The 68925-nt window shown below is 41.7% G+C and overlaps 1 protein-coding gene across 1 annotated transcript; it reads right to left on the reverse strand.

Moving 5' to 3' along the window:
* Positions 1-31651: 31651 nt before the first annotated feature.
* On the reverse strand, positions 31652-60619 carry LOC308300344 (macoilin-2-like; the record flags this gene model as incomplete). Its single annotated transcript, XM_080744160.1, has 8 exons — positions 31652-31845; positions 33731-33905; positions 44792-44918; positions 51138-51308; positions 53894-54052; positions 55790-56129; positions 59448-59774; positions 60589-60619. 8 exons carry the CDS (start codon positions 60617-60619, stop codon positions 31652-31654), a joined length of 1524 nt encoding a protein of 507 aa, XP_080600286.1.
* Positions 60620-68925: the final 8306 nt, after the last annotated feature.

A 68925-nucleotide genomic window follows, 5' to 3' on the forward strand; every position in this document is an offset into this window, starting at 1 on the left:
ACTCAAGTAAGAGTAATAACTATCAAAAGAATGTGATACTCAAGTAAAGTACAAATCCTCAGAATCTGTACTTAAGTACACAGTACTCAAGTACATTTACTCAGTTACTGTCCACCACTGGTCTCTGTCTCTCTCTCTCTCTCTCTCTCTCTCTCTCTCTCTCTCTCTCTCTCTCTCTCTCTCTCTCTCTCTCTCTCTCTCTCTCTCTCCCTCCCTCTCTCTCTCTCTCTCTCTCTCTCTCACACACACACACACACACACACACACACACACACACACACACACACACACACACACACACACACACACACACACACACACACACACACACACACACAGCTGTGTTTAAAAGTCCTACAGTATATTTTCCTCAATACTGGAAGAGTCCACAGAAACGAGTTACGGCAAGCAAGAAGCAAACTCATCACTTGCACTTTTTACGTAGAAAGACAGTGGAGGAGACATAAGAAGAATAGAGCTCTGAGGGTAGAACAGGGGAAAGAGACAGCCATCTACAGCAGTGGTTCTCAACCTTTTCAGGCTGCGACAACCAAAATGTAAGCCATTTACCATGAGAGGGAGTGGGTTGTTGGCTGATTTACCACTGTTTCAGGGTTGTGGCACGAGGCGAAGCCGAGTGCCAAACAACCCACGACCCTCGAATGGTAAATTGCTTTTCTACCACTTCTACCATATAAATGAAATAAAACACAGTTGTAACTTGCAAGGTTATTTAGTTACAATCATTAATTGTTTCAGAATACATATATACTTCCGCCACAGCATATAGTCCCATAAACAACAATGATTGCAACCACATTCACTGGTCAAAAACAAACAAACAAAACAAAAAAGAAATCATAACCTAGGCTACTTGTCACGAAATATTAAACGGTGTCCGGAGTGCTGATCCCGCGATGTTGCGCGAAATATACTGTATATACAGTAAAGCTGGTGTGGGCTCACTGTGGCACTGGTGAAGTCCGCTATTTGTTTCCAACGCACGTCCACGTGCACGCAAAGTGCTCCTATCCCATTGAAAACAATGGATTTTCAGATCTTTAGAGTCCATTTTCTCCAAAAAAGACTTTTGGCTCTCGCTAAAATAGCACAATCACGATAACATAGATCCTCCTTCCTTGTTTACCATCTGAACCGGAACTAATCGTGAAGGTTGTCAATTGGGAATTGTGAGCTCGATCTACTTCCGGCCTTCAAAATAAGAGAGTGGCCGCGAATGGAGAAACTGGCCGGCACTTTTTGGGAGGCGCATTGATCTTGGAAATGTTACAACTGCAACAAAACAGTGGGCGGGGTCCATGAGCCAACTCAAGGTTGTTGACTGATTTACCACTGTTTTAAGCCAATCAAAATCCAGTATCTGAACATGTAACCACAAAAAGTGGTAGAAAATCATATTTTAACTGACAAGCACTAAAAGTTGAGACATTACATTTTGTATAACACTGTTCTAATGTGAAAATAGCAGATCTACATGCTCACAACGCCTCGAGCATGTAGATCGGCTATTTTCACAATTCCTGCCTCTAATATTTGACAATTTGGCCAATGTTTAATTTGTCATTTTAGAGGTATTAAAAAGTACCTAAATTGTCACTAGAAATGTGCAGATACCCTCTATACACCTACACTTTATGTTGGTTTTGTTTACTGAGGAAACAATGTTGAACATTAAGATAATCATCTGGGGACCCCCCAAAATAATTTGGGGACCCAAATCAGCGACAAGATCCAACCCGAGATGGACAAAATGTAAGACCTTAGTTAAGCACACAAGTAATATCCCCCCCCCCCCCCCCCCCCAGTGCAGTGATCCCCCCTATGTGATGTATTTAAAGGGGACCCCCCCCCTCCCCCCACCCCATTCCCCCACCCCATTCCCTGACACAGAATGGAATAAAGTGTTAAAGCTGAACTTTCATTTTAGTCTAGTTTTTATTTGTTGACGAAATTGTCAAAATATTTAGTCTGTCAATATATTTCGTTTTAGTGAACGAAATGAACGCTGCTTGTGACGAAACAATGCCTACATTGGAGTCAATTGACCTTTTGTCAGCCTTCTGATTGGTCCCTGACTGGCCAACCAGAAAAATCATTCTCTTTTGCTACCGGGGCGGAGTTATGCAGTGGGACAAAGTCCACATTCTACCATTAATATTGATGGCGAGAGTGTAGTTTTAATTTGACATTTATTTATATTTGTATTTTATTTGTTTGCTTTGTCATGATAAATAGGAACATTTTGGAACAAAATGGAGGAATACACAGTGAATATGTCACCCATAGCGACATGGGGTGGGACTTGACAAAGAGTGAATTGAACCACAAGTTCATGTCCTGAAAAGTAAAACATTTTTGGTCATAGGAGTTTTCCATCTGCCAGATTGATGATGATTGACATTGATTGACAGGTGCCTTGGCTGTGACACCGGGACTGTGTGTGGAAGTGGAAACAGAAGCGGAGCCGTCTGCCTCTCAGGTAGGACTAAATGTCACAATTATTACAATAATCGTCTGACTACATATTTGAGATGAATCATAATCCATCTGCATTAGGCATGTAATGATTTAACCTAAATCAAGGGCGGGTGTCAGTGACCAGCTGATGCTCGTTGATGCTCGTTAATGCATCAAGGAAGGCAATTATGTTTCTGTTAAAATGGGGAGGCTGTGGCTCAGGAGGTGGTAGGCTAGTCAATCTAAGGTTTGACCCAAAAGAAATTGCATTAGTAATGGTTCAAGGTTTTTTATGATCCTTAGCGTCATCCAAATAACATATTAAAAGTTGTGAATTATATATTTAGTGGAAATTCAGGGGGTTCAAGTTTGGGTCCATTCACTTACTAACAGGAAAAAAAAGACCCCACAAAAAATCTTCTTTAAGTAGCATGTGAGGGGTCTAACTAGGGGTTTTTCATGATCCTGAATCCATTGCAAGCATTTGTTTTGCACAAAAAACATTCGTCGGGTTAAAAACAGACACCACAGAATGGAGCTGACCCCAGAAAAGTGATGACTCATCACTAATTCATAGTTTTGTGGTGTCCGTTTTTAGCCCAAGGAATGTTTTTCGTGCAAAATAAATGCTTGCAATTGATTCAGAATCATGAAAAACCCTATAGTTAGACCCCTCACATGATACTTAAATAAGATCTTTTTCTTCTTTTCTTACCCCCTGTAAGTGAATGGACCCAAACTTGAACCCCCTGAATTTACCTTGATCCACTAAATATATAATTCACAACTTTTAATATGTTATTTGGATGACCCTAAAAAAGATGATCATAAAAAACCTTGAACCATTACTATTGCAATTTCTTTTGGGTCAGGCCCTTTTTTAGCTTAGATTGACTGGCCTATGGAGCCAATGATCCGTGGGTCGGCGGGTCGAATCCCGGCTCCTCCTGTCTACATTAGAGGTGGGACGTTCGTGAACGACTCAAGTCTTTTGAACGGCTCTTTGAAATGAACGATGGGATCAGTAGGGAGCTGTTCCTTTCTAAATGAACAGTGGTGGGAAAAGTACTCAATTGCTTTACTTGAGTAAAAAATCGCACCCGTGCGAAGTGAGCGGTGCAAAAATATTTAGGGAGTATGATATACTGTGGACTTTGATTTTCAAGCCTTTTCTTTAAATAACTAGACCAGGTCAACCTGGTTGTGCCAGACCCCCTGTCTGTCATCATCATTTATGACATCATGCCTTTTGTAGGCATGTCATCATCATGTCATCATCATATATACCCTTTATATAGAAAACCCGGACCGACATTTGCTTATGTAGGCCTACCCATTTCATGGGTCTGGCAATCATAAATGTTTTTCCCTTTTAAATTGAAGATATTAAATAATATCAGTTTGGAACGTTGTGTATTTGATAATATAGCCTCTTCTGCATTAATACAAATTCCCATAACATTTACCAATGTATCCTTTTCTATGATTAACCTATTATATAACATTTATTGTGATATCACAATAACGTCATCTCTCAGATGAAGTTTAATTGGTTAATACTAATGGTGTATATATTGAGAAACACATTTAATAAAGCTTTCAAACTATTATATTAGAAGATATGACATAGGTCTTACATCATTCACAACATAAATAATAGATACAATTAAAGGTTAAGAGTTATTAAGTCATTCAATGTTGGAGGTAACCAGAATATTCCCAAAAGAGTGAGGAGGATCCAGAGCAACAGAACCTGGGTCAGCAACAGCCTTGCAGCAACAGCTGTACAACCAAGTACAACAGCTGTCAGCCAGGTACAACAGCTGTCAGCTATGTTCAAGACCACTGACTTGACTGAATCTTTCAAGAAGACCTTCTGTAAGTGCCCGAACTGTCTTAGAAGATATCACTCTCTCTTTCTCTCTCTTTCTTAGATGGTAAATGGTAAGAGCCATGCTAGTAGCCCTAAGAGCAATCAAACGACGAATCCATATAGAGGACGGAACCATCTCTGGACAGAACCAGCTCTACCACCAGAGCCAGTTAGGCAACCAGGGACCTTATTTGCCTCTAGATTTTGTTTATGACCCTATACTAATTATTTCGGCAAAGCCGAAGTATTTGAATTTCATACCACGATTTGCCAGGATCTGCCAAACATGACATTATTATAGGTATCACCTTCATGATCACTGTCCCAGTTTAGCCAGAAGGCCGGCAAGATGAGAGACCGATTGTACAAAATTCATGGTTTTGGTAGAAAAACGGTCTATAGGAGCGGTTAGCACCGCTCAATTAGAATACATGAGGATAGTGCATTCTAATGACCCTGAAAGGTCATGTTCAGATACTTTGAAGACAAAGTCATTCGAAATTACAAGTCTGGCATGTGGCAGAGTGTTATTTCTGTTGGGACGATATTTGATGTCTTCTTGCAAAATGATGGCTGTACTGTATTTTCGCTCCCATGAAGTGTCCAGGATATAGGGTTGGTTAGGCATGGTAAAGCTCGTACTTCGATCTACATGATAATTATAAACTGTTTATTTATATTCTTTGAATTTCAAAATTGTCTTGAGCTGGATATCTCTCTATAATACATGAAAATAAACCACACTTTTAGACAGGGCCCTGTGATTAAAGCGCTCTGTCTAAAGGTGTGGTTTGTTTTCATGTATTATAGATAAAAATACATGACTCATACAATTTTGAAATTCAAGGTTAGCACCGCTCAATAATTTTTTATGACGTAATTTAGGCGGCCTAAACGCGTTCTAAATCAGAGTTAACCAATCGGGTGCCTATGTGACTATGACATCATGGACAGATCAACAGAATCGAAGTGTTTCATTGGTCTAGCGGACTCATGTCATCATCATTTGTGACATCATGTTTTTTTTAAGCGGTCTATAGGAGCGGTTAGCACCGCTCAAAAATATCAATAGCCTACTGCGATCAAGGTGGAAATACTCAGCAACAAGTAGAAGTTTGGAATGTTAATATACTTGAGTAAAAGTACAAACATATTGGTATCAAAATGTAATTAAAGTAGCTAGCCTACAAAGTACCAATAGTAGAAAGTATTCATTATGCAGAATGTCCTGTTTCACAGGTTTTCCAAAGAATAAAATGTAGTCAAATGGCAGGTATGTAGGTACATGTATATAGGGTTGAAAACTTGAAGTTATTTGTAATTATAATCAAAATCTACAAAGTAACTAGTAACTCAAATGAGCCTGTCTTTTGAACGGCTCTTTGAAAGGAACGGATCCCAGAGATCCAGCTCACTTCAAAGAACCATAAATCTCATCTCTAGTCCACATGTGGAAGTGTCCTTGCTTGGCAAGACACTGAACCCCACGTTGCCTCCAATGAGTCAGTCGGTGTCAGCTTTGCCACCGTTGGTGTGTGAATGTGGGACCAATGTAAAAGCTGGTACTTATTGGTACTGCTCATTGATTGTCAGTGCTTTCTTTGTATATTAAAATTATGTGTGAACATTTCTTAATTATTTGTATGTTCCAACATTCAATGCCAAAAACACAATTAAATCATGCAATGCAAATATGTGTGAAACAATGAACCACTTGGAACCCCAGCATGCCTAGTATTTGCAAAAAAATCAAACCTCGGTTCGAAGTGAAGCGGTGAACCCATGTGTTCTAGAGCTATGAAATCTGTGTTCTAGATCTATACATTCTGTGTTCTAGATCTATACTTTCTATGTGCTTTAGTTCTATATTTTTATGAATTCTGAATGAATTAATGATTTTGTCTGGAGGGACAAATTGGCATGTGAAGCTTGACCAATCCTCAATTCTGCATGCACTGGACAGACATGGGACAGACAAAGCCACACCTTGGAACAGGCACTGCTTTCACTGCTTAAAAAAAAAAAAAAATCGCACCCGTGCGAAGTGAGCGGTGCAAACTAATTCCTGTAAGGGCGCCTGCGCGAATCAGTGTTGATAGGCATGCATGGCAATATTCTTTGTGTTGTGTATGATGTCAGACTATATAAGGTTTTCGTGTGTCCTGACCTTTACACCATACAGAGGACGGAACCATTTCTGGACAGAACCAGCTCTGCCACCAGAGCCTGATGACTCTGGGGGTCGTCAGTTAGGCAACCAGGGACCTTATTTGCCTCTAGATTTTTGTTTATGACCCTATACTAATTATTTCGGCAAAGCCGAAGTATTTGAATTTCATACCACGATTATTTTGACCAAAGAATCATCCGTTATCCTGGGGCGGAACATTTGGTCTAGTTAACTCATGTTACCCTCATTAGTGACAGCATAATCTTTTTTTCCAAAAGCTGTTTATTTGTATTTTAAATTGTTTGGAACCACAGACCTTGCAGCAACAGCTGTACAACCAAGTACAACAGCTGTCAGCCAAGTACAACAACTGTCAGCTATGTTCAAGACCACTGACTTGACTGAATCTTTCAAGAAGAGCTGGGCCTGAAGAGCCCGAAGAACTGGGCAATCAGTGGATACCCAGTGGATATTGTGTTTATTTGTATTTTAAACTTGTATTAGTTGGCTATCATTTATAACCTGTAAGATCTTCCACAGTCTGTCTAAAAGTGTGGTTATTTTATCGCTTACAAGTGAATATTCATCTAATACAATTTTGAAATTCAAGGTTAGCACCGCTCAATAATTTTTTATGACGTATCTAGGTGGCCTAAACGCGTTATGACGTATTTTACGCGGCCTAAACGCGTTCTAAATCAGAGTTAACCAATCGGGTGCCTATGTGACTATGACATCATGGACAGATCAACAGAAACGAAGTGTTTCATTGGTCTAGCGGACTCATGTCATCATCATTTGTGACATCATGGTTTTGGTAAAAAAACGGTCTATAGGAGCGGTTAGCACCGCTCAAAAAAAAAAAAGATAATAAAGCGACTTGTTGTGAGCTTGTACATCGGATATTTTTTGGCATTTTTTACATTTCAGTACAGAGCCACAACTCAGGTCCAGTTTACTAAGGCTCTGTTCACACTGGCACTGATTTCCTCTCTAAATTGGAGTGGGATTGGTTTTATGCTGTCTGAACAAGGATAAGGAATGTTATTCAAATCTGATTAGCAGAAATCAGTTTCACTTTTTTTTTTATGCGCTCCAGACTGCATAAAACAACGCAAATTCAATCTGGATCGACAAAAAGGATTTGGGCTGTCAGTCTGAACAGGGCCTAAGAATTAGAGCAGTCCTCCTCAAACCTTTCATCCCCACCCTGACAAATACCTGGAATTTTAGGAGATGAGGCATTACATTTTGCACCCTAACCCTGCACATTAATATTGCCAGATTTATTATTTATTTATTGGGGTTGGTGCCTGCAAAAAGCAGCTTGCCTTTGCGATGTTATAGAAAATTATCTATTGATTATTTCCAAACTAATTCTTTTTACAATGGACGCTCATATGTGTACTTTAGCCTAGCTGGCGGCAGAGGGCAGCCTTATGCAAAGAATTAATGTGAATTGGGCCGCTCCGCTTGCCATCCATTCAGAGCATAGAAATGCATTTTCTAGAAAAGATCCACAGAAAACAGCCAGGAAGTGATTTGGGACTCCATTATTGTTGACGTGCAGTGGATTGTTGAGAGCAGCGTTACGGGAGATGGTTTTACTGTACACAGCGGCGCAACCCCTCATCAGCTTACAGTCATCAGATAAGGTAAAAAGAACGAGCCGTATTGGCAGCGCGCTTGGGTCAAAATTGGGGTGAACGGGAACGTCCGAAGCAGTAAAAGAGTTAATCATCTGGGGACCCCTCTAAAATAATTTGGGGCTGGTTATCAGGGTATTGCAAGTCGGCTCTCAAATATTGGCGAAAATAAAACATTTATATAACAAATTGATAGCAATTAATAAGGCTGCCATGTTACGCGGTCAAATGGATGGGCTGCGAATGCTTTCAACATGTTCAAGTGAACCCTGATCCAGAAAAAGGTTGAGAAGCCACAAGTCAACTAACATGTGGTGACGGTGTGGTCTGCTCTCAGGTCTTCATTGTGGTGAGCAGTAACCCAGCTACGCCCACCCGGGCTGAGGTGGAGGTCGATGCGGAGCTACCCTCACCACAACAACAACACGCCTGCACTGCAGGCCACAGCAGCACAACACCAGGGCTGCCGCAGTCTGGAGAGCAGGTCAGTGACGTCACAATGACTACGTCAGCAGTCAGGCCCTGTCACAATCACTATGTAAACAGTTAGGGCAGTGCTGCCGCTACCATGACGCACAGCATGCGTCACGTAGCCTAGGGCAGTGTTTCTCAAATGGGGGTACATGTACCCCTGGGGGTACGCAGAGGTACTACAGGGGTTAGTCAATCTAAGGTTTGACCCAAAAGAAATTGCATTAGTAATGGTTCAAGGTTTTTTATGATCCTTAGCGTCATCCAAATAACATATTAAAAGTTGTGAATTATATATTTAGTGGATCAAGGTAAATTCAAGGGGTTCAAGTTTGGGTCCATTCACTTACTATACAGGAAAAAAAAAAGACCCCACAAAAAATCTTCTTTAAGTAGCATGTGAGGGGCCTAACTAGGGGTTTTAAATGATCCTGAATCCATTGCAAGCATTTGTTTTGCACAAAAAACATTCGTCGGGTTAAAAACAGACACCACAGAACGGAGCTGACCCCAGAAAAGTGATGACTCATCAATAATTCATAGTTTTGTGGTGTCCGTTTTTAGCCCAAGGAATGTTTTTCGTGCAAAATAAATGCTTGCAATTGATTCAGAATCATGAAAAACCCTATAGTTAGACCCCTCACATGCTACTTAAATAAGATGTTTTTTTCTTCTTTTCTTCCCCCCTGCATAGTAAGTGAATGGACCCAAACTTGAACCCCCTGCATTTACCTTGATCCACTAAATATATAATTCACAACTTTTAATATGTTATTTGGATGACCCTAAGGATCATAAAAAAACCCTGACCCATTACTATTGCAATTTCTTTTGGGTCAGGCCCTTTTTTAGCTTAGATTGACTGGCCTATGGACTGGAGCCAATGATCCGTGGGTCGGCGGGTCGAATCCCGGCTCCTCCTGTCCACATTAGAGGTGGGACGTTCGTGAACGACTCGAGTCTTTTGAACGGCTCTTTGAAATGAACGATGGGATCAGTAGGGAGCTGTGCCTTTCTAAATGAACAGTGGTGGGAAAAGTACTCAATTGCTTTACTTGAGTAAAAAATATCAATAGCCTACTGCGATCAATGTGGAAATACTCAGCCACAAGTAGAAATTTGGAATGTTAATATACTTGAGTAAAAGTACAAACATATTGGTATCAAAATGTAACTAGAAGCAGTGCTCTTCCGAGCACAGGTCTCCACCAGGCCGTGTGTCCCGGTGGTGCTACTGTATAATAGGCCAATGTAAAAAGGGTGGCATGTGTTCTTCACCATAGATCTTTCATGGAAATCGGACGCTGCATGCATGATTTGAAGCATTGTGTTCCAAAAATGTGTTTTGCTAAACTCTACCTGCTGGTGGCGCTATAACAGGCCAATGTGAAAAAAGGTAGCATTTGTTCCTTGACGTAGTGGGAATATGTGTGGCAAATTTCACCGTAATCGCAAGCTGCGTTGATGATTTGAAGCATTTTGTTCCAAAACGGAGCAATCCTGCAAACTTTGGAAGCTAATATTAGACAAACAGAATGGAATATGAAACATCAGACGGATCGGACTTGATCACATGACTATAGAGATACTGTGTACCGATTTGCGTGATTTTTGGATAAAATCTCAAGGAGTAATATCCAAAAATGTGTTTTACATACGTCTGCCCAAAGGTGGCGCTATAAAAGGCTGATGTGAAAAATGCAGGGCAAAGGTTTATCCTTAGCCTCTAGGGAGTGCGCTTACAAAGTTTGAAACTGATCGATGGAGTTATAGGTAAAACCACAAATCGGCCTGTTATAGCGCCACCATGAGGCTGATTTAAAAAAAATTAAGTGGCATTTCTTCCTCGGCCTAGTGGGAACGTGTGTGCGCGATTTCATGATAATTGCACTTTACGTTTGGGATTTGAGGCATTTTGTTCAAAACGGCTCAATCCTACAAACTTTGGAAGCCAATTTTAGCCGATCAGGAAGGAATATGCAAAATCGGACAGATCTGTGTCGATCACATGACTGTCGAGATACTGCCTACCGATTTGTAGGATTTTTGGACAAAATCTGTAAGAGAAGGGCACAGAAATGTCTTTTGTGAACATCGGCCACTAGGTGAAAAATTTAGGGCAGAGGTTCTAGATTGGCATCCAGGGAATGTGTGTGCTCACTTTGGCAGCGACCGGGCCAACGGCGACTGAGATTAGCTGCACACAAACTGCGAGGACACACGGACGGACGCACGGACGGACGGACGGACGGACGCACGGACGGACGGACGGACGGACGGACGGACGGACGAAGGGGAAAACATACTCTCCCCCAAGCCTTCGGCTGGTGGAGACAATTAAAGTAGCTAGCCTACAAAGTACCAATAGTAGAAAGTATTCATTATGCAGAATGTCCTGTTTCACAGGTTTTCCAAAGAATAAAATGTAGTCAAATGGCAGGTATGTACCTATGTATGTAAGAAATAAATGTATATAGGGTTGAAAACTTGAAGTTATTTGTAATTATAATCAAAATCTACAAAGTAACTAGTAACTCAAATGAGCCTGTCTTTTGAACGGCTCTTTGAAAGGAACGGATCCCAGAGATCCAGCTCACTTCAAAGAACCATAAATCTCATCTCTAGTCCACATGTGGAAGTGTCCTTGCTTGGCAAGACACTGAACCCCACGTTGCCTCCAATGAGTCAGTCGGTGTCAGCTTTGCCACCGTTGGTGTGTGAATGTGGGAAGTGAGGACGCTGGCGTCGACTGTTCGTCGCTTCACCTCCCAACGTATGAATGAATGGACCAATGTAAAAGCTGGTACTTGTTGGTGCTGCTCATTGATTGTCAGTGCTTTCTTTGTATATTAAAATTATGTGTGAACCTTTCTTAATTATTTGTATGTTCCAACATTCAATGCCAAAAACACAATTAAATCATTCAATGCAAATATGTGTGCAACAATGAACCACTTGGAACCCCAGCATGCCTAGTATTTGCAAAAAAATCAAACCTCGGTTCGAAGTGAAGCGGTGAATTTTTATTTTATGTGTTCTAGAGCTATGAAATCTGTGTTCTAGATCTATACATTCTGTGTTCTAGATCTATACTTTCTATGTGCTTTAGTTCTATATTTTTATGAATTCTGAATTCTGAATGATTTTGTCAGGAGGGCCAAATTGGCATGTGAAGCTTGACCAATCCTCAATTGGTCAAGCATGCACGGGACATGTACGGGACAGACAAAATTGACCAATCCAATCAGATGGACATGTACGGGACAGACAAAGCCACACCTTGGAAGCGGCTTTCACCGCTTAAAAAAAAAGATAACTAGAAAAGAAAATTTCTAAGAAATTTTAAGTGTGCCTGCAGCTCGCTAAGTGTGTGCAACCTTGTATGTGTTAACATTAGCATATTTGTTAGCATTAGCATTTGTTAGCATTAGCATGTGTTAGCATTAGCATTTGTTAGCACTAGCATTTGTTCGCATTAGCATTAGCGGTTACGTTTTGCACGTTTGTGGTGCCCCCTATGGGTCGAAGTGGAAATGCTTTTGGGTATATGTTCAGTATAGCGCCCCCCACATGTGGTTAAAATTTGGTGTTGACTGGATGTTTCGTTTGTGATTTATGGCTACTTCTTACAAAACGGGCTCCTCCCGCTAACTTTGGAACCCGGTTACGGAAGAACGGTATGGACTATCAAAATATCGTTTAAATATGTTTATCGCATGAGTCCATAGATCGTGTGTATCGATTTTTGTGACATTTGGAGAAAATATGTAGGAAAAGGAGCAAAAAGTGTGTTTTGAAGAAAATTCAAAATGGCGGAAAATCTATCCTGACGCAAATGGGCGTGGCCTATATGAGGAGATGCGTCATGACCCAAGGAATCCAGGGAAAAAGGAATTTTTATTTTCCGACCCACGGTTCAAGAGTTACAGGCCGAAAGGTAAAGTGGACTGTTATAGCGCCACCATGAGGCCAACTGACGAAATTATTTTTTATTTAATCCTTGATATCATTATAAATCTCCTCTCCAAGTTTTGAAACTGTAGCCCCTATGGTTTGCGAGAAAAAAAATATTGAATGTGAGTTTTTGCGATTCCCATTATAAGTCAATGGGTAAAATTAATTCACTAATAAATTAATATCAATTAAACGATACAACTTTTCTCTTAGAAAAGTAATAGCACACCATTCCCGGCCGAGCCGCACGTTTTGATGTATATATTGCGGCGGTGGCGTAAATCGTGCGGCACTTACGTGCCGAAATTTGCAAGAACATTACCGACTTACTTACTTACTTACTTACTTAAGTATGGCGGATTACAATAAGTGTTCTGCTATTGCATAGCAGGCACACTTAATAAAGTGACATGTTGTGAGCTTGTACATCGGCTATTTTTTGAAGCGGTGAAAACCGCTTCCAATGAGTGGCTTTGTGTGTCCCACGCCCATATATGGTCATTTCAGTCCAGAATGATTTTTTTTTTTCAAAAACAAAATGTGTGTTTCATGTCCATATATGGTTATCTCAGTCCAGAATGAACAGGCTTTTTCAAAAACAAAATGTATGTCACCTCATGTCCATATATGGTCACTCCAGTCCAGAATGAACAGGTTTTTTCTGTCCTGTACGTCCAGAATATCAGTCCAGAATGAATAGGCTTTTTCAAAAAGCAAAATGTGTGTCCCATGTCCATATATGGCCATTTCAGTTTCAGAATGAACAGGTTTTATCTGTCCTGTACGTCCAGAATATGTGTGTAGTGTCCCTCCCGGTCTGATGAATGGATACTTTGAGGATTGGTCAAGCTTCACATGATAATTCGGCCCTCCATTCTTTATATATTCATTCAGAATATATAAAGAATGTAGAATTCAGAATATATAAAGAACTAGAAAAGAAAATTTCTAAGAAATTTTAAGTGTGCCTGCAGCTCGCTAAGTCTGTGCAACCTTGTGTAGCGGTTGGTGTTAGCATTAGCGTTATTAACATTAGCATTTTTTTGCATAAACTTTAACATTATTGTTCTTCATATGACACCACCCACATGTCTGTACGACAAACGGTTCACGAGAAAACAGGTCACTTCCTGTTTGGTGAGGGGCACTTCCTGTTTGGCGAAATAGGCCCCAATTAAGTTTAAGGACTCTTAATCTTGTCATTTGACGCAACCCGCGTGTCTGTATGACAAACGGTTCACGAGATCAAGGGTCACTTCCTGTTTGGTGAGGGGCACTTCCTGTTTGGCGAAATAGGCCCCAATTAAGGTCATGGACGATTAATGAATTAAAGCTGCAAGCAGCGATGACCGGGCCCTCGCAGCTCTACCCACGTCACAAGGCCAGCAGCCAATCAGAAACCAAACAGGAAGTCAGCCATTTCGACTAATTAGTGGCGTTTTGGCGCATTTTTGGCCGTTATCACGGGTCGCACTTTAACGACAGTTTTGTGAGAAAAAAAATTTTTTTGAGAAAAAAAAAAGTTTTTTGAGAAAAAAACATTTTGAGAAAAAAAAATTGAGAAAAAAAAAATTTGAGAAAAAAAAATTGAGAAAAAAAAAATTTGAGAAAAAAATTTTTTTTGAGAAAAATAAATTTGAGAAAAAAAATTTGAGAAAAAAAAAATTTGAGAAAAAAAAATTGAGAAAAATAAATTTGAGAAAAAAAAATTTTGAGAAAAAAAAATTGAGAAAAAAAAATTGAGAAAAAAAAATTGAGAAAAAAAAATTTTTGAGAAAAAAAAATTTGAGAAAAAAAAATTTGAGAAAAAAAAATCTTTGAGAAAAAAAAAATTTTGAGGAAAAAAAATGTATGACACCAGCCGCGAGTCTGTACGACAAACGGTTCATGAATTATAGAGGCACTTCCTGTTTGGTGAAGGGCACTTCCTGTTATAGAGGGGGCGGGGCTTAATCAATTACAGCTCATCCCTATTGGTCGGAAAAAGACCAAAGTTGTGTGAGCATTTTACATTTTAAATGACGTTGCTAGGCAAAAGTATGGCAGAGTTATTTGGCGCCAAAGTTTCTGGTTTTTTTTTCGGAGTCCCCCATTCAAAGTCAATGGAGTTTTTGGGCGTCGTTTTTTGCGAATTACGTCGCAATGGTAACGCGGATCGGAAAGAAAAGTAATAGCACACCATTCCCGGCCGAGCCGCACGTTTTGATGTATATATTGCGGCGGTGGCGTAAATTGTGCGGCAGTTATTACGTGCTGAAGTTTCCCCCATTCTAAGTCAATGGGGTTTTTGGGCGTCGTTTTTTGCGAATTACGTCGCAATGGTAACGCGGATCGGAAAGAAAAGTAATAGCACACCATTCCCGGCCGAGCCGCACGTTTTGATGTATATATTGCGGCGGTGGCGTAAATTGTGCGGCAGTTATTACGTGCCGAAATTTGTGGGATCATTATTAAGTGTGCCTGCCATGCAATGGCAAAACACTTATTGTAATCCGCCATACTTAATGATAATAATGATCCCACAAATTTGGTGCGGTAATAACTGCCGCACAATTTACGCCACCGCCGCAATATATACATCAAAACGTGCGGCTCGGCCGGGAATGGTGTGCTATTACTTTTCTAATAGAAAAGTTGTATCGTTTAATTGATATTAATTTATTAGTGAATTAATTTTACCCATTGACTTATAATGGGAATCGCAAAAACTCACATTCAATATTTTTTTCCTCGCAAACCATAGGGGCTACAGTTTCAAAACGTGGAGAGGAGATTTATAATGATATCAGGGATTAAAGAAAAAATAATTTCGTCAGTTGGCCTCATGGTGGCGCTATAACAGTCTACTTTACCTTTCGGCCTGTAACTCTTGAACCGTGGGTCGGAAAATTAAAATTCCTTTTTCCCTGGATTCCTTGGGTCATGACGCATCTCATCATATAGGCCACGCCCATTTACGTCAGGATAGATTTTCCGCCATTTTGAATTTTCTTCAAAACACACTTTTTGCTCCTTTTCCTACATATTTTCTCCAAATGTCACAAAAATCGATACACACGATCTATGGACTCATGCGATAAACATATTTAAACGATATTTTGATAGTCCATACCGTTCTTCCGTAACAGGGTTCCAAAGTTAGCGAGAGGACCCCGTTTTGTAAGAAGTAGCCATAAATCACAAACGAAACATCCAGTCAACACCAAATTTTAACCACAAGTGGGGGGCGCTATACTGAACATATACCCAAAAGCATTTCCACTTCGACCCATAGGGGGCACCACAAACGCGCAAAACGTAACCGTTTCATGCCAAAACGCGTTTTTCAGGGGGAACGACCCTCTCAAAACGAAACACAAACAATCTCGGGAGCGACGGGACAACGTAATCGCCTTGCGGAACTTGTGGGAGGAGCCTATTTCTTAAAAACAAGAAACCATATTGCTAATGCTAACAAATGCTAATGCTAACAAAGATGCTAATGTTAACACATACAAGGTTGCACACACTTAGCGAGCTGCAGGCACACTTAAAATTTCTTCAAAATTTTCTTTTCTAGTTATTATTATCATTAAGTATGGCGGATTACAATAAGTGTTCTGCTATTGCATAGCAGGCACACTTAACTAGAAAATAAAATTTCTAAGAAATTTTAAGTGTGCCTGCAGCTCGCTAAGTCTGTGCAACCTTGTGTAGCGGTTGGTGTTAGTGTTTCGTTTTGAGAGGGTCGTTCTCCCTGAAAAACAAGTTTTGGCATGAAACGGTTACGTTTTGCGCGTTTGTGGTGCCCCCTATGGGTCGAAGTGGAAATGCTTTTGGGTATATGTTCAGTATAGCGCCCCCCACTTGTGGTTAAAATTTGGTGTTGACTGGATGTTTCGTTTGTGATTTATGGCTACTTCTTACAAAACGGGCTCCTCCCGCTAACTTTGGAACCCTGTTACGGAAGAACGGTATGGACTATAAAATATTGTTTAAATATGTTTATCGCATGAGTCCATAGATCGTGTGTATCGATTTTTGTGACATTTGGAGAAAATATGTAGGAAAAGGAGCAAAAAGTGTGATTTGAAGAAAATTCAAAATGGCGGAAAATCTATCCTGACGCAAATGGGCGTGGCCTATATGGGGAGATGTGTGATGACCCAAGGAATCCAGGGAAAAAATATTTTTAATTTTCCGACCCACGGTTCAAGAGTTATAGGCCAAAACGTAAAGTGGACTGTTATAGCGCCACCATGAGGCCAACTGACGAAATTATTTTTTATTTAATCCTTGATATCATTATAAATCTCCTCTCCAAGTTTTGAAACTGTAGCCCCTATGGTTTGCGAGAAAAAAAATATTGAATGTGAGTTTTTGCGATTCCCATTATAAGTCAATGGGTAAAATTAATTCACTAATAAATTAATATCAATTAAACGATACAACTTTTCTCTTAGAAAAGTAATAGCACACCATTCCCGGCCGAGCCGCACGTTTTGATGTATATATTGCGGCGGTGGCATAAATCGTGCGGCAGTTATTACGGCTCCAAATTTGTGGGATCATTACCTAATTAATTAATTAATTAATTAAGTATGGCGGATTACAATAAGTGTTTTGCCATTGCATGGCAGGCACACTTAATGAATAGATGAGTCCATAACTGTATAGATAGATCACAGAGTTCATAACTCTAGAACACATAGAATAAAAGTTCACCGCTTCACTTCGAACCGAGGTTTGATTTTTATTACATTTGGGGTTGGGATGCGGTTTCAGTACAGAGCCACAACTCGGGTCCAGTAGTAAACTGGACCCGAGTTGTGGCTCTGTACTCTGTTCACACTGGCAGAGCAAGTCTGATTTCCTCTCTAAATTGGAGTGGGATTGGTTTTATGCTGTCTGAACAAGGATAAGGAATGTTATTCAAATCTGATCAGCAGAAATCAGTTTCACTTTTTTTAATTTCATGCTGTCCAGACTGCATAAAACAACGCAAATTCAATCTGGATCGACAAAAAGGATTTGGACTGCCAGTCTGAACATGGCCTAAGAATTAGAGCAGTCCTCCTCAAACTTTTCATCCCCTCCCTGACAACTACTAGGAATTTTAGGAGATGAGGCATTAATCATCTGGGGACCCCTCTAAAATAATTTGAGGACCCCCTCCCCCAAGTTAAGAGCACTCGTTATCAGGGTATTGCAAATCGGCTCTCAAATTATTGGCGAAAATAAAACATTTATATAACAAATGTATAGCAATTAATAAGGCTGCCATGTTACTTGCTCAAATGGGTGGGCTGCGAATGCTTTCAAGATGTTCAAGTGGACCCTGATCCAGAACAAGGTTGAGAAGCCACAAGTCAACTAACATGTGGCGACGGTGTGGTCTGCTCTCAGGTCTTCATTGTGGTGAGCAGTAACCCAGCCACACCCACCCGAGCTTGGGTGGAGGTCGATGCGGAGCTACCCTCCCCACAACAAAAACACGCCTGCGCTGCAGGCCACAGCAGCACAACACCAGGGCTGCCGCAGTCTGGAGAGCAGGTCAGTGACGTCAACTGTCACAATGACTACGTCAACAGTCAGGCCAGTAGGCTATATGGCCGTTTCTGACCTGGAATGTCATTTATATATTCGATTAAATGGATTAATTTGATGAACTGTTGCATCCGTATTGTTGTTCCTCTGTAGCCATTCTGTTCCGCACCTCAGGAGAAACAACAAGTCCACCAGATGTTTGAAGAGGAAAACAACACAGAAGAGTTCCCTGCATTCAATGTCTCAGGTATTTTTACAAAGAATACAGAATAGAAAAATAAGAGCATTCTTTCTTTCTTTCTTTCTTTCTTTCTTTCTTTCTTAAATAATGGTTTTTGGCACCTTTTCTGTTTCCATTTGTCAGTGGTGTCTCTACTACTCCTCTGGATCAGGGGTTCCCAAACGGAACGCTGGAATCTCACTCACTGCAGCCGTGTGCAGCAGAGGGCTAGTTCTAGAAAGAGAGATGGCAAGGGGGCACGGTGGCGCAGTCTGTAGCGTTGTTGCCTCACAGCTAGAAGGTCCTGGGTTCAATTCCCGCCGGGGGGACGCTGTGGGCGCTGTGGGCGTGTTCTCTCCTCCGCGTCATCAACGCCCACACACCACACCCTAGGTGGAGTTGGCGAAAGGGCCTTTCTGTGCGGAGTTTGCATGTTCTCCCTGTGTCCCCTAGGGTACCCTCACACAAAAACAGAAACAGTAATTCTGGTCTCTATACACCGATTTCCTGAGCGACACCCTGGAGAGCCCGTCGCCATAGCTGCGGTGTCAACCCTACGTACAACCAGGGAAATCAATACAAAACACGCATAGCTTTCCAAGGCTGCATGCAAACATTAGGAGATATTTGTAACTCCTCGTCAAGCGTATCAACAGACTAGAGTGACACAGCAGCCATGGCTGACTGCAAAAGTCAATCTATGCCATCACGCAGTACGTTTGCCTTTGACGGAAAGTAATTAAGACTGGCCTTTTAGGGACTTTTGATACATAATTAGGCCTTATATATGTTTTAAAGTAAATCTATTATATTCTCTAAAAGTGTGAAAACCTATTTTTCATTTCACCAAGTCTTTAAGCCATATTTCAAACACTATTTCAATGAGGCGTCTTCTTCTTCTTCTTCTTCTCCTTCTTCTTCTTCTTTTAATGTGCCTGTACAGATGTGCCGTTTCAAAACTTCATACGACCTGTCATTGGCAAGACAGTAGATTTCCAGTGGATTTGCAGAACATTGAGCTTGTAGCTAGCTATATCAGCTACTTTTGCTATTTTTATGACCTTCTTTGAAGTTTAAATCTAGGTGGATTCTGCCTTTCAATGGGAATGGAGTGGTTTCTTGACATTTGCAGGTTTCTGCAAAAATACGCTCCATTCTCCATAAACATTAGAAAGGCAAAACAGGGAAAGAAACCTGTGGAAAAAATGCATTTGCAGGAAAAGCGCAGTAAAGCCTGGAGACTTGAAACAGCACAGCTGTATATTGCTCAATGATTCGGGAGGCGTTGATCGCAAAATGAACAATGACAAATTCAATTGTTTTCTCTTGTGTCATTTTTGACCTAGACGTCATGCACATGCTGGGTGAAGAGGTTCAATCTGAGCAGCAGGAGAGGAGCCCCAGGCTGGTCCGGGAGGTACCGGAGCCTCCACACACTGACAAACACGACGATAAAAACAGAGAGACGGAGCCTCTAGTCAGCAGCTCATCTCAACTCGCGAAAACACAAACCGATCAAAGTGGAACACAGGCAGGCCGCGAAGCATCGCAACCAAACAGCGGCGACAAGCGTCTCTCCTCGCACTGTTTGCAATCTCACACCGACGACAGCGATGAGCCGGAGGAGGAGGAGACGGCCAGGGAACGTCCGTCTGCCTTAAACATACTGAAATTGCGCAAGACGATGCTTTTGAAAGTGCCGAGACTGTCTTTGAGCGACGCGCTGATCCGCGGCCTGAAATCGTCGTCAAAAGCTCTGTCCGTGAACGGTCAAACGCAGAAATCCCACAAGACACAATATGTGGACGGACAGACGTTACCTTTGAGCGACAAGCTGTTCCAGAAGCCATACTCGCCAAGGGTTAAGAGAATTGTCACAGGGGAGAGACGCTTTACATGCACGGTTTGTGATACAAAGTTTAAACATCAGGCAAGTCTGTGCAACCACGTGCTGATCCACGCACCGAAAAAGCGCTTCAAGCTCTCCCAGGACTCCCCATCATCGAAAGGTCACACCATGAGCAGTCTAACGCCAACATCACCCAAGACACACGTTATGGAAGGCCAAAAACTATCATTGAGCACCAAGCTGCCCCAAGATCCAAACTCACAAAAACAAACTCACTCCAGGAGCAGTCAAACACCAAAGTCACACAAGACACAAAATGGGGAAAGACAAACTCAGTCCACGAACAGTCAAACGCAGAAATCACACAAGACACATGAAAGACAAAGAATTTCTTCCAGCAACAAGCTCTCCCGAGACCCAAAATCATCAACTCAAGCTCATTCGGCTCACAGTCAGACACAGAAATCACACAAGGCGCTAACTGTGGAAGTTCAACCATTATCTTTGAGCAACAAGCTGTCCCAGGACCCAAACTCCTCGAAACAAACTGCGTCCAAGAGCAGTCAAACACCAAGATATCACAAGACACACAATGTGGAAGGACATAAAAAATATTCTTCCGGCAGCAAGCTGTCCCAAGACCCAAAATCGTCAAAACATCCTCAGTCCACAAACATTCAAACGCAGAAATCACACAAGACCCAGGACCCAACATCTTCAAAACAAACTCTGTTCACTAGCAGTCAAACACAGAAACCACCCAAGACACATAATATGGAAGGACAAAAACCTTCTTTGAACAACAAGCTGTCCCAGGACCCCAAATCATCCACAAAAACTCTGTTCATGAGCAGTCAAACTCAGAAATCACTCAAGGCACAATATGTGGAAGGACACATAATACCTTTGAGCAACAAGCTGTCCCAAGACGCAAAACAAGCTCAGTCCACAAGACAAGCTCAGTCCATGAGCAGTGACACACAGAAGACACATATGGAAGGACGAAAACTATCTGTGAGCAACCAGCCGACCCAGGACCCAAACTCCCGCAGACAAACACTGTCCATGAACAGTCAAACACCAAAATCACCCAAGAAGACACAAAACGTGGAAGGGAAAAGGTTATCTTTGAGCGTCAAGCTGTCCCAGGACTCAAGCTCATCCAAACAAACAAAGTCCATTAGCAGTCCCACAGGGGACAGAGACTTAACTTGTACAGTTTGTGATACAACGTTTAATCATAGGGCAAGTCTGTACAACCACATGCTGATCCATTCTGGGAGAGAGAGCTTTAGTTGTACTTATTGTGAGTTAAAGTTTAATTATAGGGTGAGTCTGGAAAGACACAGGATGATTCATACTGGGGAGAAGCCCTTTAGATGTACGGTATGTGGCAGACCCTTTCGTCAGCGAAATCAACTGAACATACACATGATGAATCATACAGGGATAAAGCCCTTTACTTGTGAGGTTTGCGGCAAAGGCTGTGCCCAAAAATGTGATCTGGAAAGACACATGAAGTTTCATACAGGGGACAAACCCTTTAGGTGTAGCGTTTGTGGCAAAAGCTGGTCGTACATGGGTCATTTGAAAGCACACATGAGGACTCATACAGAACCAAAATCCTTCTGTTGTTCACTCTGTGATAAGCGCTTTCATCAGTGGAGCGATGTGAAACAACACATGCTGATTCATACTGGGGAGAAGCCCTTTCATTGTACCATCTGTGAAAAACGCTTCAATCAAATGGGTCACCTGAAAAACCACATGTACATACATACCGGGGAAAGACCCCATACTTGCACCGTTTGTGGCAAAACCTGGAATAGACTTGGTAATCTGAGGAAACACATGATGATTCATACAGGGGAGAAACCCTTTAGATGTACGCTCTGTGGTCAGGGTTGCATTCAGAGGAGTGATCTGAGAAAACACATGCTGGTTCACACAAAACCAAAGACCTTAAGTTGTACCGTTTGTGGCAAACGCTGTCGTCACATTGGTAATCTGAGAAGGCACATGACAGTACATTCAGGGAAAAAGGACATGACTTTACTTTCAGGGCAAAAATACATGACGACACATCCAGATAAAACACACATGACAGTTATAGAATAACCCTTCGGTTGTGTCAGGGTCATTTTTGACCGATTTTCAAGTTTTCAAGTTTAAAGAGGTGATAATTATATAAATAAATATCCTTTTGTCTTCATTACAGGAAATGTAATCAGTGAGTTTTAACATTTTATCATTTGAAAACGAGCTACTGAAAAGCGGTCTAACTTAGGTATGTTTTACTACAACTGAATGGGTTTAAGAGGTAGAACCTATACAATACAATTATCCCTGTGTACTTTTGGCATGATTTGATGGTTGCCTATGTTAATGGGATGACGTAACCTACTGTACTTCCCAGTTCATCTTTGCCATGTAAGCGATATTAGGTTGTGTTTGTTCTACAGTGCTGATCATCTTATTTATTTTGTTCATTTTCGTTAGCAATTGTGTTATTTCTATTCATATATGTATAAATAAATAAATACATAAAAGTTGTTTAGACCCAGGCCAGTACTTTAGATCAGGGGTCTTCAACAGAGGGTCCGGGACCCCTAGGGGGTCCCCAGAGCTACTACAGGGGGTCCTCCAAATCTTTGAGTGATAGAAACCTTTTTTTCTCCTTTTTTTATACTAACCACTTGAACCCTAGTGTTCATATTCTGAGAACTTTAGCTAAAAATAGCAGATTTATTTTTGGCAAAGAGCTTTGATTGTAGAGGGGTAAAAGAGCAGACTAAGTACAGAGTGAAAGGTCAAGTGTATTTAGTATTGACGGTTCAAGTGGTTAAATATCTGAAAACATAAATTGACATGAATCCAAAATACATGATTGTGCTGTCAAACAGTGAAACTATATGGAATCTATGAACAGGTTCTCTCTCTCAACTAAGGGGTCCTTGGCCTGAAAACGTTGAAGACCCTGCTTTAGATTGTATTTTCATTTAGCTGTCTCTGTTCTGTTGTATTTTCATTATACTGTATCTGTCCTGTGAACAGTAGCATTGGTGTTTCTATGTTTCCAGCATTTGTCACTGCTGAAAAATAAATACAAGTTGGACTTGTATTGTTTGTCTGTTCACCAGAATAAAATAACTCAACAAAGAATCCTTGTCTGTGGTGCTTGCAGTAGCTAGCTACAAGTAGCTTAGCTACATAGCTTAACTACTTATCTAAGTAACGTGACGGTAGCTTGTTACAAAAGTTGAGTTGAGATATATTTTAATTTAGCAATATCACACAAGAGGGTGTTTGTTATCGTGATTATCGTCACGCCTGCATCGGTGCAGGAACGACCCGAAGGCGAGTTCCGTAGGCAGCGCAGTGCGGCGCTGTGAGCGTGTAGATCTACTATTTCTTCAAAGCATAAAATTATGGTTAAAACAATAATGCCTAATAATGCGTTCCAGGTCTGAATGGGCCAAAAGAGTGAGTATATTGTATATTATTGTCGTTGTCGAGCGGAAACCTCGTATCTCCAAGTTTCAAATTTGTACGTTCTTTCGGAAAGTAAAGCCCTGCTTCATCATACAAAGCGGTCGCACAAAAGTAGTGAAAACAGCAGATCTACAAGCACACAGCGCCTCGTGGTGCGAGGCATTGTGCTTTTGAGCGGCCTTGAAATGTACACGCACACGCACACGCACACGCACACGCACACACACACACACACACACACACACACACACACACACACACACACACACACACACACACACACACACCACCGCCAAGTTCACACATGTGATTTTTACTTAAGTAAAAATATCAGCTTTCACAAGTTTACACATATTTCACATATTTTGAAAATAGCTGATCTGTGAACTTGCACAGCATCTGCAATGTTCAAATGGCTGAAATCTATAGGACAGAAGTGGTTACTAGTAAAACTAAGTACTTCAGTACTTAGTTCAGAGTAAATGTACTTAGGGTTAAGGGGTAAGGCATGGATGAAGAACCCCTTGTCTAAAGGCATAATGGTGTCAAGGTGAAGAAACAGCTGGTTGCTGTTTAAAGGAGTAGTTCACCCCCAAAATGATTTTTTTTGCCATGGAGAGTAGAGTTCAATAATATTTTTTGTTTTTTGTCACATTCCTAAGACAAAAATTTGATTCGAGTAAATTTACCCCCATTGACTCCGGATGGTGACCCGTTTCGAAACGGGTCACCATCCGCAACGAATGGGGGTAAATTTATTGTTATCACATTTTTGTCTTAGGAATGCGAACTACTCCTTTAAAAATCAAACCTCGGTTCGAAGTGAAGCGGTGAACTTTTACTCTATGTGTTCTAGAGTTATGAACTCTGTGATCTATACATTCTTTATATTCTGAATGAATGAATGAATGTTTTTATCTGGAGGGCCGAATTGTCATGTGAAGCTTGACCAATCCTCAAAGTATCCAATCATCAGACCGGGACAGACACTACACACATATTCTGTGTACGGGACAGATAAAACCTGTTCATTCTGAAATGACCATATATGGACATGAGGTGACAGACATTTTGTTTTTGATAAAACCTGTTCATTATGGACTGAAATGACCATATATGGACATGGGACACACATTTTGTTTTTGATAAAACCTGTTCATTCTGGACTGAAATGACCATATATGGACATGGGACACACAAAGCCACTCCTTGGAAGCGGCTTTCACCGCTTAAAAAAAAGCATAATACAAAAAATCAAACCTCGGTTCGAAGTGAAGCGGTGAACTTTTATACATCTATACAGTTATGGACTCTGTGATCTATTCATTCTTTATATATTCTGAATGAATAAAGAATGGAGGGCCAAATTATCATGTGAAGCTTGACCAATCCTCAAAGTATCCATTCATCAGACCGGGAGGGACACTACACACATATTCTGGACGTACAGGACAGATAAAACCTGTTCATTCTGAACTGAAATGGCCATATATGGACATGGGACTTTTTAAAAAAGCCTATTCATTCTGGACTGATATTCTGGACGTATGGGACAGAAAAAACCTATTCATTCTGGACTGGAGTGACCATATATGGACATGAGGTGACATACATTGTGTTTTTGAAAAACCCTGTTCATTCTGGACTGAGATCACCATATATGGGCGTGGGACACACAAAGCCACTCATAGGAAGCGATTTTCTTTTCACCGCTTCAAAAAGAAGAAATGATATCAATAATAAATAAATACCTAATATTTATAATATATATATCAAATAAAAGCCACTCATAGATATCTCAGATAGTAAAACAGATACATACATAATGGAATGAGAAAGAGAGAGACGTAAGGGTAGGTAAACGATAGGTAGACTAGGAGAACGGTTACAACCAGGAAATCGGAGAGCAAGAAGACGTCCAGAAAATACTTGGGCTTCTTGCAAAGGGCCGAAAAGGCCCTGGCGATGACGTTTCGCCTCCTCCCAGTCCCCGTCGAGGTGGAGGATCCTGCGTCTTCAGCCAGAAGGCCATCCTGGTCTGGAGGTGAAGGAGGATTGATGACGGTGATGTTTGCGTCTCTTGCGCTCTTTGATCTGCCAAAGAGACGCTCCTTCACGCTCCTCAGGAAACCGACCTTCTTCTGGGTCTCGTCCGAGGCCGTTCCTGCGCCTTCAGCCGGGGGTTCGTCACGCTGGGGTCGAGGAGGTGATGCGAGTGGAGCGCCGATCATGCTTGTATCTCTCGTCGTCTTTCATCCCATCAAGATTCTACACCTTCCAAATCAGTATTTCGCACAATTTCAGGCCTTTTCCAAAAAATGTTCTAAAATGTCAGATGTACAAGATCGGCAGCGCGGCACGACGTGGCGTGCTGTGAGCTTGTAGATCCGCTATTTAAGAATCTGAAAATGACACTTTCTCGGGTGTAAGGGATTATTTGACCACAAAGTGGAGCAGGCGGGATCTTTCCTCCGAGCGATCCGCCATCAAAACAAAGTGAAATATTTCACCTTCCCATCAGAGAGAGAGAATGGTCTCATCCTCCCAGACGTCAGCGATATATATATATTGTGTGGAATGCTTACGTCACTGTGTCTGCGTCCATTTTGTCTCCACCAGCCGAAGGCGGGGAAGACATTATAGTTACTTGCGCCAGCAGAGCGCGCAAGGTACTTGCATTCGGTGGCATACTGTATCTGTCGCGCATCTGTCTGTGTTTACGCCCGTGACCAATCAGGGACCAGCATTCCTGGTGATGTCACCATCAACACCCAATGAGGGACCGGCATTCTTGATGACGTCACCATCAAAAAGTGCGACCTGATTTAAAATAACAAGGCGCGCTCTGCTGGCACACAAGTAGGCCATATATGGCAACAAGTGCACAAGGCGCAAGTTGGCACCTGGACAGAATGCAGTCTAGTTTTTGTCCACTCCAGCAGGGCCTTTAGCACTAGGTTGGGCAGGAAGAAATGATAGGGGGATGACCTCCAGCCCATGCCACGAAGTGGGGGGACAAACCCACCTGGCGGAGATATGAGCTCTCCACTGGACTGAATTCCCCTTTAGAGCTAAGCTCCAACAGCTGGCCTACATGACATCTTGACACAAAGCACTCAAAGTTAGTTGTAGGCCCAGGGTCACATTGACCAAGCTTCACAGGAAGCTTAATGAAATCAACTGATAAATAGTTCCACTCATTGCCAGTAGGCCAAGGAGAAACACCTCCACATTCCTCTTCTCGTTGCCATGATGACAACGAGAAGATATCCGCCAGAAACCTCTTATCTTATTTAAAATCTATTATTTTAACCACTCGCATGACTAACAGGTCATTTTGACCTGTTTTTGAGATTTAGAAATGGAATTAGAATGCTCAGGAAACACTCAAAACATTTTATTTCATATTTACAAAATGTCTCAAATGGTAGAAAAAAAAGGAAAAATCTTGAAAGGGAAAATTTCTCAGAGTTTCCTGAGCAAAACCAAACCACCTCAAAATCTCAAAATCAGGTTCAGTCATGCGAGTGTTTTAAATGTTTGTGAAATGCGTAGTTCATTTCATTAAGCTTATTATGAATTATTGTGTTGTCCAAATAATTTCAAGGCTGCTCAACAGCGCCACTTGGTCACCCAGCGGTATTGCTGACCATTCTCACACATACATACAGACATACACGCTTGGTCAAATGGTGGAGATGGTTGGCGCCACTCAACAATCCTCTCTCCATAAGCAGATGTGGAAAGGTCTCTGAGAGATAGCATCCTTTATCTCGTATTGTGAACGCAATCGGTGAACCATCGCGCAATGGATACGCGCACACGCCCACGTTAAAGGTAGGCAAAATCCTGGCGGTGTGAACCATTAGAAGGGTCTTAAAATAGCAGTAAATGAGTTGAAGCTTATTAAATTCTCTGGATTATCGGGCCTGGCAGGGAGCTACATAGAAAGGGTTATTTTTGCAGGGACTGTGTTAAGATTATATTTAAGGTGATTTAAGATGACTTGAAATGCACGCAAAAAGGTTTGACACAGAAAAAGGCAAGTGGGATTTGTTCAAATAGTTTATGCAAAAGAAATGCAACATCCTTGTTCAAATTATCAATTATTTGATCAAAATCTTAAGAAACCGTAGCCCTTATAACAAGGTATAATTCATTATACATAACCTTATATGACACAGTTTGTGCTCAAAATATCAATTGAATTAAAACACCATGTCCATGCTGACAAACACGTTGCTGTACAAAATTACTGCGGTATAGTAAAATACAACAAGACTAAAAAAATCTGTTTTCATTATATAAAACACCCTAGAAACACTCTAAATAGGAGAAAGAAAGAAAAGCTACCAAAACGGTGACATCCATTTCTACTGTATTAACTAAATACAGCTAGGGTGATTTTCAAATGTTCAAGTCTTTACAACGTCAGTAGAAAAGATTACAAAAAAACGTACATAGCACTTCAATCCAAACACATTACTCTTTCACGTTAAATTAGTGTTGTACTTCCCAATGGGAAAGTCATGTCGGTTTAGGCACAAGAATCCAAATCAAAAGCAATTCTCACAGCCATTAGTCAGTGGTGGACACCATTCGTCTGTGTCAGTGGTTCTCAACCTTTTTAGGCCATGAACCCCGCAAAAGAATCATATTTGAGCTGGGTACCCTCCCAAAAAAAAAACGAATTTTAACTGGGAACCGAACCCCCAAAATAATCATATTTTAACTGGGGACCCTGACAAGCACTTGGAATATTAGGTTTAGTTTGAGCCTGTTCCACAGCACAGGTCAAAATGTAAAAATCTTTGTGTAAAAATCACAATGTCATGTGTGGTAAATGTGTTGTGAGCTCGTCGATCGCTATTTTCAACATTTTTGCCTCTTTCTTACGTTTGACCAGTTTCTACTGTATAGTTTGTTGTTGAATTTTTATGCAGTACTGTTTTTTTTTCTGTTCTTTATATTTTTTATCCCACGATTTTGCAACCCATTTTCCCCCAGTGCCAATTGCCTATGTAATCCTGGGCTCTGCTCTCCCCGCGCCTGGGGAGACAACGGACTGACTTCATGCTTCCTTCTATGCATGAGTAGTCCAAGTTGTTTCTTTTCACCTGACGGGGGATTTCCCCAGGATGGACATAGCACGTGGAAGGAACACGTTATTCCAACCAGTTCCTTTCCCCTCCATCAAGCGCCCCAGCTGGCCAGGGGGAGGCATTATTGAGACCAGGATTACTGCATGTTTTTTTGAGGGCATCAATCCTAGGAGACACAGGGAGAACATGCAAACTCCACACAGAAAGGCCCTATCGCCGACCCCACCTAGGGTGTGGGCGCTGATGATGCGGAGGGAGGGAAATGCCCCCAGCACCCACAGCGTCTCCCGGCGGAATCGAACCCAGGACCTTCTAGTTGTGAGGCGAAGCGCTAACCACTGCACCACCGTGCCCCCTGCAGTACTATTTTTAAGGTATTAAAAGTCCTTCACTGTCATCTGGGGATCCAAAACATAAAATAAAAAAATAAATTATGTGAGGACCTGGGGGTCCTGACCCACTGGTTGAGAACCACTGATCAATATGTTATTCACAACTCAGCCTCGCGCACATGAACCCCCGGCGTCCCTGATCGGCGGAAATAGCAGATCTACAAAACTCACAGTGTGAGATGGATCGACTGAGTGTTTTAGACGAAGCAATTTGGTTTAGTTTGAAACACTACAGCGGACCTGGTATGGAAGCCCCTCAAACACCCCTGTTAAATATACCGTAAGTATGCCGGGTTGGTTAAGTCAGGGGTTCCCAAACGTATTTGTTTTAATCCGAGGCACCCCTACATTATAATTTTCACTCCCATCACCTTATATTTAGCCTATAGCCTATCGTCGTGGTCGGGTGGAAACCTTGTATGTCCAAAACCGTTCATTTTGTATTTATCATCTATAAAATGTACTAAACTAGTGAAAACAGCAGATCTACAAGCACACACGATTCGAGGCATTGTGTGCTTGTAGATCGGCTGTTTTCACTAGTTTTGTGCGACAGTCTTGTATGATGAAGCAGGGCTTTGCTTTACCAAAAGACGTACACATTTGAAACTTGGGAGATACGAGGTTTCTGCCCGACAGTGACGATATTTTAGTGATTATGTTGCGAGGAAAATGTTGAGATAATAGCCATTTTGGTTAGAACTGACTGAAAATAACTTTGTACTTCAAGTTTAAAATGATACTAAATATTTTTTTCAAGTGTCCGAATAAATTCCAAATATTATCAAACGTTCACCCCCAAAATCACTTTTTTTCTATTTATTACTCATGCCATGGAGTGATGGAGAGTAGAGTTCAATAATATTTTTTGTTTTTTGTCACATTCCTAAGACAAAAATTTGATTCGAGTAAATTTACCCCCATTTATTCCGGATGGGGACCCGTTCCGAAACGGGTCCCCATCCGGAACGAATGGGGGTAAATTTATTGTTATCACATTTTTGTCTTAGGAATGTGACAAAAAACTAAAAATATTATTGAACTCTAGTCTCCATGGCATGAGTAATCAATAGAAAAAACTACTCCTTAAAGCGACATGTTTTCTAAATAAAGACAAAAATGTCTATTGCTAATAGGGATGGGACGATATGAAAAATTCATGTCACATTTATTGTGACCAAAGAAAATATCCCCAACCCAACAGCCATTATCCTGGGACGCAACATTTGCCAAAGAAATAGCAGATCTAACTCCTCACAAACAGATCGGCTATTTTTGGCAAAGAGATCTGGCAGAGAGAGAAAAAAGACTGTATCAAGTACGTTATTTCCAGGTCCGTTTTACCAAGTATATAGAGGGTTAGATGGTACCGGATACGCAACTCGGCAAATAAAAGGTGAATTGATCCCAGTGCATGATAATTTCATGATAAACTGAAATCGTCACAATACAATTATTCTGTGAGTGTTTTATATCACGGTACACGGTAAACGATAAAGACGATTATCGTACCATCCCATAATGACACGTCCAAGACAGGGACGCCAGGGTTAAATTGGTTAAGTTATAGAAACATTCAAATTGAATCTTTTCTGATCCTCCCTCGTTCAGATGGTCTCAATAGTTTGAGAGCCTGGACCCCAGGTTTGCAGAATAGCAACGCACAGTTTACAATAAATACATGGTTTTACACTCCAGGCAGGGAGAATTAAACAGCTCCCGTATCTCACCCATTTCAAATTCAATACCAGTTTTAAAAACATGAACATTCGTGTTCATTGCTCAATATATAAAAAAAAAAAAAAAAAAACGTACAGATTCTTTATTATTATAATTATAAATGTTACCACTTTATAACATTAAAAAATGTCTTTAATTGTGAGTTATACCGAAAAGCCCCAATAACTTTCAACGGTACAAATTCGACATCGATGGCCAACAATCAACTTTTGTTGTACAATATTTAACATTTCTACGTAGGATTGATCCGTTTTTATTTTTTTAGCACCAGAAATGCATTCATGAAAAAGGCATTTCCCCAAGTTGAGGCTTCAAGACCAAGTCATCTTCACGCGTCAGCTTCTGACGTCGTGTCCACTTCCCACCTTCGGAAGAAGATCCCGTCAACGTATCGTACCAGAATCAGGAGGCATTCAGTTCCGTGACCACGTTGATTCTCAAACTCTCCGAAATCCCCCCCCCCCTTCAACTCTGAGAGTGTGCAAACGGAACCAAATGGATCCGTAAGGGTGCATTTTGGTTCCGTTTGCACGCTCCAAGAGTCACAGACCCGTGCGAAGGTCCAGTCGGGAACCCTCCTCAAGTCAACCCCGAGGGTCCCCCGTGGACCCCCGTTTTTTGAGAACTTAGAGATCTGTGACATCATCATCATCCACGGAACCACCCGCCATTCAGGTGGTCTCTCCCATAGGAGTTTCCGTTCCGTTTTTTTTTTACGAACAATAAAACGGCGTTCACTCATTTCTTCAGACACTGGTACATGAGGGCCCGCGGGTTGAGCATGTAGCGCTCAGAGTTGAGCAGCTTGGTGAGGTACTGGGGGACGTGGTGCGACTGCGGCGTCATGTAGGACATGCCGGGCGTCACCGCCATGACGTCGGCGATCTTCTTCTTCATCTCCACGATCTCCCGGTCCTGCCTCGCCACTTTACCTGAGAGGACACACGAGAAATAAATGAGTTATTCTCAGTCAGTTGTGCCAAAACGTTAGAATTTAGGGCATTTAACAGACACTCTTAACCCATTTAGGCCTAGAATTATTGAATGCTTTAACCAGTGAAAAATAGCAGATATACAAGCTCACCGAGCGCCGCGTTGCGAGCTTGTAGATCTGCTATTTTTGAAAAAGTCGTGAAAATGTATGCGATTCTTTGAATGTATGTATTTTCAAAGCGAACGTTTGTAACTCAAATTTTGCTTCTGGGGGGTCCCTGGAACTAAATATTTTGAGATGGGGGTCCGTGGCCAAATACATATCATTTTGGGGGTCCTTCACATGAAAAGGTTTGAGAACCACTGACATAGTAGTCTCTCAAGAACAGACTAACTGAGCTCCAGTTAAGTGAAAAGGACCTTTTCTTTGACGATGGCTGGCCAGATTGCTGACATAGAAACATAGGTTTTTAAAAAAATCTTAGAAGGATTCAAAAGACACTTCTAGAATCGGGTCAAAATTCTAATTTTCACGATTTTTCAAAAATAGCAGATCTACAAGCGCGGCACTCGGTGCTGCGCTGTGAACTGCTATTTTTCAATAGTTAAAGCATAAAATAATGATACACAATACTGTGTACCCGTTCTAAATGGGTATACAATAAGACCTGGAATCATTTATACTTTAGCTATAGACAAATAGCATATCTACAAGCTCGCAGCAAATCTTTGAATATATGTATTTTTAAAGCAAACATTTGTAACTCAAATTTTGCTTCAGGGGGTCCTTGCCCTTTTACCTGTCTGTAAAAAGTGCCCTCTCCAGACCATGAATGCAGTTTTTACTATGGTGGAAGAAATGCAAATGCCCCTCTTTCCATGCCATACCTGAAGGCAGCATTCAAGAGAATTCTCTCTGTGTAGCCGTTACGCCACATCTCGAGTATTGACTTGATTATGCTTAGTTCAGTGTGGTATCAAGCACCGAAAATTGACAACCTCCAAGCTCACAATGCGTTGTGAGCAGTGTTGATTTCGTCGACTAAAACTATGACGAAAAATGTTTGTCGACTGTGTTTTTTTCACTGACGAAAACTAAATAAAAACTATACAAAAACTAAGCTGTGGTGACTAAAACTAAGACTAAATATATTGACAATTTCGTCAACAAAATAAAAACTAGACTAAAACGTTAGGGAGGGACTAGTGGAGAATCGAGTCATTTTATGTTTGGTTGCATGCTGAAAATAGCCGATCTACAAGCTCACAACGCGTCGCGCTGTGAGCTTGTAGATCTGCAATTTTCAGCACACAACCAAGCGTAAAATCAGTCATTACGATGCCGTCAAGGCCTGCCAAAATACATTTTAGTCGACTAAGTCAACTGTAGATTTAGTCGCCTAAAATCTTACGATATTCAGTCGACTACAATTAGACTAAAACTAATACTTTTCAGGTGACTAAATTATGACTAAAACGAAATGGCAGTTTATTCAAAAGACTACCGATGTCTCTGGTTGACATTGGCACATTTCACTCAAGTTTTTTCATCTCACTCATGTCACTTTGTCTGCTGACCTCACTCAGCAACAAAATAAAAATAAAAGAAACAAAAATTAAAATAAAACAATTCACAGGAGGCAAGCAGTGATCACCCCATGATGTGCACTGCAATGTAGTTTCAAATGCACTACATTGCAGATGCTTTTCTGAGAGTAAAAAACTAAAAAAGAAGAAGACATGCATGACATGCATGATCTGCCCCAGGAAATGTGCCAATGTGAACCAGAGACATCGGGTATGACTAAAACTAAATAAAAATTTGCTGTCAAAAACAACACTGGTTGTGAGCTGAAAAAGTTTGAGGACCACCGCAAAACCAACCTTGCTGGATCTCCAGCTGTCTGCGGGCATCCCCCAGTGCGGAGAACAGGTCCAGCTTGATGCGCGTCTCGGCGCTAAGGTTGTACTCCAGGTGCTGGGCCTTCTCCTGCAGGGCCGACAGCCTGGAGAGCAGCATATCCGTCTCCTGCTCCACGCAGCGGTACTTCTCCAGCGCCTGCAGGGGGCAGCACAAACAGTCCAGGGAGAGAGAGAGAGAGAGAGCGTCGGACGTCGCACCGTGTTGTTGTTGTTGTTATAGGGTGTGCCAAATGTAGTTCTAAGAGCGGCCATTTCTTGGGTAAACACAGCCTTACACAGGTGTTCTGATTAGACTATAGTGTTAGTTCTATGCAATCAAACAATTGAAACACCTGTGTTTCGACCCAAGAAATGGCCGCTAAGGACTACAATGACGTAGCCGCTGGCACACACTATAGGTCATAGCAGTGTGTGTGTTTTACTGGTGCCACTAAAGAAAATCGTCCGTTCATGTTTTTTCCTAAAGAGATTTACAAAGGTATTTATAGCAATTATTTAAGGCCCAACCCAAAATAAATTGCAATAGTAATCATTCAGGGTTTTTTATGATCCTTTGGGTCATCCAAATAACATATTAAAAGTTGTGCATTATATATTTAGTGGATCAAGGTAAATTCAGGGGTTCAAGTTTGGATCCATTCACTACAGGAAAAAAAGACCCCCAAAAAACTTCTTTAAGTAGCATATGACGGGTCTAGCTAGGGTTTTTTTTTCATGATTCTGAATCCATTGCAAGCATTCATTTTGCACAAAAAAAAAAAACATTCCCTGGGCTATAAATGGCCCCCACATACTACTGCACATATCTGTGAAAAGTGATGACTTATCACTAAACCATAGTTTTGTGGGACGTTTTTAGCCCAAGGAATGTTTTTCATGCAAAACAAATGCTTGCAATGGATTCAGAATCATGAAAAAAACATTGTTAGACCCCTCACATGCTACATAAAGAAGATTTTCTTTGGGTGTCTTTTTTTGCTGTACAGTAAGTGAATGGAGCCAAACTTGAACCCCCTGAATTTACCTTGATCCACTAAATATATAATTCACAACTTTTAATATGTTATTTGGATGACCCAAACGATCATACAACACCCTGAATGATTACTTTTCTTTTGGGTCAAACCACAGATTGACTGGACTAGGAGTCAAACCATCCAGGATCCTAGGTGAATCATGGACATAAAACCTTTGATTTTGTGGAAAATAATATTTGAATATTTGACTATCCACACGTTTCCCAGTTTACTGCAGAAAAGGGGGTGTGTGTTAGTGTGGCCTTCACTTAAAGGACCACTTCACCTCTGGGACAACCAGATCTTATTTCATTGTTTTTTTGGGACACGATCAACCCAATTCTGAGTTATTTTTTGTGTTCAATCTATGCTTTTAGATATTTTAGTATTTCAGCATGCAACAACTGGTCATATGATGCATTTTGCATCATATGATGCAATAGACGATGCAATATCATGCTACAAAGCATCATATGAGCAGTTGTAGAATGCTGACATACTAAAATATCTAAAAACACAGATTGAACATAACTCAGGATTGTGTTGATCGTGTCCCAAACAACAATAAAATATGGTTGTCCCAGAGGTGAGGTGGTCCTTTAACAAAGCACCAACCAATCACCATGCAGAGATTCAGGTGCCACAAGGGGGCGCCACAGGCTCACAGCAGCAACAGCAACCAGTCAGAATGAAACAGCTAAGAGGAACAGGAAGTGATGCCCACACAAGGGCTCATGGGACACTGGAAACGTATGGATATGATATACTAAATTTATTTAGCGGATTTAACACATACTATTTTTGTATATCTCAATGGAAACATGTGTGGCGCCGGTAAACCACGGCCACTGCTATAGCCTATATAGAAAATAGCAGCTCCACAAGCTTGTAGATCAGCTATTTTAAGATATTCAATGCGGAGTGAAAACATAACATACACCAGCGTAGAGCCCTGAGGTACTCCACTCAACTATATGGGGTTTAAGTGGTTAAATGTGTAAGTGTAAGGAAAGGTGCTGTAAGTGATATTCATTGGTTAAAAAAGAAAAACAAAACGTTTTTGTTTGTTTGTCTGATTGCTACAAGTGTTTGTTCAGTCAAGGGAGAGTGTTTTTTGCAGGTCTTTCAGTCTGGGTGCATCAAAAAGACAACTGGATTAAGGCAGCGGAAGCTTGTGATTGGCTGCGAGGAGGTGACAAAAGTCGGGGGGAGGGAGATATACCTAAACCTAACCTTAAAGCTATACTGTGTAAGTTGCTAAACCACTAGGGTCAGTAGCGGTATTGCTTTTTTCTGACGTTTTTCGCCCGAAGTCGTCGCGGACCACCGCCGCGGACCACCGGAGCGGCGCCACAAAACACCACACCGCGACCGATACGAATCCGTGGAGGGGTAGAACCATGGTTGAACGTAATTTTCTGGCCAGGATTTGGGGATTAAGAGGTTAAGAATCCTTCACCATGGTAAACACTGTAGCTGAGCAAGGCTACTTCCTGAAGACACGGCAGATAAGCTGTGATTGGCCGGTAGTGTATCATGTGTGTACTGTATGATCCGCGATGTGATTGGCCAACGTATACACAACGTATACAGATGACAGATGACGCAGATGACGTTATTTTTCCGCGAAAACCGGACCCCGGCCAGGATCATAGAAAACATATAAAGAGAAGGCTTTAGAAGCTGAAAATAGTGGGTGTTCTAAAATTCTAGCGATTAATTAACAGTTAGGACAATTTTAAGATTTGTTTTATAAAAAAAGTTACATGGTATAACTTTAACCCTAATCTCAGTAAAACTAACGCTGGTGAATGCTAACCTGCCGACGCTGGTGAAAGCTAACCTGGTGAAATGCTAACCTGCCGACGCTGGTGAAAGCTAACCTGGTGAAATGCTAACCTGCCGACGCTGGTGAAAGCTAACCTGGTGAAATGCTAACCTGCCGACGCTGGTGAAAGCTAACCTGGTGAAATGCTAACCTGCTGACGCTGGTGAAAGCTAACCTGGTGAAATGCTAACCTGCCGACGCTGGTGAAAGCTAACCTGCCGACGCTGGTGAATGGTAACCTGGTGAATGTTAACCTGGTCGGACCAACGAAAGGTCGTCTCCACCTTAACCGAGGTGCTTTTTGATACTCGGACTGAAAGACCTGCTAAAAACACTCTACCTTTCAGTCAAACGGGGCCTTCCTGTCTCTGCAGCTCTTTAATAAACAGAACATACATTTTCAGGTTTCAGGTTTGCGAGCCAACCCATGAGCCATGTAGTCCTGTTGTTTACTTCCTATACTAACTGAAAAATGGAATGTTCTGTTTACCAACGTGCTGGAAAGGAGAGACCCTGTTACTGAACAAAACTCTATATTAAAGGAGCTATAGTCAACTTTTTCTTGAAAAACGGATGCTAAAATAAAAATAATGTTTTGAAAATATTTTATAAAAAAATATGCTTGATATATGTGTTTCTGTCCAAAAATGTCCACAAAAAGCATAAAATAATGATAAAATAATCATTTTGGCAATTGTACGGCCGACACTTTGTTTACATCCTATCAATCCATATAAAAGAATAGACTAGGATGTAAACAACGTGTCGGCCTGACAATGGCCAAAATGATTATTTTATCATTATTTTATGCTTTTTGTGGACATTTTTGAACAGAAACACATATATCAAAGATATTTTTTTATAAAATATTTTCGAAACATTATTTTTATTTTAGCATCCGTTTTTCACGAAAAAGTTGACTATAGCTCCTTTAATTATTACTATCTGAATACAGGGGTTATTAACCCTCCCCCTGCCAATAAACAAACAGATACATTATAAATAAATCACTTACAACACCTTAACAACCATACATGACATGACTGCTGTTCGCTTTGGTTCCCTGAGGATCTTCATGTTAATATATATTAATATAGCTTGTGTTGTTGATGTGTGAGCTTCATGTTAATATAATCTCACGTTGGAACAAACAACAAAGCTAGCTTTGATTGTTGGGATGTAACCAAGGAGCACTTCCCCAGTTTCAACCGTGTATTACACTCATTATTAGACGGCAGCATTTCTGTCTCCTCACCCTTTAAAGCAACATGAGCGTTGTGGAGTGAGGAGAAACTGCGCTCTGCACTCCACTGGGAGCTGTTGTAATTAAACCAGCAGGGGTCTTCAACAGGGGGTCCGGGACCCCTAGGGGGTCCTCAGAGTTACTACAGGGGGTCCTCCAAATCTTTGAGTGATATAATCTTTTTTTTCTCCTTTTTTATATTAACCACTTGAACCCAGGTGTCCATATTCTGAGAACTTTAGCCAAAAATAGCAGATCTACAAGCTCACAACGCCTCGCGCTGCGAGGCGTTGTGAGCTTGTAGATCTGCTATATAGAGTTTTGGTTTTAGAGGGGAAAAAGGGCAGGCTAAATTCATAGTGAAAGGTCAGGTTTTTGTAAGTATTGACAGTTTAAGTGGTTAAATATCTGAAAACCAAAAATTGACATGAATCCAAAATACATGATTGTGCTGTCAAACGATGAAACTATATGCTATCTATGGGTTTTGGGGGGTCCCTGCTTCATCTCTGTCTCAACTAAGGGGTCCTTGGCCTGAAAACGTTGGCATGACCTGAGGACACTAACCCTTGTTTAAGGCTTAAACCAATGGCATGACCTGAGACCACAGTGGCCTTAATACCCCAGATAACTGGACCACTTTCTCCTCTGTTTCTTTCTTGTCAATATGTAGACACCAGTGTTTTTTTTTTTCTGTTGAGATTCTGAAATCTTAACTCCCCCGAGTCCCCATCTTTAAACCGATCCAGTGACTTTGAATGGAAAATAAAATACACATTTAAATCTTGTTTGAAATGTCCAATACTGCCTACCGATGATGACATCCGTATAGGCAGGTTTCTGAACTGTCCACAGCCCTCCTCTGCACAGAGCGAGGGGACAGAAATGGTGCGCCATCTTATAATAAGCAACAGTGAGGACTTGCAGATAACAGTGGGGACAGTTGCTGCAATATGACGGTATGGTTGAAAATGGGTGAAGTGTTCCTTTAACCATGTCAGCCTGTATGCTTAAGTATACGACAAATATATACAGATGTAGAAGCTCACAATGTGTCGCATGGTGACGCGTTGTGACACTGCAGTTCTGCTATTTTCTTTAGTTTCCACTTTTTTTAATGTAAAATGAAGGTTTTGACCCAAAATAAGTACGCCACGTTGAAAACAGTTACATTTCCATGGTCCACTCAGGGAACCAAAGCAGAAAACAACCAAACAACCAAACAAACAACCAATAACCGATAACCAAAAACATTTCAAAAACTGATGGCCAGCCATTCAAAAAACAGTCAAAGCTGCACATTACTGTAATGTGCCAAAGGATGCATTCTCTGGTTTCCATTGATTTCAGTCAATGGTGTCAGCATGGAGACACCATCGCTGTGTGTCATAGAGGCTGGCACCGTCCAGGCTACCATCACTCACCCTGTGAGCAGTGGAATGTTTTTTAATGAAACACCTGGCGTGTGTGCTGCAGCATGCGTCATGGAATGTGCATATCGTCAATGTCGGGCAGAAACCTCGTATCTCCAAGTTTCAAATTTGAACGTTTTTTTTTCGCGAAGCAAAGCCCTGCTTCATCAGACAAGGCCGTCGCACAAAAGTAGTGAAAACAGCAGATCTGCTGTTTTCACTAGTTTAGTTCATTCTTTTAAATGATAAAAATGGTTTTGGACATACAAGGTTTCCACTCGACAACGACTATATATATACAAATACAACAGTGGTTCTCAAACCTTTTTCATTTCAAGGACCCCCAGTTTGGTATGCATGTGGGCCCCGGACCCCCATCTGAGAGCGTACACATGTGTACTAAGCTCTCAGCGTACACATGTGTACTAAGCTCTCAGAGTTACAGACAAATAAGGTGTCCATTTGGGTCCTAACTATCAATTTTTTTACCTAGGGACCAGCTTGGAACCCCCTCATGAACACCCGGGGGACCCAGATACACACTTTGAGAACCAGTGAAATACACACCCAATAGATACACCACGATACACTTCATGTGGAACAAATACACTCACTGTAGCAATGCCACCACAAAGTGCCACTGGTTGAGTTCACATGTTACACATGTTTCACATGTTACACATGCCACAAACACATAAACAATGAATACAATGAAAAAAACACATCATGAGCAATGATTAAAACACGTAAATCACACAATGCCTAAAACACAAAACACATGATGTCATAGGCCGGGGGTCAGCAACCCGCGGCTCTAGAGCCGCATGCGGCTCTTTAGCGCCACCCTAGTGGCTCCCTGGAGCTTTTTCAAAAATGTATTAAAGGAAAAATATATATATTTTTTTGTTTTAATATGGTTTCTGTAGGAGGACAAACATGACACAAACATTCTTAACGCTTTCCAATGCTGTAAAAATGTGTAGAATAAATATTCTACCACTTTTTCGAGTCACGTGTTCAAATACTGGATTCTGATTGGCTAAATTCCGGAGGTTATGAGAGGACAACTGCCGCAAAGTTGTGTGTCCGAGATCAATGCGCCTCAGTGTACATCCGGGGACTTTCCCCCAACCAACAAATGAAGGTCGCAGCGGTCCTATGTTTACTAACGTGCGTACTATCGTCGCCGATTTATTTGGATCCAATGCAATCCGCCAACTTTAAAGCCCCTTTTCTCTGAACCTATGCCTTTCTGGAAGCGAACAGCCTCTATTTACGGCCGGAACGGTGCTTTTAACTGACGTTAGCTTAGCTGTAAGCTAGACGCATGGATTACTATGGAGTTGGCGCCATCTGTTGGTGAGTAGAAGATGTTGTTTGTGGAACTATCTGCTGTCTCGCGGAAGTTTTATAGGCAATAATGATTGTAACTTAAGATCCTTGCAAGTTACAACTATGTGTTTTCTTTCATGTATACGGGAAAAAGTGGTAGAAAAGCTATTTACCACTCGGGGTCGGACATTATGCTCTCATAATGTCCTGAGTGCGGGTGTTATCGGACTCGGCTGCGCCTCGTCCGATAACACCCGCACTGCGGACATTATGAGAGCATAATGTCCTCTCACTCGGGGTAAATTGCTTACTTAAATGCTCATTATTTATTTGTAGCCTGCTTAGTCAGTTTGACAGTAGGCTAATATAATAGCTAATATAGACTTTTAGTATCGTCACTGTTGGGCAGAAACCTTGTATCTCCAAGTTTCAAATTTGTATGTTTTTTTTTTTTCGCAAAGCAAAGCCCTGCTTCATCATACAAGGCCGTCGCACAAAAGTTGTGAAAACAGCAGATCTACAAGCACACAACGCCTCGCGGTGCGAGGCGTTGTGTGCTTGTAGATCGGCTGTTTTCACTAGTTTAGTTCATTTTGTAAATGATAAATACAAAACAAAGTTTTGGACATACAAGGTTTCCACCCGACAACGACGATATATAAGGCTTTTATAATTTTTTGCGGCTCCAGACAGATTTGTTTTTAGTTTCTTTGGTCCAATATGGCTCTTTCAACATTTTGGGTTGCCGACCCCTGGCATAGGCAATGGCAGAAACTTTTCACAGTCTGCCAAGATCGGGGGAGCATAAGTGCAGAAGAACGAGTGGAAACTTTGTACTCGTATATAAAAAAAAGCTTCCTGCTAAATCCTCCTGCAACTGTCCGAGGGGGAAGACGGCTGCTGTCTTCCATCACCTCGATGAAAGGAAAACGACGTGCACATCCCCAACCCAAACCTAGGTGGGCAGGTAGAAGTAGGGTTGCCAACTCCCAGAGTTTCAAATACGGGACACTTTCTAAGGAAACATGCGCCGCCAAAGGCGGCGCCGAAAAATCGCATATTTTCGGTTATAAAGTTGGCTAAAACGGGCATTTTCCTATATTAAATCATATTTTTCCTTTCACAATATTAATTCGGGTGTCTTTGGGCCGAAAAATCGGATATTTTCGGTTATAAAGTTGGCTAAAATGTGTATTTTCCTCTATTAAATCATATTTTTCCTTTCACAATATTAATTCGGGTGTCTCTCAATTTTCCAAAACATATCGCCTAGGTCTACCTGGTCCTTATGTGCCCACTCTCTGGTTACCCAACACTAGTTTAATCATATTGGCATACAACAATAACCATTAGGTTTTAAAAACAAAATCAACGCATGCTTATGTTATTTCACATACCAGCCTGTCTGGGGTCGCTTTAGTTGGCAGACAAGATTACTGTAGTGTTCCCAGGAATACCAATATCCATGGCTTATTTTCTGTTGCTTGCCTGCTTTTTCACCTTTTTGTTTAGCCTATCACCTATCATGGATTCATGTCTAATATGTTTGTACACAATCTTCTGTCACACGTTTTTTTAAGACATTAAACAATGTTCTGAGCCGAGCACTGTCGTATGGTCGCTCGCACGCACTCATTTCGTCTCTCGCAGGCAACTTGTGCAATACAGTCCAGTGAACCTACAGCCCATGCTTGGGAAGGGAGTGTGTAGGGGGCGGAGACTGTGTCTTAGCAACACTCAGAGCCGTATGTTAATAAGCCAATCAGCTGCTTACAAACAGCGCAGCGCCTCTCACAGCAATGGGATGCAGCACTTGTCTCAGAGGAGAGAGAGCAGAGTGGAAGTGGAAGCTCTCTGACAGGCAGAATCGCTGTCATTTCTCAATTAAATCATCCCGTCATTCATATTTATCCCCCAACCTTAAAATACGGGACAAAGAGCGTCCCGTTTCAGTTCAATACGGGACACGTCTTCTAGTTTCCAAAAAAGGGACGATCCCGTATTTTACGGGACGGTTGGTAACCCTAGGTAGAAGAGGAAAACGACGTGCACATCCCCAACCCAAACCTAGGTGGGCAGGTAGAAGAGGACGCACCCAAACCTAGGTGGGCAGGTAGAAGAGGACGCACCCAAACCTAGGTGGGCAGGTAGAAGAGGACGCACTGGCATTTAGAACCAGTTTTTCTTTTTCTTTTTTAGTTTGTTTTTCTTGCACTGGACTTTGGACACTTTTTGTTTGGCTCTGCACTATTGTGTTAGTAGTATTGAGTATTTTGCTTGTGTTTAATGGTGGTGAGATACTTGTAGCACTGACTAGCATTGACTGTTATGGACACTTTTGTTTGGGCATTGTATTGTATTATAGTTTGCTTAAGGATTGCTGTTTTTGTTCAAGTTGGCTGTTTCACGTTGAGCTTTGACAGTTTTTTGACACTTTATGTATATATTCTTTATTCCTTTTCTTGATGTACCTTGCTCTTTACTGTACTCTGTTCTTTTTTATTCTTTTCATACTTCTCTGTAACTTTGTAAATATCCTTAAACTGCTGTGCTGCCTCTAGGCGACTGATTGGTCAATTGGTGGGATAATAAGGGTATCTATCTATCTATCTATCTATCTATCTATCTATCTATCTATCTCTATCTCTCTATCTCTCTATCTATCTATCTCTATCTCTCTATCTCTCTATCTATCTATCTATCTCTCTATCTCTCTCTCTCTCTCTATCTATCTATCTATCTATCTATCTATCTATCTATCTATCTATCTATCTATCTATCTATCTCTCTCTCTCTATCTCTCTCTCTATCTCTCTCTCTCTCTCTCTATATCTCTCTCTCTATCTCTATATCTATCTATCTATCTATCTATCTATCTATCTCTCTATCTATCTATCTATCTATCTATCTATCTATCTATCTCTCTATCTCTCTATCTATCTATCTATCTATCTATCTCTCTATCTCTCTCTCTATCTCTCTCTCTATCTCTCTCTCTATCTATCTATCTATCTATCTATCTATCTATCTATCTATCTATCTAACCAAAGCACACACGTCCAGCAAGCTTGGCATACACAGTGATCATTGTTCCGGTACCAAGGTCAAAAGATGTCTTTGGCCTTCTCTGCGCGCAAGAGGACACTGGAAGGTGTCAGGGAGAGGGAACTGTCAGCGGTGACTTGAGACAAGGTTCTTCTGACCCACCGTGGTGAGAAGGAGTTGGAGATACTTGTGGGGAGCCCTCAGGGTGATAGCCTGGCCCCAGGCACGTGCACACATAGACATCAAAGGGGGCTTGAGCCCCTGCCCTTTTATCCGTCTGTAAAAAAGTGCCCTCTCCAAGACCATGAATGCAGTTTTTACTATGGTGAAAGAAAGGCAAATGCCCCTCTTTCCATGCCATACCTGAAAGACACATCACCAGTATTCACTTGATTATGTGTTCATTGTGGTATCAAGTACTGAAAATAGCCGACCTCCAGTGTTGGGGAAGTTAAAGTTACATGTAACTGAGTTACGTAACTAAGTTACATTTTTCTGTAACTTGCTGGTAACTGAGTTACATTCATATTTCTGTAACTCGTCAAGTAACCGAGATAGTTTTTGGGTAATTTTGGCTCAAGTTACAAGTTACAAGAAGTTACAAGCGAAGTTATAAGTTTACATTTAAGTTTTGTTAAGATTGACGATCAAATGTCATGTAACAGTTTAATTAATATGTATAGCAAAGGTGTACTTGAGTAAAAGTATGAAAGTGTTGGTATCAAACTTCAAGACTAAAAGTTAAAGTACAAATGTTTGAAAATAGCAGATCTACAAGCTCACAACGTGTGCCGAGCTGGCGACAGCTAGACCACACCATCGCATCACATCATGAACACAAAGTCACATCACAAGACTAAAATGATACAAAACGCATCACAACAAATCATAGACAATGATGGCTAAAATGACACAAGACATTTTAGCCTTTAAAGAAATGCTAAAATGACACAAAACATCATAAACAAGGAGACAAATGACAGCATAATCAATCAATGACTGCAAACAGCAACAAAGTAAAACTGCACGAAACGAAAACAAGGGAAAACCCTGAAGACAGCCAAACCGCAAAACGTGCAGTCACAACGACAAGACATTCAAACGGAACAACGTTTCATTCCCGAGGTAAAAGTAAAGGGATAATACCTCCACGTCACTCTCTAGCTCTAGCACACGGCCCTCTTTCCCTTGACAGTCCAGCTGTAGTTGTTTGTACTCTGTTTCTAGATCTTTAACTCTTTTCCTTAACATTAGGGTCTCAGACTGTTCCTGCCTGTTGGTGTGGGGGGAAAACAACGGGAGAAAATGCAGTGTAACAGCAGGACGGTCATGGTTCAGGTTCAGGTTCAGGTTCAGGTTCAGGTTCAGGTTCAGGTTCAGGTTCAGGTGGTTTTCACACAGGAAAGAGAAGGGGAAAAAAAGTGTGATTTGTACTTGGTCGTGCATCGGTGCCGCGGGCAGGGGCGTCACAAGGGGTAGGAAAGTGGGACTGAGTTACTGGGGCCCAAGGTGGAGGGGCCCTAGTAACTTTAGCTATTGAAAAATAGCAGATCTACAAGCTCACAGCGCGGCACCGAGTGCCGCGCTGTGAGCTTGTAGATCTGCTATTTTTGAAAAGTCGTGAAAATGTGCACAAATCTTTGAATATATGTATTTTTTTAGTGAACATTTGTAACAAAAATGTTGCTTCTGGGGGATCCCTGGAACTAAATATTTTGAGATGGGGGGGGGGTCCTTCACATGAAAAAGTTTGAGCATCACTGACATGGAAACATAGGTTTCTTGGCACACATTTTCACGATTTTTCAAAAATAGCAGATCTACAAGCTCGCAGCGCGGCACTCGGTGCCGCGCTGTGAGCTTGTACCCAGGGCCCAGAATTTGGTGTGACGCCCCTGGCCGCGGGTCAGACAGAAACCTTTTTTTTTTTGTACATTAACACTTGGGGAGCCAAACGCGTTCAGGGACGAGTTATGGCCACTAGATGTCACCCTGCCACAGGAAGTTATATCGTCGAGGGACGAGTCAACAAATAGTTAACTTTTCGAGACCGCAGCTTCCCTTTGCATGCCCTGAATCCATTACGTCACCCAGCCAGGGCAGGAAGCCCCCTGTCTCTCCCCACACGGAAGGATTTTACATGGCTTTAGATTCTACTTTGACTTTGATTCTACTTTAAAACAGGCTTTATCTGAGAATGAGGTAAAAACAGCCCCATGGAGGCAGAGAGCTGATTGTTTTCACGGCGACACTTTACCGCGAATTTACCGCGATTTTTTTACCGCGAGTTTCGCGAGCGTTTGTAAACAAATGGAGTACCTCCTCAATCTTCTCTGGACACGCACGTGCACACGCACGAAGCTTGCGGGGCTCATCAAAACATAACGTAAGTCAATGGTGGCACCAGCAACAGCTATAAATGTTATAAACCTTGGCCGCCCATGTGTTAAAGGAGCTATATTCAACTTTTTCTTGAAAAACGGACGCTAAAATAAAAATAATGTTTCAAAAAATATAATAAAAAAGATTAAGCTTCATATACGTGTTTCTATTAAAAAATGACCACAAAAAGCGTAAAATAATGATAAAAGAATCATTTTGGCCATTGTCAGGCTGACTTTGCTTACATCCCTTATCAATCCATATAACATAATAGAAGAGGGATATAAACAAAGTCAGCCTGACAATGGCCAAAATGATTATTTTATCATTATTTTACGCTTTTTGTGGTCATTTTTTAATAGAAACACATATATGAAGCTTAATCTTTTTTATAAAATATTTTCGACATTATTTTTATTTTAGTGTTAGTTTTTCCAAGAAAAAGTTGACTATAGCTCCTTTAACACCCTACCTTCAGGGGTCTTCAACGTTTTCAGGCCAGGGACCCCTTAGTTGAGAGAGAGATCCCCACTACATGTTGTATAGAACTGTGTTGCAGATTAAAAATGTCCATAGGCCTAGACGTCTTAGACAGCTTAGACTTGTTTGACAGCACTTGAATGTCAAATACTCAGTCTGCTCTTCTTTTCCCTCTACAAACAAAAAATAGCTGATCTACAAAAAACATAGCCGATCTACAAGCGTACTGCTATTTTTGGCTAATGTTCCACTCAGAATAGGGATGCAAAGGGTTCAAATGGTTAATGTAAAAAACATGATCATATGACACAAAGATTTGGCGGCCCCCCTGTTGTAACTCTGAGGACCCCCTAGGGGTCCCGGACCCCCTGTTGAAGACCCCTGCCCTACTTGATCATACTACTAGCATCAAAAGCAGCAGATCCGCAAGCTGGAAACTCGGTGCGGAGCGACGCCTTTCGAGCTTGTTGATCTGCACGTTTTGATGTTTTGGAATTTGAATCCTGAAAAATAACAGTTTTGGACACATGAGTAGGGATGGAGCTTGTTATTTTTTATTGATAATGAGCACTTTATCGATCCTGCTTATTGAGCTGGGATTTTATCCAGCCCACTATTGAGCGTTTTCTAATATTTTGTGGAATGATGTGGGATGACAAATTCTAAACTGTTATCTATTTTAAAGGACAACTTTGTTTTTTTACAACAAGGGTTCATATTTTAGATTGTAATTAGAGAAAAGAAAAAGTGATTGTTAAAATGTTTTCATTTGCTTCATTCTATTGTTTTATCGCGTTTACCGTGCTAAAATGTGGGGCATGCCTAGTTGCGTACGCATGGGGGGATGCGTACAAGTGGCTAAATATGTCTTTCTAGACACAATAAGCCAGCAGTTTCTTTATTGCTATTTACAGTAACACTTCTAGCCCCCATAAGTCACATCCAACCATGAAAGGTTGCGTTGTATCTTGGGAATGGGCTTATTCTGTGTAAAATGACATATTTAGCCACTTGTACGCTTGTATGCGCCCAACCACTGAAATAAGAATCTCTAAAACAATAGAAAGAAGTAAATTAAATGATTTTAACGTTCATCTTTTATATTCTTTTTATTTAAAATATGAACCCTTGTTGTAAAAAACTAAAGTTGTCCTTTAATTGGCCAGTTGTTGTGACTGTGAGTTTGAGTTAGTATCTATGAATATGACAATTGACAAAAAAATATGATCATTACAACGATCATTCAAGTGTTAAATGGCTTTATATTATGAATAGTACTGTAATCATTTCTTGATGGCCTCTTGTCTTGATTGTTTAAACAGTCATGGGCCGCTATGCTCAATAACAGGCTTGCTAAGCCCAAAGCTTATTGATACCGGGTACTCATACTCAATAAATCTGTTATCTGGTTATCGAGCTACCCTTGTTTAGGTCTCCATCCCTACATATGAGGCTTCCAGCTGACAGAGACAATACTTTCAAAATAGCAGATTATTTGTTTTTTCCGTCGCACGACCAAATATAAATCAGGCAAGACATTGCATCGCCTGCATCTCTTGAAACGTAATTATCTCAAGCCATGCGTTTCTTTCTTTTTCTCTGATGTACTGTACTGTATTTATTTTGGTTACCTAAGCTGTCAGGATAAGGCACAAAGACACTGTGAATTATTGGAGTGAACTGCATTGTATAATATTACAAATACGATCAAGCAAAATGTTATTTGTCACATTCGTCAATTTAAAGGTGCAGTATGTGATATTTTTTTGGGTAAAATTGTGAATCATTGCTAAAGTGTTTGTTCAGTAACAGGGGACCCCCAGTTTCTCTGAAGAGGGGAACCCCAGTCTCTCTCCATTTGCCCAATCAGAAGAGAATGAGAAACAAGATATATCAGTCCCAGGTTGAATCGGTGAGCCGCCTGAAAATGTATTCCCTGTTTACTAATATAAAAAGCTGGAGAGACGGAGAGACCGGCTCTGTTACTGAACACAAGGATTACTATCGAAATATCCTCACCGTCGGGCAGAAACCTTGTATCTCCAAGTTTCAAATTTGCATGTTTTTTTTCTTCTTCTTTTTTGTAAATTAAAGCCCTGCCTTCATCTTATGAGACTGTTGCACAAAACTAGTGAAAACAGCAGATCTACAAGCACACAACGCCTCGCGGTGAGAGGCGTTGTGTGCTTGTAGATTTTCACTGTTTTGTAATGATGAATACAAACGAATGGTTTTGGACATACAAGGGTTCCACCCGACAACGACGATAGATAGAGCTCCAAAAATGCCTTATTTTCTATCATTTCCACATCCCCAGGGAGCCTCGGATTCATGGAGACTATTTAGTTTTCGTCCCATTCCTGAGCCAACAGTTTGATGACAGGCTGACCAAACCTGAAGTCAATGCCTTGCTAGGAGCTTTCTCCACTCTGCATTACCGCGGGATAGTAGGGGTGCTGGGGGGTGCTGCCCCCCCACTTGGACAGGAGGGGGGATGATGTTTTGTGTGAACAACTAGTAAGACGCCGCAGGGGGACGAGCGATCTCGCCCTAAAGGCAGAGGTCATGCCACGGGGATGTGGACATCAGGGATCTCCATATATGGGCATAAAAGGGATTTGTTCCCCTGGCATCACAGGGATCTCCATATCTCCATATATGGGCATAAAAGGGATTTGTTCCACCTGTCATCACAGGGAACTCTCTAACAGGGCATCATTAATATTGATGACATCAGGGAACTCCCTATATGGGCATAAAAGGGATTCTGTTAGTGTGACATCACAGTGAAGCCAGAGCGTGACGTCAGAGCGGCAAACCCATTCTGGTAGAGTGGTTCCCCTGACATCACAGTGACATCAGAGCATGATGACAGATTTTACGGTCTATGGGTTTGCCGCTGTGCACACGTCTACATGGAGACAAGCTGTGACGTTTCTCATGGTAAACTGCGACCTTCGGTCGCAATAATAGCTCAAAGCAGTTGTCCTCCAAACCCCTCCTGTCGCTGTCATTAGAACTGAGGGTGCGTTTTGTAATCGCGGCACCAGAGCAGCTCACGCCTCATGAAGCCTACTTTACTGTATGCTCCGTCCTGCGACGATGTCGCGCGCAGAGAACGGCAGAGAACAGAGCAGACCACCAAGCTCGCAGCGGCTGCAAGCTTGTATGTCAGCTTGTTCTCAGCGCGCAGTGCCGCTGCGGGGGTAAAGTATATTATGTCTCCCTTGAAGACAGAGAGGAGGTTGAATGAACTGAAACCAGCGCTCCCCCAAAACAACAGGTTTGGGGACCTGTTGGAAAAGTGCAGTCTAAATGTTGGGAAACAAGAAGTCTGTCCTGCTGGCGGAGCCACTGTGTGCCATTTAGGATTTGTCTCCACTCTGTCCAGGGGCGTCACACCAAATTCTGGGCCCTGGGTACAAGGATTCACTGTGGGGCCCCCATGAATGTTAACTATTGAAAAATAGCAGATATACAAGCTCACAGTGCGGCACCGAGTGCCGCGCTGCGAGCTTGTAGATCTGCTATTTTTGAAAAATCGTGAAAACGTGTGCCAAGAAACCTATGTTTCCATGTCAGTGATGCTCAAACTTTTTCATGTGAAGGATCCCCCATCTCAAAATATTTAGTTCCAGGGACCCCCCCAGAAGCAAATTTTGAGTTACAAATGTTCACCTAAAAAATACATATATTAAAAGATTTGCGCACAGTTTCACGACTTTTCAAAAATAGCAGATCTACAAGCTCACAGCGCGGCACTCGGTGCCGCGCTGTGAGCTTGTATATCTGCTATTTTTCAATAGATAAAGTTACTAGGGCCCCCTCCACCTTGGGCCCTGGTAACTCAGTCCCACTTTCCTACCCCTGGTGACGCCCCTGTCTCTGTCCACAGCGTGTGGAGAGGGAAAGGGTCATTCTTGATTGTGTTACATTTAGGTAAAAAAATCACACCCAATGTGAAGTGAGCGGTGGTCGTGCTTGCATAACTTCTTCAGACTAGGATTTAAGTCTAGGATGTACAGGCTATGCTACACACACACATTTTGCTATGGCAAAACGCCACTCTATGGAGCGGTCTACCACCGCTCAAAAATAAACGATAGAAACACAGAAAAAAATAAGAACAAAATTGGACAAAACCTTTTTTTTTTTTCTTTTTTTTTTTTTTGAACGCTGCACTCACGTGAGGACTGGCTCAGGAATGTGGCGAAAACAAAAATAATCTCCACGAATTCAAGGCTTCATGGGGTGTGTGATGGATAGAAATGTTTTGGGGGTTTAACGCTTATTTTACAACAACAAACTAACATCACTTCCACCCTCTTTCATTCTGTCTATATATCAGTGTTTCTCAAACTTTAAAATGTCAAGGTCTCCCCTTAACTCTGACAGTGTACAAATGGAACCAAATGAACCCGTCAGGGTTCATTTGGTTCCATTTGTACACGGTCAGAGTTACATACTTGTATGGGTCAATTTAGACCCCCCCTAAACGAACTCACAGAGTCCCTGAATCCACTTTGACAACCACTGGTCTACAAGTAATACAAAAAATAAAATAAAAACTTCAATAAAAACAATAAAACCAACTAAGAAACTAGTAGGCTGTTTTTGAGGTGCCGTTTACCTGTTAGCTAGGCTGCGCGCTGAGCTCGCAGCCTCGTCCACCTTGTGCTGCTGCAGCTCGGACAGTTGTCTCTCCGCGGAGAGTCTGGCCTCCGTCTCGGCCCGGGTCTTCTTCTCCAGCATGGCGCTGGTCTGCTTGTCCTTCTGCTTGCTCTTGCTCAGACACACAATCCTGCCGCGCACAAAGAGAGACAGAATTCATCACGTCATTTTTGTAAAAAGAAAAACAGAGGCGGTTCCAAGACACTGTGAGGCAGCGGCGAAGCCAGGATTTACCGACTGGCTAGGCCTGGCACAATGTGGGTGGGCACAGACGTGAGCTTGTACATCAGCTATTTTAAAATGGCAGACATTTAAATATTTAACCCATTTAGGCCTAGAATTATTGACTGCTTTAACCAGTGAAAAATAGCAGATATACAAGCTCACAGCGCGGCACCGAGTGCCGCGCTGCGAGCTTGTAGATCTGCTATTTTTGAAAAAGTCGTGAAAATGTGTGCAAATCTTTGAATATATGTATTTTCAAAGCGAACGTTTGTAACTCAAATTTTGCCTCTGGGTGGTCCCTGGAACTAGATATTTTGAGATGGGGGTCCGTGGCCAAATACATATCATTTTGGGGGTCCTTCACATGAAAAGATTTGAGTACCACTGACATAGTAGTCTCTCAAGAACAGACTAACTGAGCTCCAGTTAAATGAAAAGGACCTTTTCTTTGACGATGGCTGGCCAGATTGTTGACATACAAACATCGTTTTTTCAAAAAATCTTAGAAGGATTCAAAAGACACTTATGTAATCGGGTCAAAAATCTTATTTTCACGATTTTTCAAAAATAGCAGATCTACAAGCTCGCAGCGCGGCACTCGGTGCCGCGCTGTGAGCTTGTATATCTGCTATTTTTCAATAATTAAAGCATAAAATATTGCGTCATAATGTGTTCAGGCCTAAATGGGTTAAAGGGACATAATTAGGGATGGAGCTCGTTCATTTTTATTGATAATGAGCACTTTATCGATCCTGCTTATTGAGCCGGGCTTTTATCCAGCCCACTATTGAGCGCTTTCTAATATTTTGTGGAAAGATATGAGACGACAAATTCAGAAAATAACTGGTATCTTTTTTATTGGCCAGTTGTTGTGACTGAGTTTGTTGCTGACCACCATCTATGAAGATGACAATTGACAAGTGTAACAAATCTCATTAAATAAAACTATTGTTCATTAGTGTGCAATAAGTGTTAAATGGTTTATAGCTATGATGGATAGTACTGTAATAATGAGAGACAGCCGCTGATACGAACGACCTACGGCCTGGTCGCGACCTAGGCCACGACCTGGAGGTCGTAGGTCCCGGTTCTGGAGGTCGTAGTTCGCGGTACATACTTGTTAGGTCGCGGCCGGTCTAGTTTCGCGACCCCCGGCCGTGGTTGCGCCACCTCGGTCGTCCCCGGGCCGTTGTTGCGCGATCGGGCCGTTGTTCAGCGACCTGGGAAGTCCGCGGTCGTATTTAAAAGGTCTTTTTGCTGAATATTCTAGAGCAGCAGCGCTATTCAACCTTTTGAAGCTTGTGATTGGCTGAACCGGAGGTAGGAAGCGCTCCATTGTAGTCACTTGGACCGCGCGAGGTGCACCAAAACCTATCCTTAACCCTAACCCCAACTCTAACTCTAACCCTAACCTTAACCCTAACCCTAACCCCAACTCTAACCCTAACCCTAACCCTAACCCTAACCCTAACCCTAACCTGCCGACACTGAGTAGCTAACCTGCCGACGCTGTTGAAAACGAGCGCTCCTTCCCTTAGCAAGCGTAGAGTTTCTAAACTCGCGTCCCTTCCCTTAGCAAGCGTAGAGTTTCGATCGCGGCGCTCCTTCCCTTAGCAAGCGTAGAGTTTCTAAACTCGCGTCCCTTCCCTTAGCAAGCGTAGAGTTTCGATCGCGGACTTCCCAGGTCGCTGAATTACGACCGAGATCGCGCAAAACCTCCAGAACCGGGACCTACGACCTCCAAGTCGTGGCCTAAGTCGCGACCAGGCCGTAGGTCGTTTGTATCAGCGGCTCTTGCTGGTAATAATGTCTTGATCGCCTCGTCTTGATTGTTTAAATATGAAATCATGGGCCGATATGCTTGATAAGCTTGATAAGCCCAAAGATTATTGATACCGGGTACTCAATAAATCTGTTATCGGGTTATCGAGCTTGTTTAGGGCTCCATCCCTAGACAGTCATTTGTCATGAATGTGGACTTCCCAAGCAATATGGAGACATTTTAATTTTAAAAACTGCTTCATAATTGACTAAACTATGATCAAATTGTGTGGTGTCTTTCTTTGCTTCCTAGATAGCCGCGCATCGCCGTGCCGCACCGGCATCGTCGCGTCGCGCCGCACTGCTCGCTCCGTGAATGTTTTCGTTATTTTCGGGGGGGCACAAAAACGAAATGGGTGGGCCTATAGGCCTAGTCAATTATTTAGTAAAAAAGAGCAGACCAAGTGAAAGGTCAAGTCTACAAAATATCGACGATTTGTGGTTACATTTCTGAAAATACACATTAACATGAATCCAACATGGTTGGACTGATGACAGTGCTGTCAAACAAGCTAGTCTATGAATCCATCTATGATATTGAGGAAAATCTGTATCACACGTTTATACAATATGTAGAGGGGGTCCCTGCTTCATCTCTCTCTCAGCTAAGGGGTCCTTGCCCTGAAAACATTGAAGACCCCTGCTTTTACCAATAAAAACAGAGATTACTTGTTGTGCAGCAGTGTGTTGGACTGTCTGAGCAGGGACAGCTCTGGCCTCAGGCTCCTCTCGCTATTGGTCAGGTTGTTCATGTGACTCCTGAGCTCCTGCTCACTCTGTCTGCTGCTCTGGAGCTCCGCCCTCAGCCTCCGCACGTCCTGGTCCAGCCTGGGCCGAGAGACACCGGCAGAGAGAGAGAGAGAGAGAGAGAGAGAGAGAGAGAGAGAGAGAGAGAGAGAGAGAGAGAGAGAGAGAGAGACAGACGGGGGGCTAAGTCTTGCCCCATGCAAGATCTCACTATTTCCATAGATAAAGCATTGGTGACTTTGGTTCCAACTGCTAGAAACCTTGGTGTGGTCCTGGACAGCCAGCTATCATTCAAGGCACACATTGCATCAGTCACCCGGTCCATAGGTTCACACTCTATAACATCCGTAGAATCAGACCCTTCCTCACCCAGGAGTCAGCCCAGCTCCTCATCCAGACATCTGTCATATCAAAACTTGACTATTGTAACTCTCTCCTCACTGGCCTCCCAACTGTTCCAAAATGCCGCAGCACAACTGGTCTTCCACCAGCCAAAATTCTCACATGTCTCCCCCCTTCTCCGCTCCCTCCAATGGCTCCCGGTTGCGGCCCGCACTGAATACAAAACAATGATGCTGACCTTCAAAGCAGCCAAAGGTAGGGCCACTCCATACCTCCAAAACCTGATCAACCCCTACAACCCCACCCGTTCACTCAGATCAGCCAACACAGGGATGCTGACAGAAGCTTTTTTATTGATTAGGTGCTACGTTATTTTTTCTAGATTGATATTTCTATGTATTTGATGTATTGATGTTGATGTATTGATGTATTAGCTTGCTTATTGTTTTGATGTATTAACTTACTTATTTCTAAGTCGCTCTGGATTCAGAGCGTCTGCTAAATGCCTAAATTGTAAATTGTAAAATTTATAGCAAATAAGTGTCATATTCAGAAGAAAACCTGGAGAATTGACATTTGTGGTAATGGTGTGTAAAAAACAAATCTTAAAATTTGCCACGGACAAGGACACGTTTTTGCCAGGCAGGGACAGATTTGTTGGTGTACGGAGTACGGACATATATTGCTGAGTCGTGTACATCAGGGTTTCCCAAACTTTTTTGTCTCAGGGCACCCCATAAATATTTGTTTTAATCCGAGGCATTGTCATTTTCACTCCCAGCACCTAGGGGCTGTTAAGTATGACATCATTTTGTAGGCAGAGGACAATTTCTGCCCCCAGTTTCCGTGAATCTTTTTACTATTTTTACTATTTACAAATATTTCTTCTCTTTGTTGTTGAAAGGAAAGTGTTAGAATTATACTTTAGTCGTTATTTTTGTCTCGGATCTGTTGAAATAGCGAGGGACAGAAAATGCTCTGGGGGCAGAGTTCTCCTCTGCCTACAAAATGATGTCACGGCTTAAAAACCCCATAGCATATCGTCGTGGTCGGGTGGAAACTTTGTATGTCCAAAACCGTTCGTTTTGTATTTATCATAAATGTACTAAACTAGTGAAAAGCACTGTGTGCTTGTAGATCGACTGTTTTCACTAGTTTTGTGCGACAGTCTTGTATGATGAAGCAGGGCTTTGCTTTACCAAAAGACGTACACATTTGAAACTTGGAGATACGAGGTTTCTGCCCGACAGTGACGATATTCTAGTGATTATGTTGCAAGGAAAACGTTGAGATAACAGCCATTTTGGTTAGAACTGACTGAAAATAACTTTGTACTTCAAATTTAAAATGATACTAAATACTTTGTGTCAAAATAAATTCCAAATATTATCAAACGATCTCGCGGCACCCCTGGACTGCAGTCGCGGCACCCCAGGGTGCCCCGTCACCCACTTTGAAAATCCCTGGTATACATACTTGGAGATCTGTTCCGCGTGCTGCTGCTGCTGCTGCTGAGCGGCGGTTGTCCTGTCCGCGGCCGCTGCCGCTGGGTCCCTGTTAGGGCTGAGGGCTTTCCACGCCGCTGCCCTCTGCTGCTTGTCCGTCCTGCCCGCGGTGCACTGGGAGGGCAGGCTGTTGGCATTGCCTCTGCCCGCAGTGCCCTGGGAGGCTGTGCTGGTGGCACTGCCTCTGCCCGTGGTGCCCGCGGAGGGCACGCTGCTGGCAGCGTTGTTGCTCTTGCGAGCCTTGGGCGAGGACGGGCTCTTGGCGGAGCGGGTGCCTCCTCTGCCCCCCTGCTCCTCCTGAGGTGGGCTCTCTGCAAGGTCATTAGATTTAATAGTCAGGGGATATCTTCAGAAATCCTGGAATAAATTCCTTACCAAAACATTTCTTCACCAATGTGTTTGTAAAGGTGTCTAGTAACACATACCACAAAGACTGAAATGCAGTTTCCCTAGGAGAATCCGTTAACAGCTGCTGAAAGTTGGGGTCCCATTAAATTAACTATACAGGATAAAACACACCAAAATAAATCTGCTTTAAGTATCATGTGAGGGGTCAAACTAGGGTTTTTTCATGATTCTGAATCCATTGCAAGCATTCCTTGGGCTAAAAAGGGCCCCCAAAAAAACTATGGTTTAGTGACGAGTCATCACTTTTCACAGTTTTGTGGGAGCCGCCTTTACCCCAAGGAATGTTTTTCATGCAAAACAAATGCTTGCAATGGATTCAGAATCATGAAAAAACCCTAGTTTGATCCCTCACATGATACTTAAAGCAGGTTTATTTTGGTGTGTTTTATCTATAGTTAATTTAATGGGACCCCAACTTTCAGCAGCTGTTAACGGATTCTCCTAGGGAAAATGAATTTCAGTCTTTGTGGGATGTGTTACTAGACACCTTTACAAACACATTGGTGAAGAAAGTTTTTGGTAAGGAATTTATTCCAGGACCTTTTAGATATCCCCTGATTATAAAGGTAATGGTGATGTTGCTCATTGGCAGGGACGTGCAGAGAATTTTAGAGAGGCAGAGGCTGAAATTTCTAAAAGGGCCTTTTGGTGGAAATTTTGAAAATAGCAGACCTCCAAGACCTCCGCAGCGCGACGCGTTGTGAGCTTGGAGGTCGGCTATTTTTGTTCCGTGATATCACACTGACTAAGCATAATCAAGTAAACACTGGAGATGTGTCGTAACGGCATGGATTTCTACACAGAGAGGGCAATTCTTTCAACATAAGATGCTGCATTCAAGTTCAGGAGAGTTTGGACAAAAGGCAATTATCTTGAATCCTGCCTTCAGGTATGGCATGGAAAGAGGGGCATTTGCATTTCTTTCACCATAGTAAAAACTGCATTCATGGTCTGGAGAGGGCACTTTTTTACGGATGGATAAAATGGCAGGGGCTCAAGCCCCCTTTGATGTCTATGTCTGCACGCGCCTGCATTGGTATATACTGGAGAGTGTTTATTCAGTAACAAGCTATTTAGTAAACAGAAAATACATTAAAAAAAACACACCCGGTATGAAGTGAGCGGAGCTTTAGTTCATTTCATTAGGCGTCCGTCGAAACTTGGCCAAACGCGGGACATGTGTGGGACGTACGTACATGTACAGTACATACAAATACACCAAGCCAGATGTAGGAGCGGTTAGCAGCGCTCCAAAGAATTTAAACTAAAGTGAAATTGAAAACATACCATGGCAAGGCAGAGCTAAAGCTCCATGTCAGGACAAAACTAAGCAAAAATCGTATCAAATTGTGTGATAAAGTATCCTATCATGTTATCACTTTTTTGTATGACACGGCAGCAATACGCTTCCGTAAAAACAAACAAAACAAAAAACACATTAACTCATACCCCGCCATTTGCAAATACCTTCGTACTTTCATATGCCTCTGTCTCCATAGACTTCCATGTAATTCATAGTGCACTGATAATGTCATGTCCATGCACCACGTGTGTGCACATTGCTCACAGCTTTCAAACAAAAAAATCTGAATGGAAATCCGTTCAGGCATTCATGAACAAGCAGCCATTATGTTTTCCTAAAATGTAAACAAAGATGGCTGCCATGTTTGAAAGATGGGGTTGCTATGGCTGGACTCACGCGTGAAACATCTTCTCCGTATCGTCTGAGAATGGCCACTGGGGGCGCCGTACTAATGCATTGTCAATGGAAGGTTGTTTGGTTTTTTGTCGTTGCCATGTCTATAGCTCAACCACAGCCTGTCTTTTGGCCAAGAGACACGGCAACGACAAAACACCAAACAACCTTCCATTGACAATGCATTAGTACGGCGCCCCCAGTGGCCATTCTCAGACGATACGGAGAAGATGTTTCACGCAAATGTCTGTACGACGCCTAAGGGAGTTAAACATGCAATTTCGCGATTGCTATCATGCCTACTACATTTTTTGGGGCCAATTTTTATTTTTATTTTTTAAACGGGAAATTCTCAGGATTATCGGGCCTGGCAGGGAGGGACATTAGCATATTCTCTGGACTATCGGGCCTAGCAGGGAGGACAACTTAGTTTTTTTACAACAAGGGTTCATATTTTAGATTGTAATTAGAGAAAAGAAAAAGTGAGGGTTAAAATGTTTTCATTTGCTTCGTTCTATTGTTTTATCGCGTTTACCGTGCTAAAATGTGGGGCATGCGTACGCATGGGGGCATGCGTACAAGTGGTTAAATATGTCTTCTTTGACACAATAAACCAGCAGTTTCTTTATTGCTATTTACAGAAACACTTCTAGCCCCCATAAGTCACATCTAACCATGAAAGGTTGCGTTGTATCTTGGGAATGGGCTTATTCTGTGTAAAATGACATATTTAGCCACTTGTACTTCTCTAAAACAATAGAATGAAGTAAATGAAATAATTTTAACACTCATCTTTTATATTCTTTAATTACAATCTAAAATATGAACCCTTGGTGTAAAAAACTAAAGTTGTGCTTTAAGTCAAAATTAACACTTTGCAAGCCACGGGGAGCCCCTTAATATTAAAACCGGAATATACCGGACATCTGAGCAAGGAGTCTCAGCCGCGCCATCTTTTACCGTACTAGGTCATTAAAAATGAAATAAGTGATAATGATAAAAAAAAACGATCGCTACCCCTTCTCTGTCTCACCACCCGTCTAACCAATTGCATCATTCTTCTCTGCACATGAACCGGAAGTGCTTCTGGTGACTATCCCTTCTCTATAACAAATTTTCCGTTCACTTTCATTGGAGGAGGAAGCGTTAGCATAGCGCATCTCGGGGATGTTTTCGACCAGATCAAAGTTGTCACAGGGTCTTCATATTGACGGGATTACATTCGTTTACCGCGATGTGCACGGATCACGCACGCGAAGCGCCACGGGGGGAAGACGACTCGGCCAAAATCCCCACTCTATGCCAATGGAAATCAAGATAGTTATGGTGAGTTCACGACCGGGGGACCTCAAACCAAAACAAACCGGCGGTGCTGGGGGAGGGGGAGAGGGAGTGCGCTAATGTTTATAAACATAATATTATGTCTCAGATCATAATATAATAATAGAAATTTCACGGCTAATCTACAACAAGCCATTCTATTTCGGCTGGCATAGTGTTAAATGAAAATAAATAAACAAATAACCTTGTTTCTCTGGGGAGGAGGACTCCGGCAGAGTCCCTCCTCCCGCCGCAGAGTGGGAGGGGTGGTGAGGAGGGTGGGGGTGCTCCCGGGACTCACTGGCGCCCCCGCCAGGCTTGGCTGAGGATGACGAGGAGGACAGGGAGGCGGAGGAGGAAGTGCGGCGGTTATTGGAGTCGGGTGGAGGCGGCGGTGGTGCTCTGCTGTCCTGGCTGTGGATCTGCAGGCACTCCAGCACGCTGTGGGCCGAGTCGTCCTGGACCACCACGGTGCCGTTGGCACACTGGTACTCACTGCTGCTGCTCTCCAACCGGCTCCTCCACCTGGACGCTGCCACAAACCACCACAGGACAACAGACCCAGTTAGATTGATTGATTGATTGATTGATTGATTGATTGATTGATTGATTGATTGATTGAAGACTTTGTTAGAAGTTTGCATAGGAAAAGGTACAGTTTCATGACGGTACAGTTCACTGGTACAAGGTCAACTAAAAGGAGATCCTAGGAAAGCACTTGGCTTATTTACATTGGAAACCATTGAAGTATCTCATATAACATTGAATGACAGACGGATAGAACACAGTACTATGCAGTAGATATTAAAAAAAGTTAATAAAAATAAAATAAACAGTGCAAAAAATATATATATACAGTAGGTAAATACAAAGAGGGGTCAGGGGAGGCTGGGCTAGGTTTGTTATTGCCAGTTGTGAATGGCTGCCGCCTGTAAGTGGTTTTTCAGGGCGATTTTAAAGGATGCTAGGGAACCACACTCCTTTAAGGCCTTCGGTAAGGCGTTCCACATTTTGGTTGTATAGACGGGTTTCTTGTTTACAAACATTGAGACTAAATGCACAGGCACAGCTGACTGTATCATGTAATCAATTCCGTCCAATCCCCAAACCTGTTGTTTTGGGGAGCGCTGGTTTCATTGGCTAATTTTGGTACCGACCCTGCGCACGCATCTAGTTTTATCAGTGTAACGTGGACCAGAAACCCGTCTATAGCAGAAGAAGGAGTTTGACCCTTTGTTTGAGTTGACTCTGGGATGAACGTGATCTGTGGCGCTGCCTCTGGTGTTGTAATTGTGGACATCCTTAACGTTTATAAAGTATTTTGCCAGGTACAGGGTTATCATTACATAAACCGGGTAGTGGGTACTGGATACGCATTATTGCGTATCATTTTATGCTTTAGCTATTCAAAAATAGCAGATATACAAGCTCACAGCGTGGCACCGAGTGCCGAGCTGCGAGCTTGTAGATCTGCTATTTTTGAGAAATCCTGAAAATGTGTGCAATTCTTTGAATATTTTGACCCGATTCTATAAGTGTCTTCTGAATCTGAAAAGGTTTTTTGAAAAAGATATGTTTCTTTCTATGTCAGTGGTGCTCAGACCTTTTCATGTGAAGGAGCCCCAAAATGATGTATTTGGCCATGGACCCCCATCTCAAAATATTGTATCAGGGACCCCCCAGTAGCAAATATTTGAGTTACTTAATGTTTTCTTTAAAAAAAAAATATATATATATTATATATATTCAAATATTTGCACAAATCTTCATGATTTTTCAAAAATAGCAGATCTACAAGCTCGCAGCGCTGCGAGCTTGTATATCTGCTATGTATCACTAGTTAAAGCATTCAATAATTCTAGACCTAAATGGCTTAACCACTTAAGCCCTTATAACAGGGGTGGGCAACTTTGCTGATGGTGAGGGCCACTATATTTATTATATCAACTTTGATGATGGTGAGGGCCACTATATTTATTATATCAACTTTGATGATGGTGAGGGCCACTATATTTATTATATCAACTTTGATGATGGTGAGGGCCACTATATTTATTATATCAACTTTGATGATGGTGAGGGCCACTATATTTATTGTATCAACTTTGATGATGTTGAAGGCCACTATATTTACCAGTAAGACTCCCTAATCGGGAGATAAGCGACCGTCAGGTCGCAGCGTGATTTTAGGCCAAAATGTGTAGGAGCAGTGTCCAAAAAGGTGTTTGAAAAAATCAGCCTGATGGTGGCGCTATATGGGACAGATCCATGTTGATGAGATGAGTGTAGACATACTGTGTACTGATTTGCGTGATTTTAGGGCCAAAAATGTAGGAGCAAAAATGGACTGGGCTGTCCCATCCAGAAAGATGAAACAAGTTATCATGTGGACAGAGGACACGTTAAAATGTCACTGTGGCTTGAGCGGAATATATCTGAGGAGGCACAAATGCTTATCAACTGAACTGTCCCAAACATTTGTCCTAAACCAGATGCAGGGACGCCTTTATCTATTACAGTAGCTTGTGAGTAGCCTATATACTTTATTACCTTATGTCAGCTGAAAGCTGAGCCATATGTTTAAGGATTAATCTGAAATACAGTACATATTTCTGTGCAGCTTGCTATATGCTTTGTTTCTTATTATGAAGGAAATGTGTTCTCAAAGTAATGCAATGTTATTGAGCAACCATTTACGCACGCCGATGCGCAAATGGTAACGTGGTTAATTAATGTATTTGTGCAAGATGGCCCTAACATTTGTGTACATACTTATGTTCAAACAGTACAATCCAACACGTTTTTTCATCTCACTCATGTCACTTTGAAAATAAAATAAGCAAAAATAAAAATAAGAAAATTCAAAGGAGGCAAGCAGTTATCACTGCAATGTAGTTTCAAATGCACAACATTGCAGATGCTTTTTTGAGAGTAAAAAACTAAAAAAGAAGAAGACATGTGTGACATGCATGATCTGGGCAGGAAATGTGCCAATCTCAACCCAAAACAACGGTAATGCTTAGGGCTGTGTGCTGCATTTACCCGACCTGCTTGTCATTAATGCATACAAATATCTATGACCGATATTTTTATCAGGTAAATTTTAACCATGCCAGTTATGGTGATCGACAGTTTAAAACCCAGTTTAAAACCCTAGCACAATCTCTGAATGGTTATGCCGCCGTGTAGAACCACTTTTAACCATTTTGTTACTTTGAAAATGAGTAATTTCCTGTGAAAAACAAATAGGGGGCACGCGTGGAGGGTGGCCCTCAGCTCTTTGATATTGACCCCCTTGCCAAAAATACTCTCGACGGCCCTGAGGAGTAGTGTCCACAAATGTGTTTGAAAAAATGGGCCTGGTGGTGGCACTATATGGGTCAGATCCATGTTGATGACATGAGTGTAGACATACTGTGTAGCACAGGGGTATTCAACTAAATTGTCCAGGGGGCCACACTGACAGAAACCCAAGGGGCCGGGGGCCGCACTAACGCCTGACTGGAGTCACTTCACTTGAATATGATGTAATATGATTAGGGATTAGCCTACTGTGATTATGGTAAAATGAAGCTCACGTTTCATATCGCGCAAACCATACCTATAACGTTCATTAGCCTAAAAAAAAAAAAAAAAAAAAAAAAACGATTTTGGATTTCTTTCTTTTTTTTTTTTTTTTTGCTTTTTTTTCTTTCAAAATCTTTTTTTCAAAATTGCTCCAGGGGCCACAAGGAAGGTCCCCGCGGGCCGCATTTGGCCCGCGGGCCGCCAGTTGAATACCCATGTAGCGATTAGCGTGATTTTAGGGCAAAATCTGTAGGAGTAGTGTCGAAAAAATTGTTTTAAAAAATCACCCTGTAGGTGGCGCTAAATGGGACTGATCCATGTTGATGACATGAGTGTAGAGAAAGTGTGTACCGAGTTGCGTGATTTTAGGGCAACATTTGTAGGAGCAGTGTCAAAAAATTAGTTTGAAAAAAAAAACAGCCTGATGGTGGCGCTATATGGGACAGATCCATGTTGATGACATGAGTGTAGACATACTGTGTAGCGATTCGCGTGATTTTAGGGAAAAATCTGTAGGAGTAGTGTCCAAAAATGTATTTTAAAAAATCGGCCTGAAGGTGGCGCTAAATGGGACAGATCCATGTTGATGAGATGAGTGTAGACATACTGTGTACCGATTTGCGTGATTTTAGGGCCAAAAATGTAGGAGCAGTGTCCAAAAATGTGTTTTGCAAGAATCGGCCTCATGGTGGCGCTAGAAGAGGGCCATGTGAGAATTGATGTGAGGCTTGGATCGGGGCAACGGTTGCGGAGATATGAGCAGGGCAAAAGTGTGACGTGACAGACAGACTGACTGACTGATGGACTGACTGACTGACTGACGGACAGACAGACAGGCGGTGGAGGTTTTGATAGTAAGTGCGACCTGACGGTTGCAATTATATCAACTTTGATGATGGTGAGGGCCACTATATTTATTACATCAACTTTGATGATGGTGGACATGTACTCTATGGAGAGGGTGACATATAGAATTAATGGTAAGGAAAACGTTTTTGAAAAGAGGTGGGCCGCTATCTTTTAAGTAAGGATGGCATGCCCACATAACCCCTCTTTTTTTGTTTCGGTCCATTTTGTTTTGTGTTTTTGTTCAGACCAAGGGTGTTTTAGGCACGGACGTCAAACGAAAAAGCCTCTTTATTTTATTTTATTTTTATTTTATGTAGGCCTATTCCTATTGTGTAGTTAAGTAGGTGGTGTTTTTTTTTGAGAGACAGCCGCTGACTCTCTGCGTCCACGTCTGAAGACGCGTCTTATGACCCGTCTGATGCCGCGTCCGTGCTTAAATAGCGGTCAAGACGCAGCTTTGCGTCCAGGACGGAGCTCCCGCGGTTCAAGACGCGATTCTCGGTTTCAATCACTTCAATCACGTCTTTGCGTCTTCTAGACGCGAATCTCGGTTTCGCGTCTTCTAGATTCTTCTAGACGCGATTCTCGGTTTCAATCACGTCTTTTAACCTCAAAGACGCGGCTTGGACACTACAATCGCGTCTTTGATCCCAAAGACGAGGCTTGGAATCGCGTCTGGCTGGAACTCGGTGTGGCCGTAAAGGAGACATGTAACCCGCAAAGTCTGCTGTGTGCTGTCCTTGTATCTATTAGATACATTTTACTATTATTTATTGTCAATGGAACATGCTATATTCTACCATATTGTCGGCATTATAGTGTGTCATAACGTTTTTAGTGCGAAAATATATCTTTTCGTTTATTTATTTTTTTAGCATTTAAAAAAAAAAGGCAGGTTATATCTGCCTGGATTCATGGCACAGAGCAGAACGTTTAGCTCAGTCGCTAGAGCGGCCGCCCCGTTGACCGGAGGTTGCCGGTTCGATCCCCGCCTCAGTCACTCTTTATTTCTAAGCACTGTGAAACACGTTTTCTTGCGGCTCCAGACGCGAATCTCGTTTCAATCACGTCTTTGAGCCAAAAGACAGGGCTTGGACCGCGTCTTTGAGCCCAAAGACGGGGCTTGGACACTACAATCGCGTCTTTGGGGGCTTGGACCGCGTCTTTGAGCCCAAAGACGGGGCTTGGACACTACAATCGCGTCTTTGATCCCAAAGACGTGGCTTGGAGGCTACCGCGTCTGGCTGGAACTCGGAGCGGAGTCAAGTTCATTGAAAATAACGGGGCCGTATGTTTTGACGCGGCGCCTCCGTGCGGCCGATGTGTCTAGTGTGTGTTCCCCTTCAGACGTCTGCTGTCTGCTCTCCGTGAAAAAAAAAAAAAAAGGGTGTCTGTTGTATGTATTTTTTGATGGAGAATTCAAATATGACCTTCTTTTTTGCATAGGACAACTCTAACCTGCATCAATTGGTATTTTATAATTGCCAATTGTACCCTATCCATCTAAAAAACAAATTGGATGTCTATTGTAGGTATTTTTTGATGGAGAATTCAAATATGACCTTTTTTGCATAGGACAACTCTAACCTGCATCAATTGGTATTTTATAATTGTCAATTGTACCCTATCCATCTAAAAAAACAAATTGGATCTCTATTGTATGTATTTTTTGATGGAAAATTCAAATATTACCTTCTTTTTTAGATAGGACAACTCTAACCTGCATCAATTGGTATTTTATAATTGCCAATAGTACCCTATCAATCTAAAAAAAACAAATTGGATCTCTATTGTATGTATTTTTTGATGGAAAATTAAAATATTACCTTCTTTTTTTAGATAGGACAACTCTAACCTGCATCAATTGGTGCATCAACCTTCTATCTGTCTATCTATCTATCTATCTATCTATCTATCTATCTATCTATTTATACTTCACCTTTAGTCAAGAAGAGAGTTCAGCCTCAGGAACTTGCACACCTGGAACTGTGTCATGACTGTGTCATGGAGCTAAGCAGAACTATGTTAAATACTCACAATGAGTCTGATGGACCAATCAGAGTGGTGGTGGGGGGAGGGATCAACAATAGACAGAAACTGGATAATGCTTTGTTAACTGTCCCACCTAAGTCCCTGCTAGTCTGAACAAATCACCTTCCCTCTCATAACACTACTACTACTACTACTACTACTACTACTACTACTACTACTACTACTACATTTATATAAAGCTGCTCTTGCATTTGAATTCAAGTCTGACACAAGTTAAGGTTAACTTAGGTAGTAGTTCATTTTGCTGGCTTTTGTGTGTGAGTGTGTAGGCCCACACATTATTATAATTGTCTGTCATTAAGTGACTCAAAGGGAGACGTCTAATGGGTGTTTATTATTTTAATATTAACTGTGGGAAGATTATATATATTTTATTTTGCACTTACAGTGTTGTGATATTATTCCTGAAGGAAGAGGGGTATTTTCACAGCCCAGGCTTTGAACCTAAATGCTGTTTACATGCTCTATAAATATTTATTTCTATATAAAACTCAGTTGTGTGGAGTTATTGTGTGCCTTTTCTTGTAGCTAAAGAGTCCATTTGTTCACTAGACATTAAGTCAAGGTTACTATTTTGAGTTGAAGCCAAGTGTTTTATTACTTTGTGGTTTAACATTATTTAAAAGGCAAATTCATTGTTATGGTTACTTTAGAAGACTGCTTTTGCATTCATGAGTTAAAAAGAGAGCCAAGCTAATTCAAAGAGTTAAGTTAAAGGAACACAAAACGTGACTTAACTCACAGCTGCCATTGGACAGACAGTTATAACATACTCTTATCTTTCACAGAACAGACAATTATCATTTATTTTATCTATTTGAGACATGTAGCTGCTCTAGGGGAAATAGAGCATTAATTTGGGATCAGCCTATTCAATTGATAATGACCAATGGGTGCCAGTTTCTAAGTAGTTAAGCATATTACCATAACAATATATGTGGCCTAGACATGGATATTGCCCACTCAACTCGTAATCTACAGAAATGTCCACCACATCACACAGTATAAAACCTAGTAGAGAAATCTGCCTTCTCCTGTATTGTATTAGTGACATTCATTAATAAATAGTAAAATAACAGGACAGAGCAGAACAGGCCTCTGCTGTGTCTTTATTATGGGTGCATTCCAATGCAAATGGATACTCTGGAACAATCTGAAACAATGTATCTTTCCTGTGGCTGTTATAATGAACACAAACAGATCAGAACGTAATTTAACATTAACCAGTTACATTTATCATACAACAATGTAAGGGATGGATTCCTTTCTATTGTGTGAGTTACTTAAATGCTGATCAATATGTGAATCTGGCTCTTATCAGGTGGGTGTTTTCTCTCCCTGTCCTGTGCTGTCCTCAGTTAAACCAAGACAGTGCTGTTGTCACCAATGTGGAAAAAGCTTCAGCTCAATTTATTATCTCAAAGTAGACCAGAAAATACACACAGGAGAGAAGCCATTCAGCTGTGAACAATGTGGGAAGTATTTTGCTAAAAGATCACAAGCGTTCACATACTGGAGAGAAACCTTATTGTTGTGACCAGTGTGGGAAAAGATTTGTTCAAAAGGGGATTTTAAAAGAACACCAGAGAATTCACACTAGAGAGAAGCCCTATTGCTGTGACCAGTGTGGGAAAAGCTTTATTCGATTGTCTTATCTCAAAATACATGAACGAATTCACACAGGAGAGAAACCATACGGCTGTGTCCAATGTGGTGAAAAGATAGTCCGAAAGTGCACCAGAGATTTCACACCGAAGATGATGCATATCACTGAACATTTTCGCACACTGGACACAGCAGTATATGGCTTCTCACCAGTGTGGATTTTCAGGTGTCTTTTCAGAGCCGTCTTCAGAGTGAACCTTTTCCCACATTGGTGACAGCAGTAAGGTCTCTCTCCAGTGTGAATCTTCTTGTGTTGTACGAGGCTAGATTTTACAGTGAAACGTTTGCCACAGTGTTCACAGCAGTAAGGCTTTTCTTCGGTGTGAAATCTCTGGTGCACTTTCGGAGCAGCCATTAAACTGAACTTTTCCCCACATTGGACACAGCCGTATGGTTTCTCTCCTGTGTGTATTTTCTGGTCTACTTTGAGATAATAAATTGAGCTGAAGCTTTTTCCACATTGGTGACAACAGCACTGTCTTGGTTTAACTGAGGACAGCACAGGACAGGGAGAGAAAACACCCACCTGATAAGAGCCAGATTCACATATTGATCAGCATTTAAGTAACTCACACAATAGAAAGGAATCCATCCCTTACATTGTTGTATGATAAATGTAACTGGTTAATGTTAAATTACGTTCTGATCTGTTTGTGTTCATTATAACAGCCACAGGAAAGATACATTGTTTCAGATTGTTCCAGAGTATCCATTTGCATTGGAATGCACCCATAATAAAGACACAGCAGAGGCCTGTTCTGCTCTGTCCTGTTATTTTACTATTTATTAATGAATGTCACTAATACAATACAGGAGAAGGCAGATTTCTCTACTAGGTTTTATACTGTGTGATGTGGTGGACATTTCTGTAGATTACGAGTTGAGTGGGCAATATCCATGTCTAGGCCACATATATTGTTATGGTAATATGCTTAACTACTTAGAAACTGGCACCCATTGGTCATTATCAATTGAATAGGCTGATCCCAAATTAATGCTCTATTTCCCCTAGAGCAGCTACATGTCTCAAATAGATAAAATAAATGATAATTGTCTGTTCTGTGAAAGATAAGAGTATGTTATAACTGTCTGTCCAATGGCAGCTGTGAGTTAAGTCACGTTTTGTGTTCCTTTAACTTAACTCTTTGAATTAGCTTGGCTCTCTTTTTAACTCATGAATGCAAAAGCAGTCTTCTAAAGTAACCATAACAATGAATTTGCCTTTTAAATAATGTTAAACCACAAAGTAATAAAACACTTGGCTTCAACTCAAAATAGTAACCTTGACTTAATGTCTAGTGAACAAATGGACTCTTTAGCTACAAGAAAAGGCACACAATAACTCCACACAACTGAGTTTTATATAGAAATAAATATTTATAGAGCATGTAAACAGCATTTAGGTTCAAAGCCTGGGCTGTGAAAATACCCCTCTTCCTTCAGGAATAATATCACAACACTGTAAGTGCAAAATAAAATATATATAATCTTCCCACAGTTAATATTAAAATAATAAACACCCATTAGACGTCTCCCTTTGAGTCACTTAA

This window comes from Nannobrachium achirus (genome assembly GCF_963921795.1).
Source record: "Nannobrachium achirus genome assembly, chromosome: 16".
Lineage (NCBI taxonomy): Eukaryota > Metazoa > Chordata > Actinopteri > Myctophiformes > Myctophidae > Nannobrachium > Nannobrachium achirus.